We start from the raw sequence: 65,048 nt of genomic DNA on the forward strand, positions 1-65,048 counted from the left end.
CATTTTTATTTCATATATGTCAACTTGAACTATACGAACAAACAGATAATGTAAGATTTTTGTGAAATGCAATTTGAAAATTTAGCAATATATTTAAAAGGTGAGTAAATACAAAAAGTTTAGGGATAGAACCTTTTTATATTCTCAATCAAATCATATCTTGCAAAGGATTGTAAAATTAAATAACACACATGTTGGTCAAATCAAGTCATGGTTCTTTTTTAATTCACTCAACCAACACAATAAATGAAAAAAAACAAATTCTATTTTTCCAAATTAAAAAGAAGAAGAAAGAAAGCATATAAATCCATGGATAAATATAATTGAGATGACAAGTGATGAAGATTGCTTAGGTATCTTACCCAAAACTTTTTTCATATTTTGGCTAATCATCTCTTCTTCTTTCAATCCAAGAGTATAAATGAAATCTTATCTCATTTGGAAATGTGTCCTCTCCTCAATGGGTGATTTGAGAATACTTCCATTTTATTTTTGATATGTTTTGAACCTTTTATATAGAAGAGAGTGAGTGAGAAAACAATAGTTTGATATGAAATGGTGGATATTGTTAATAGAGACAAAGTATTAAATGAATGGATTGGAGAATGAAAAAGGCAATAGCATCTTAAGAAAGTTGAGTAATTAAGTTAGGAGAGGTAAGAAAAAGAAAGAAATTACATAAAATGAAGGAAGCGATTGATAGTTAGGTGAAGGAATTGTACCAAGAGGAGTATGACAGGTAGAGAGTAACAAGGTTGGTTGATAGATAGATAGATGGTTTGAACCTTGGAAACTTGATTGGTTAGAAAGAATTTATTAAATGGGAAGAGAGAAAAAGTATGAAAAAGGAATTTAGGAAGGAAGTAAAAGACGAAAAGAGTCCACGTGTGAAAAGGAGATGGGAATAGCTATAGAAAGGCCCACCGTGACCGTCGGGTTGACCACTCGTGGAATGCCATGCTGACTGTTCCGTACGGACAGGTCCCAAATTTAGAAAAAAGAAAAAATGACGAAAACCATTGTCCCATAGAAGAAATTAATAATAAGAAAAAAAACCAACTAAGTTTGTACACCCCATTTTCTTCCTTACCCAAAAATAACTAAAATCTCTCTCTTTCTCTCTTTCTCTCTACAATAAATAATGGGTTTTAAATTATAAAAAGAATCACAATTTTGAAAAACAGGACAAACAAATTTCCCATTCTCTTCCTTTTTTTCTTTCTTTCTACTTTCTATAAAACCTTTGACTCTCTTATTTCCCGTTTGCCTTCATGGAGTTTTATTTCTTCCATTATTTCACTCAACTTTCTTCCTTCTTTCAAAACACTCCATTTTTCTTCCCTTCTCTTTCCTTTTAAAACAACCCCATTTTGGCTTTTTTCTTCTTCTTTACAGTTATGTTGCAGGACGTCATGAGCTCTGCGTCAGACCAAATGCTTACCATTGTAATCTTTTTTTTTTTTTTTTTTCTTTTTTTCTTTCTCCTTCTGTGTCTGTTTTGCGGTATTATTCGTGAATGTTTGGGTCAACTTCATGTCTACGAGGTTTATGACAAAATTCGTAGCTACCATTTTTGAGGTCTTTGTGGTTGAGAAATGGGTTTGAATTATTTTCTTCCCCTTTTGATTATTGTGGAAACATGTGGCTTATAAATATTGTTGTTACAACATTTCTGGGTTGGATTATTCGTATTCAAAATATCTAAGATAAATGAGAGAGAATCCATGCTTCACAAGCATCTCACATGGATGTGTTGTTGGAGTTGATTTTTAAATTCTATTTGTTTGTACAAACTGGGAAATTCTTACCACTAATCCAACCAAATTCAGTACTCCATTACCTTCTTGCTTTATTTTTCTCTTTTGCATTCCCACATATCACATGAGCATAATTGCACATCTTTTTCAACTTTGCACAATAAACATGCAGCATTAGAGACCATTCCTTCCTTTTTGAAAAAGTTTGGTGCATTACATATTGTTTTACCCAAATCCTATGAAAATTCTGATTGCTTTAGATATTTCTCTTTTATATTGTTGTGCTAAATACCTTATCTTCATCTACTAGTATATATTTTATCCTGTTTCTCATACTGAGTTGCATATTTGAGAAGAGAGACTATATGTGCTTGTTTCTGTGTGTTTATTTATAATTCTCATCTTTTGGTTGTCAATATGAAGAATGCTGATTTTTGTTTGTTTGAAACAAAGGTCCATTTCTGTGCGCCTGTGCCTAAAAGCATATCGGTAGATGTAGATTTCTTCTTGTTGATCTATCAATATTTAGCTTATCTTGTTCTTGCTAAGTCCCTTTTCGTTTTTTTTTTTTTTTTTTTGTTTCTGTATGCATTGGTGTAGAAAAGTTGATGTTGGCTTTTGATATTGTCTTTTCAGGATGAAATCTCTAGTCCGATCAATGCCCAAATATTTGATTTCTGTGACCCCGAGCTGTTCGCGGAGACGCTTCAGAATTCTGAGTTCAATTCTTGCTCAAATTGTTGTTACGACAAGAATTCGCCATATGCTACAAATCTGTCTAATTCCCCAGATCAAACAGATAACAATGGCAATGGCAATGGCAATGGCAATACTGTTGCCGGTGCTGCATCGTTTATACCTACTAACGATGCATCAGCTGCAACTAACATAACGACCAACAGTGCTAGTAACCTGACTGCTATCTTTGATTCCCAAGAAGAACTTGACAACGATATCTCTGCTTCCATAGACTTCTCTCCATCGGCTTCGTTTTCGATCCCTCAATATCTCACTATCCAGTCGGGGCAGTTCGATGTTTCTCAAGTGCAATCTCAAATGCCATTGGTAGATCCCATGATTGAAGGGCTTGTGCAGTGTCCTATGGCTCCAGTTGGAGCTCTCATTGACGAAGATCTACCGTCCATTTACGTCGATGATTGCTTATCTTCCTTGACTTCCTACATGCCACTGAATCCTGCTTCCCCTTCATGCTCGTTTGTCGGAACTACCATGGCAACTTACCTGCCTACCACATCAATGAATCCTGCTACATCGACTGTTGAAAGTTGTGGAATGTTTTCTCTCCTCGGCCCTGACTTGCAAGACCTTGACTATCAAGGAGACAACTGTGGACTCTACAGCCAAGACTGTATGCAGGGGACTTTCAATCCAGCAGATCTTCAGGTACTTAACCAAACTCTATAGACTACAATCCATATTCAACAACTACAAAATAAACAAATCGATATCACAATCACATTCGATTGCCACTCAACATTTTTGTTGTATATAAAAGGTGCTTAACAATGAAAATCTACAACTGGCTGCTGGGGCAATGAACTGCACTTCTTTAGCTTCCGATCTCTCAAGCTTAAAGGACAGTACTTTCAAAGTAGGAAAACTCTCCACGGAAGAGAGAAAGGAGAAGATTCATAGGTACATGAAGAAAAGAAATGAGAGAAACTTCAGCAAGAAAATTAAGGTCCATACTCTTTCTTTCTCTTTTCCCTCTCCCCTCTTTATAACCAAACTCGAAATCTTGCTGATGGGTGGAAGCAAATTGACAGTATGCCTGCCGAAAAACACTAGCAGATAGCCGACCACGGGTTCGAGGACGGTTTGCGAAGAACGACGAATTGGCAGAGAATCACAGGGCTGCTTGTAGCAACCATGAAGGAGAAGAAGAAGAAGAAGTAAAGCTCCTCTTTGAGCCAACTTTTGAAAGCTACTCCAATTGGGAGAACAGAGTTTTTTAAGGAAAAAAAAAAAACTATATGTATATATATATTATGTATATATATATATATCAATGGTTTTTGTTTTGCAGGTAGTTGTGAAGGAAGAAGATAGCATGGTTGACTCCTCAGATATCTTTGCTCATATCAGTGGAGTGAACTCCTTCAAGTGCAACTATCCAATTCAGTCTTGGACTTGAATTTTTTGATGTTGTTTATTAAAAATAAATCACCAAAAAGAAAAAATCAGAAAAAAAGAAAAAAAAAGAAAAGAAAAAAAGAGGAAGAAACTACAATTTTGCAGGACCCAAATACAGATATGAACATAAGAATAAGAATAATAATTTTATGATATATAGTAGAAAGAGATAGTGATGAAGGGTCATAAAAATAGAAATAAGTTTGAGTCAGGCCACCTAGCAATCAAACTTTAGAAGTTTTCAATTTGTAGATATCTCATCAACAAATTCAAAATCCTTAATTTGTACATGTTAGGGGTTTATGCCCTCAAAAGTTGCAATAACTAATGTAATGTTCAAATTTAATTATAAGGTTTGTTACAACAACTCTCTCATCTTCCTTTTATTTCTTTTAAGCTTTTCACTTCCTTTCTGTTTTACTTCATACTTCATCTCCATCCATTGTAGTTAAATTATCAATTTTTAGTTCAAAGATAGTTTGAATTTAGTCTTAATGTCAAAATTGGTTCCATCAAACCCTATATCATACCACAAAACACAATTTATGAAATTCTATCCATTATAAAATTCTAACTTAGGTTAAATTGAGTTTCGCTCAACGAAAATTCACATTATCTTTCATTCTAGAGGGTCTAGAGGGCCGAGGTTCAATTCTCCATCTCTCTAATTGTTGTACTAAAAGAAGTTTGAATGTCATATGCACCTATTTTAACTCAATTCAAATAGTAGGGCAAAAAAAACCTCTAGTTTTTCACATGAGACATTGAATAAAAGTTTTTCATAACAAATTCAAAGAAATTGTTTTGAAAATACCATAAAAAAAAAGTATGTATTATTACTATCTTTATGTTGAAAGTTCAACAATTATTACACCGAATTTAGGGGTGTTCATGGATTGAGTTGAAATACTTTTTAGCCCAACTCAATTGTTTGGGTTGTAAGTTTCTTGAAAAATTGTAAAAAAAATCATAAAGTTTTCCTACTTCATAAATAGCACACATTCTCAAGAATTGTTAACGAGTTTCTTGAGCACACTTTGTCAAGATTGTGATCGAGTTTGAGGTAAGAACATAAAAATTGGTATTTTGTGTCGAGGTTTATGCCACAAAGTTACTTATTTTATTTTAATAAATATATTGCTACTTATTTCATATAACTTGAATAGTATATGACTGACATAGAAGAAGATTACATTCAAGTAATAGCCTAAAAGATCTATATAGCATATACATAAAATTAATGTCTTATTCTAGTAACACTATGAATACGACTCGCTTTGTAATCATTACAAACAATTTTATTCAAATTGTTTACAAAGAGACATGCATGTGGGAGTATCTTTTGCAATGAATTTGTATAAGAATGGACTGTAAGCTATATAATCTCTTTTGTAACACTCGTTTTGACTGAAGAGATTATTAATATTTCAAATGATGACTATATGTAACTCGATCACAATCGAGAGAGAGTTATGAACTCTTACTCATGAGGGACCACCTTTTAATTTGTATGGATGAGAGTGGTTTGTCATTTTGATTCAATATGACTACCGTTTTGGGGAAGAGACAAGGTAGGGAAGTTCGGTATTGAATTTTATGTCCTAAAACTTTTTATTTGTAAATGTTAAAACTATTATATTATTGAATAAAGTTGTTGTTGGAGTATTGTTCAATAAGCTGTTATTGAAAATAAAGAGATTTACTTATAATGAAACTCAAAATCCAATAAACAAGGTTCCTTCACTATAGTATGAGTACTTGAACTTTATGTAGAGACATAAATGTGGATCAAGTTAGAGTATCAGTCTAAATTGTCTATAATATAGCAATAAGGTTGGGTGTCTACACCTTATTCTGGGACACTATGGATGCGACTCACGAGTATTTAGTACAAGTGGAATGATCTTAAGACATTTATGTAGAGACGTGTGAGTGGGAGCATCCTATGCAATGAGATCGTTTAAAATCGAACCATGAAGTAGTTACTTTTACATTGTAACGTCGTTAATTGATTAAAATTGACTATTTCAATTATAGATAACCTAGGTAACTCGACCTAATTCTGAGTTAACTATAAACTTTTGTTGATCACACGGGGTTATCCTTAGATATACATAAGTGGGGGCAACTCTTGATCACACGGGGTTATCCTTAGATATACATAAGTGGATGCAACTCTTGATCACACGGGGTTATCCTTAGATATACATAAGTGGAGGCAACTCATCAGGACTGGCCCAATAGACCTCCAATTCTAGGGATAAGACTAGGTGAGTAGCTGGAGACGGAGGATGCAAAACATAATTCACTTGATCTACCCACTTTAAGGTTAATAGATAGGTTGTTCCCTTAAGTGTTGAATCCAGATCTTGAATAAAGAGGCTCCACCTTCTCATTGTTCTGAAAGAGATTCGATTTATAGGTTGGATCTTAACTAATTGTTCATCAAATGATCAACAAAGGCTTAAGAAGCAGAATGTAATTTTAGAGGTAAAATGGTAAATTGACTTATATGAGATTATGAACAACTTGTGAATGGTTGTCTTACTAATCATGATTATATCAGGTGACCACAAATATATTTATAGTGAGGAGAATCAAGCTACATGTTGTCACTACAAGAATTCAGGACAATCTCGACGTAGACACACATTAGTATATGTAACAAAACAAGTCAGGAAAGGATCTCGAGGTACATGGTGCCGTCGAAAAGGAAGTCGTGAGTAGTACGTTGGTGAGGCACTCTCGACGTGCAAACGAAAACACATCGAGAATGCCTTACTCCCGACGCAGGCAATTTGATGGACACAACACGTCGGTAATAGGGACTTTCAACGTCCCTCTCTGCGTCAGCCAAGAAGGACTTCCAATGTGGCGTTGGGCAAACCTTCTCCAATACATTGGTCATGACGTCGAGAACGTGCCTCATTCTCGACGCGTTCTATGCGTCAGGAGATATGTTTAATATATATATACAATTATTATTTTGTGAGGTACTCTTTTAGATTTCAATTCGATTTAAATTCAATCAAATTCTTAAAGACAACGGACACAAAATTAATAAAAAGTTATTAAAATACCAAATTGTATTTATATTAAAAACTAAATCCAAATATTAAATAATTACAAAACTTTTGAAGAAATTACACAAAAAAGAAATAAAGTACACGATCTCCTAATCTCCACAGACGTCATATTTCCACAAGTTCATAGCTATAATGACATAAAAGTAAATTTAGATATATATCACCGACAACAAATTAAACAACTTAAAAGTTGAAAAATACGTACTGCAAGTGTTCAAGGTCCTCTTTGTGTCCGACTCATTTCCTCGATCATCTTCTTCATTTCTTCCATTTGTCGGGCATGCAACTTTGACGTTATTCATTGTTCTTCAATTACTCGTTGAGCGTTTTCAAGGTGAACTCTTAGTTGTTAACCTCTCTAGAGTGTCTCTCTTGCTCATATGAAGATGAAGAACAACTCTACCAGTCTTTCAGGACTTGGGCTTGGGGTCCTAACCAAGACCCTTTGAGTAGCCCGATCATCTACCCATAACGGTCTCGCATATCTTGTCTCCAAAGAGTGGTTGAGAACCTTCTGCAGTGGTGTAACAACCCAACTCTTTATACTTAATTGAGGTCATTACCATTTAAAATAAATAAAGATTTTTTTATTTAAAATAAAAGAAAATACTAAATTTAAAGAAAAAGTTTCAAATATTCATTTAAAACTTTATAAGAAAGTATATAAAAGAAACATAAACAAATAGAATACTAATTCGGGCCCTCCAAAAATAAATAAAGGTAAAAAAAATAGATATATCTAAAAGTAAACATGATTCTTGAAATAAATTTATTAAAATTTACTATTAAAAACTTAAATGCGGAAGAAAACCTAAATTTTATCTTGTGGCGAACCACGGTCACTTCTTGTTATTCACTAGGTTGCATTTACCCTTACCTTTGCCTGAAAAATTAAATATTTAGAAGAATGAGTATAAATTTATACTCAATAAATGACTCGCTATTAGTCCCACTGTGTGTCGGTTAATTTTTCACTAGAATCCTGTAAGAAAGTATCGCATAACTATTGTGCTCCCGAACGCACACCATCTTGTAAGAAAGTTTGCAAACGAAGATGCTTTAAGAAATAGACCACTTGTGAGTTCTCTATAATAAACTATCATTGTTGCTAAGGATTGTGTTTTGAAGAATGTAATCAGTTATGGTTATGGTTTTTGGTTTGTTTCGAACTATTTGATGTGTTTGGATTTAAATTAAAAATGAGTACTTGTAAAATTTATGAAATCTAACTAATTTAAAAATTATTGTTGTAAAGAAATTACCTATTTTATTGCCGTGACCAAACATTATGAATTTTTGCATAGCAAAAGAAGAAAGCTATCAAAAGGTTAATATCATAATAATAATAGGGATTATAATGGATTAAACAGCATTGTTATAACATACAATTATAGTTGGAAATAATATATTATAACCTTACAAAATGTCATTATATATCAAAGATAACATCTTAGTTTATCTATGTAAATATATTATAGCTTTACTAAAAAAAAAGCTATCAAATGGATTTATAACATCATAATTAAGCTATATATGTATACTCTATTATAGCATCTGTCATAGTTCTACGAAAAGACTATAAAAAGTCCTAGACTTTTAATAACATGGGTGTCAGGGCTTTCGAAAAAGGCTATAAAAGGTATTTTATAGTCTTTTTTGTTAGTTATCGTAACCATTATTTCTTGTAGTATTTAATTAATATTTCATTTAAATCATATTTAATGAATATCTCTCCAATATCTTATAATTTTAAATTAATTTAATTAAATTAAAAAAACTAAAACTATTAATTAATTATTCAATTAATTAATAGCTAAATTAAATATTTTATATTTAACTAAATTAAATTTGAATCATATTCAAATATAAATTTATCTTATAACCAATAGTTTTAATATAAATCCAATTTACATTAAATTAATATTTGAACTCATTTAAATATTTTAGATCTCATAAATTAATTTTGAATCATATCGAAAATTAAATTTATATAATAAAATTTGATTAAAATATAAACTTGATATTATAATGTATCACCATACAATATACTAATTTCGAAAGTAAATTTGAACAATTCAAATTACAACCGATGTAAATAAATCTCATTATCCTTTACAAACTAAGAAGAGAATCTAATTGACCTATAGATTAGAAGCTACAACGATATGAGATTAATTGACTAAATTCATTAACCACATTAGTCAATATTCATTAACTCTGTGTACATTCCACTAAAGACTCACAGTTGAAATCTTCCCATTGTAGAAATATTTTTATGTCCACGAATATAGACCAATAACAGTAAATTAGTCTTTCACGAGTGTTCATAACACCAGTTGGCTGTTTTACCCCTAGGTTACCCCTAGTCCTTAAATACTAGTGCTCATCTAATAAACAACATGATTATGGTTCAACCAATAAACAAAAACCTCTCTCGCGTCATAGAGAGAGTAGGACCAAGTCTTGAAGACAGAATTTAAGGGAATACTCATCTACTTACCCTAAAGTAGGGAATGAGTGAATTTCATCTTGTGTAATTATGTTTCTAGCTTTCTACTTGGTCTTGTCTCCAAAATAATAAGCATATTGAGTCGACAATCTGGCCACTCCCACCCATACAAATCAAAGGACAATTTCTCACAAACAGAAGTTTATAATATACTCAGGATTAAGACTAAGTTACCTAAGTCATCCTAGTGAAATAGAAACCTAACTAGTTGACGGAGTTACATTTAATGGTTACTATTTTGCGATTCGGTCTTATATAAACTCATTGCATAGGATACTCTCACTCGCATGTCATTTACACGAACGTGCTAGATTATTGCGTTTGTATCAAATGTTGAGCCGCATGTATAATGTTACTAGAATAAAGTACTCAACCTTATTCTTATACTATAAACCTTTTAAGTTGATCTCGAACATTGGTCCATGTATGTCTCTACATACTATTCAAGACTCATCAAACAACTTAGGAGATTAGTTTATTGGATTTGGGCTATTAAGGTAAAAACTAATAATATAATCAACAACACTTATTGAAATTATAATAATAACGATCGATATATTATATTTACAATCTATGAGTTTTAGGACATAAATTTCGATTGTTTTTGTCTTTCTCTTCGTCGTGGGTTTCAGTCCTCCTATTTGTCATGGATTTACGTCTTTCTTTTCGTCGGCTTTGTGGTTCAGATCTTCTCCAATTATCTTTCTCTCAACAAAGGTACATGGTGTTGGGTCCATTCATATACCTTAAACTGTAAGGAAGTTATTGCTTTTTTTAATCTTTTGTTTTAATTATTTGGTTTTTATCAGCTTGATTAAGCATGTGAACCTTTGAATGATGGTATTGCATTTATTCTTCTTTTCGAAGTACTGTACTACATTACTGATCTTCTGATACCATAAAAATACATCTCTACGCTTTGATGTTTAGAAAAAAAATAGTTTTTATTTTTGTGGTTATTTTAGGTCTTCCCATGTACTCTACTCAATACTCACAATACAACATTTTTGCATATTGTTATTTTTTTTACATTTTAAGAAGCAATATTCTATTCTCTCTATTTTTTATATTATTAAATTGTTATCTGTTAACAAAAAAAAAAAAAAAGTAGAAACTTTTTCTACTTTTTATATTTTAGGTTCTTTATTTGACTAATTTGGTTGTTAATTTTTTAACACAATGATAAAATAAATTTCAATCTTGGTCTTTCCAATTTTCTATTTGTTTGGTGTTAGGTTAGTAGTTTTTTCTTTTGATTTTTTTGTAATAACTTGCTTGCATTGAAGCGTATAAGAGTTTCTATTTGCTAAAGCATGTTAGATGCTCCTAATAGATTGGTGTTATTATGTTGTTATGTTCTTCATTCTTTTTCTCTAAAGCATTTTAGGCGGTAGAGTTAAATGTTAAATATTGTGTTTGTTTCTTTCAATTCTAAATATTGAGAAAATAATAATTTACTTTAAAATTGATATTACATTTTAGATGTCACAAAATATCGATGAGGTTATTGAAATTGATGGATTAAGAAGTGAGGGACCATGGTCGAACAAGAGTGAAGCTTTATTTTTAGACTTAATGGATGAAAAAGTTACAAAAGACAAGAAGCCAACTAAATGCTAGTACGTGATATGATTACTCTCATGATCAATTGAAAAACAAGTTCAATAAATTAAGATAAATCCACGTAGACTTTAAAAAGATATTGAGTGATATGGCAATAAATGGTTGGGATCCCTTATTAAGCATTATCAATCTTGGAAAGGAAACAATGGAACAAACTTTTTAAGGTATGATACTTGCATTTTTTATTTTTCATTTATAATCACCTACAGGCGAAGAAGATAACTAAAAAGTTTTCATTTTCTATAGGTGAATAAACGAGCTAAAAAGTTTAAGAAAAGTGGTTGCCCACGTTGGGAAAAGCTCGTGAGAATTTTTGGAGATACTACTGCAACAGGTGTAAATTCTTGTTCATCAATGATGCTTATTTTAGATTTTGAAGCAAAAAATGAAAATAACGTTCCAAGCAATACAAACTTCAGTGTTCAAGAAAATGATGAAGAAAAAAGCAAAAAAACGAGTTAGAAGAAAGAAAGACAAGTTTGATAGTTTCTTTTCTATATTCATTGATGTATATGTTGAGAATGCAAAGAGAAAAAAATGACATCCTTGAGAAAAAATCTCTTGGTTGTACATCTAGTCAAGTTGATGAGAGTTAAACGTTAAGCAAAAAAGATGATCTCGATAAAAACTTGATGGAAAATTTCAACATTTTAAATACAATGAAGGATGTTGATGGAGAGGCTTATTCCAAAATACTAAAACTCTTGCACCGAGATCATGCTTGGAGAAAACTATTTTTGTGAATGTTCGATTCAAGGAAGAGAGATTTCATAAATAGTCTCTAGATGTCACTTAGGTATGTTTTAGGATTATGTCATTTACGTTTTAATATTAGGTTAAACATGGATTTTGTGTGTTTAACTTTATAGTTTTATGTTATTTTTTAACATGGCTACGTTTTTTTTTAATTTATTATGAGATCGATTTTTATGTTTTTTGTGTTTGATTTAGGAATATACTAGTGAATTCAAATGGACGATTTGATTCAAGCAAATTATTTTGAGGATTTTGATTCTGATTTTGACGATGATGACAATGTTACATACATCCTTTTTACTTTATTGTACACGAGCTTGCACAAGGTATAACCTTCTAAACAACCATGTAGGACCTCTGCACTAAGAGGACGTGATTATGTGATCGAGTTGTTAAATGAAAACAATAGTAGATATTTTGATTATTTTAAGATGAAAATAGTTACATTCATAAGGTTTTGTGAAGATTTAAAATTCAAGAAAAATCTGCAAGCATCTAGGTATTTCCTCGTTCAAGAAAAATTTGTTATATTCTTATTAATCATAACACATAATGCAAAGCAACCACATAGAAACATAAAGATTTCAACATTCATGACGTGTTATTTCTCTAGCTTTTAACCTTGTTTTGAGGAAGGATTGCAAGCTTGGACTAGAAATTATTAGCCCACCCCAAATGAATACTTTATACCAATGGAGATCGTATCAAATTCAAAATATTATCATTTCTTTCAATTAATGCATTAATGTTTTGAAATATTACCCTCTCTTGCACATAGTTCATACTAATTCATAATATATTTGTGTTTATGATTATCCTTTAGGATTGTATTGGTGCTATTTGATGACACTCACGTTGTTGAAAGTATTCCCCAAAATGAACAAATACTGTTTCATGAAAAAAATTCTAACACAACATGAAATATAATTTATGTTCGTTCATTTGATATATTATTCATGTATGTCATGTTTGGTTGGAAAGGACCGATCAATGATTCTCGCATACTTCTTGAATGTATCACGAATCTCAAAAATAAATTTTCTATGTCTAAGAGAAGTAAATAATTATGTGCTTTTAGAACTTTAAATGAAATGGATGACTTTATAATAATTTTTTATTTGCCTTATTATATACAGATCAATACTATCCTGTCGATTCAGGATATTCAATATGCCATGATTTTTAGCACCCTTTCGTGATCAAAGATATCATTTATGAGATATTAGAGAAAGGAGACATCGCCCTCGAGGTAAAGAAGAAAGTGTTTTAAATATCGACATTCTTCACTGCAAAATGTCATTAAATGTTGTTTTGGTGTGCTGAAGGCTCAATTTCGTATTCTTAAGCAAATGCCTTCATACCCGATCAAGATACAAAAATATATAGCGATAGCATGTTGCACAATTCACAATTATATTAGATTTAATGATCGTAAGATGATGTATTCAATGACTTTAGCAATAAATTAATGAAAGTTGAAGATACACAAAATTTGAGTCGACATCATCTAAGAGAAATGACATGAGTGAGAGATGATATTTGTCGATCAAATTTGGATAACATTTGAAGGATAAATACAATTTTATGTTTATGTTATTTTTATTCGTGTACTAAGACTTTTCTTTATTAAATAAATAAACTTTTGATAGTTTTACTGATTATGAAGAACATATATTTTTGTTTAATGTTTAATTGAATGAGACGTGAATAAATAAAAATGAATAAGAGAAAATAAATTTGGAAGAAAACATTTAACAAACGTATTTTCTGTTTTATTTTTGAAGAAAAAAAATATAAAGAGAAATAGTTTAGATTGAGAAAATATTTATAAAAAAAACACATTTACTGTATAGTCATCATCTTTATTAAAATTTAAATTGAGAAAATATTTTGATATTAATAATTTAAAATTTGAATTAATCCGCCTTAAAATTAATCATAATTTATTCGAATATGGGCCTTAGGAAAGAGATACGAAAACAAACCCTAGATCCCATCTCTATATAAATCACCACAAAACCCTACTTTTCTCTCAGTTTCTCGTTTTAGCCGGCGAAAATGTCGAAGCGAGGTAAGTGAACCCTCATCCCTTTCCTCTTCATCCTTAACTGTTTCATTGTACGTTTGCGTTTTAGGTTTCGATTTTCTATGTTTGACCTCTGGAATCTATACGATCGATTTGTTTTTTGTTGGTGTAGGGCGCGGAGGATCTGCTGGTAACAAGTTCAGGATGTCACTGGGTCTACCGGTGGCAGCGACCGTCAATTGTGCCGACAACACGGGAGCCAAGAACTTGTACATCATCTCAGTTAAGGGTATCAAGGGGCGTCTGAACAGATTGCCATCGGCTTGTGTGGGTGATATGGTGATGGCCACTGTCAAAAAGGGAAAGCCCGATCTCAGGAAGAAGGTCCTTCCTGCTGTCATTGTTAGGCAGCGCAAGCCATGGCGGCGAAAGGATGGGGTTTTTATGTACTTCGAAGGTATCTATATTTTTCTATTGGTAGTTGATAAGCCTCCAAGTTACTTGTTTTCCATAAGAAGCTTTATGATACAGATGTTTGAACTTGATCTGTCTTTTATTTTTTCGCTGAAAGAGAGATGTAATTCATGGTTTTTGTCTCTGAACTATTATTTGACCGGATCTTCTGTGTAGTTGAACTTTATTTTGTTTTTAGGCATTTTGTTATTACTTGTATACCAGACCAAGTTTTGGTATCCTCCTTGTTGCAATGGTTGATACATTTACGAGTCTGGTAAATTGACTTTGTTCATCGTTGCAGATATGTAGAAGATGCTCATTGAAGTTTTGATGATGCTCATTGAAGTTTTGATGATGCTCATTGAAGTTTTGATGATGCTCATTGAAGTTTTGATGATGCTCATTGAAGTTTTGGTGATGCTCATTGAAGTTTTGATGATGCTCATTGAAGCTTTGATGATGCTCATATGTGCTTGATGTGAACAAAACATTGTTTATTTAGTTCTTGTTTCATCCTTTATCTTATTCTGGCGTCTAGTATAAGTCATCTGCGGTTAATAGATCTCTTATCTATGGAAATTTTGTTTTATTTTAGTACAATTTTTTAATTTTGAAGTATATTCTGTTTATAGGCATTTTGTTATTACTGGGTTCCTTGCTGAATTGTAGTTGTTTGCATTTGTTCTAACCTGAGAATTTCATGATTAACATGTATTTTGGAAGCTAGATAGTTGTTGTCACTGTCAGTCGATTTATATTCCATATCTAAATTGGTTCTGTGAGGATTAAATATTAAACAGTTCCAAGATTTGAGTTTCGTAGATGTTCATTCACTGGCCAAATGGCAAACTAGAGTATCTCTTTTTAGACAAATTATGAAGCATTGTTTTTTTTTTGTGAAAAAAATTGTTCACAAAAATGGTGTGGTTTTTTTTTTCTACTTGAATTTTATAGTTGGGAAGGGTCGTTGGTCTGAGTTAACCATAAATGCGTCCCCGGGTACACAATTATAATTGAAGCTTAGTTTTGTCAAGTTAGCAATTGGTTTTCTGTTGAATTGTGATTAAAAGGTGCCTAAGTCTGCCGCTTGGCTCCATCTATATCCCAGACGTAAACTCGGTATCCTCCTTGTTGCAATGGTTGATACATTACATGTCTGGTAAATTGACTTTGTTCATCGTTGCAGACATGCTGCAGATATGTCGAAGATGCTCATTGAAACTTGATGCTCATTGAAACTTTGATGATGCTCATTGAAACTTCGATGATGCTCAACGTGTACAAAACATTGTTTATTTAGAACTAGTTTCATCCTTGATCTTATTCTGCCGTCTAGTATAAGGCCATCTGCAGTTAGTAGATTTCTTCTGTATGGAAATTTTGTTTTATTTTAGTACAATTTTTTAATTTTTGAAGTATATGTTATGTCTCTGCAGATAATGCAGGAGTGATTGTGAACCCTAAAGGTGAAATGAAGGGTAAGATTTGGTCATAGAAAAAATGTGCAAATTCAACTCTTTTGATGTAACCTTTCGAGATTATGAAGTTTGTTTGTTGGTAACATTACAGGTTCCGCAATTACTGGTCCTATTGGGAAGGAGTGTGCAGATTTGTGGCCTAGGATTGCCAGTGCAGCCAATGCTATTGCTTAGTGTTACCCTAGAGTTTAAATCTTCTCCTTTCTGTGGTTACAGCAGCTCTTATCATTTTTGATATCCCGGTGTTATAGTACTAATTTATTACCTCTTTGAGAGATTTGATGCAATACTTTTGAGACTAAGAAGAATTAGATCGAGTTGAAGGAATTATCTCATTATCATACCTCATGGATGTCTTTGATGGTTTATAACTTGCATACATCTCAAATTTTTTGGTCTTCGCATTCGTCTATTTAATTTTAATGTCGGGTCATACTAGTACTGACAATTTCTTTTATTTTTAGTTTAACATTGTCAGGTTGCTTATTGTGCTAGATTGAAGTGGGTTAGATCCAGTTTAAATGTATAGAATGATTCTCGGCTTAGTTCTTCAAACAACGTTATTATTATTTTTATTTTTTGTTGAATTTCTAAAATGATGGCAGACGACCTTGTTGAAAACCTATCTTTTATTTTTTGCTATTATTGATTAGAGATGAGTTAAGTGACATTTTTTAGGAAAAGAAACGACGTATGTGAGTGAGCAGAGCGATGTCCCAATTTTCATCCAAACAAGCTCACTTTTCTTAATGTTTGACAGAAAAAGAAAAGAAAGAAATTTCTTAACTTATAATTTTCAGGTTGTCATCGTAAGAGACATTTCTTTTTTTTTTTCTTTAACAAACAGAAACATATTGATCAAAAGAGACAGGAGCAATAAACCCTCTAAACACCATCTTGGTCAAAATAATAAATACCTCGACTTAAAAGACAAACGCATTACATTAAAACTGCTAGGAACACAACGACGATATAAAACTAAACACAATCTCTCTACAATCACACAACCACAGTAGCTCTTATTTTGATTTTTCTGTCTTCGGTTGTGCAATCTATATCAGTAATTTACAAAAGGCAACATTACATATAAAGTAGTAGTAATTAAATAAGCTGCATCGGAGTTGAGTTGGGAGAGTAATCAATAATATATGTTGTCAATACATCTTGTATTGAGCACTCATATTCATCTTTGCACAATACTCGAACAAACTTCCATCATAACATCTTCTTACGGCCTCTTTCGACAGATACCCGTCCTCGTCCCTAGCCAGCACGTATAATATGAACCATTCCAGTTTCGCCGCTATCCTGCATTCAAGATTTCAACAATATATGAGCATACTTATGAATGGAAAAATATACAAATGTTCATATAACCATAGTACCATCCGTAGGGGTCGAACGCTAGACGGTTGGCTTCAGTCATGTCCCATATCTCGCCAAGCGACAACTTGTCCGGTTGTGTTCTAGCGTACTTGCTGAACATGTTCTCGAAATTCGCCGCTATATACCTGCTCGTTTGTTACATTTTATCCTACACTACTCAACACCATACCAGTACACTTTCAAATGGAAAAGTAAAAAAAGTTGCATACCTTCCTTCAGTGTCATAGGTTCCAGTGTCGCTGCCATGTTTGTCTCTGTGAATATTGTAAATATAGATGGGAAAGAAAGGTGATGGAATCCATCCCTACAAATTTTCATCAAATCGTCAAAGCTCTCTATTTAGTTCCAATAACATATAATTAGTAATTACCGAGATTAGAGCATGAATTATGATTGATTTAATATGGGATTTTGAAGTAACTAATTTTTTAATATGATATGCAAGTAGTTTTAACTATTTGCAAATTCTACATGGACATACTTGTTGAGTGCGATAGCTCATGGCGAAATTTATAATAACGGCCATAACTAGGGACATTATCATGTTGAATCCAATCGCTCTTAGCCCTGAAAGAAAAAACAATGATAGAAACATAATAATATTGTTATTCAATTAAACAAAAAGAAATTTGAAGGTGGAGGTTGGGCCACTGGAGGTTGAACTCATAGAATTAGTTATAAATAAGAAAAAGACAAAAAAAAAAAAAAAAGTTTGCATGCAAGCTTTGTTTAAACTTGACATAGATTTCGAAATTCATATTTTCAACCCAGATTTTTGATTAAATACTATTAAATCAACTACAATAACAAGAAGAAAGAAGAAAATTACCAACATAAGTCTCCCAAGGGTAAACGATACCATTATCATCTTGGTCAAAGAAAGCAACATGCTGTTGAAGCACTGTCATTCCATAGTGTTTATGCCCCACCGTCCCCGTGGGGTGGTTGGAGTCCGCCGCCACCAAAGCCCTCGCCAAATCTAGTATATATATATATATATATATTTAAAAAGAAATTAAAGATGTTTAATTTTAATTAATTTATAGAGTAGAATAAAAAGGGTTGTTGCATGCATGCTCACATGGCTTGGGGAGCGTGGTTTCGAGGTCGTTGCGAACCCTTCGCTCCCGAGTGACGGGCGCGAATCGGGCCTCGGTGGCGGTGGCTTCGTTTTCCATCGTCAAAGACATATATGGGGGCCGGAGATGAGAGTGGAGAGGTAGGCGGTGACGATATGGATTTGGGATTGAGAAAACAACAATGAATTGGTTTTATAAATAAAGAGGGAAATTGAGTAGAGAAAGGGATTGGATTGAGGTGGCTTTGTGGTGAGGCAACATATTATGTTTGGTGCAGCCTCATTTTGACACGTCTCCTCTTTCCTTCGCCGCTCTAACTTCTCTAATCTCTCTCTCTCCCTCTCTCTTTCGATAATATCAACGCTCATTCCTTTTTCTTTTTTCCACTCTTCTTTTTACTCTTTACCTCACTCTTCTTCTTCTTCTTCTTCTATTTTTATTCCAAATTCGATTTTACCTTCCAAATACCACATTATTGTTACTCTTATTATTATTAATCTTACTATTACAACTTAATCATGGTCAATTTTGACCAATCATTTCATCCTCGATTTTCGACTGGTAAAAGTAATTGTAACCAGATAAACGTGATCAAAAGTAATCTAGTTATATCTACAAATCAAGCTCAGTTACAAATGTTTATTATGTTTGATAAAAATGGCTTTAGTGCATCTTTAATTTATATCACTCAAATTTTTAATTTGTCCTACTTAAAATACTTTAACTTGTTATAAAACAAGAACAAAGAGACTAAATAACAACACATGAGAGAATGAAGAAGAGAGGAAGTAAATAATAATTTAACTCAATTATGGTATGTCTTACAAATGCACCACATACAGATTTATAAGACATCTCATTGTATGAGTTACATATAACATATTTTAGGTTATGGATATCTACGTAATTATATTTACAATATAACTAATAAATACTTTTTTTTAAAGAATAATAATATGAAAAACAAAATTAATATTAAAGGGTAAAAATCAAGTGTAAATATATATATATGTATATATTTTTTTACATCTTTGGCAATTCGTTTTGATTGTAAATATATACATATATATATATATATTCTTCCTCATTCTATCCTCCCCTATCTTTCTTCTTCCTCTTCCCTCTTTATTCTCCTTCTTATTCTCGATGTGGGTGGTTGCAAACGAACAATGGTGCACACGACGAAACTCTCCACGTTAGACACATGATGAAGCTTTTGACACTGTTCTTTTATTGATCATTCATTCAGTAGACGACATGAGTTCTATATCAGATGAAGATGGAGAGAGATTAACGTACAAGCTAATGTATATATGTACATTGTGATATACATAATCATTTATTTTACATAAACTATGGTGGTTGTTGACATGAAACACCTATCAAATATACTTAGTAGAATATTGTATACTTTTTTAAATATTTTCAAATAAATAATGAAATATCTTATAAAAAAATCAACATGGAAAATAAAATCTTATTAAATATTATTTTTCTTTCTCCAAATGAAAATGTAAAAAACTTATATTAAATGATTAAATGATTTTCTCGTCAATTGAAATAGAGAAAATATTATATTAAATGTATTTTTTGATCTTATAATGAATGTATATTTCTATCTCAATGGCCAATGGAATTTTGAATTATTTATCTCTCGCTAAAATATTCCATAATTATCTCTAAAATTTTTGGTTGAAAATTTTCAAATTTAAACATATTTTTAACAGGTAATTACAATAACTAACGATTTTAATAATAATAATTAAGCGTATAGCAACATTTAAAAAAATTGCAAATATATCAATAATAAATTTCTATAGTCGATAAACTTTAATGAATTTTATTATATTTATAATTTTTATTAAATGTTGCTATATATATATATACTATTATTTTGAATCTAATTTCTACATTTGCAACTATTTTTTTTTAAATATAAGATAAAAGATATTTTATGTAAAATATTTTAAGATAATTATAACGTATAGAGAGAGTTTAATAGTGATTGAACAATGTTTTTTATTTGCCACGGTGTAATAGTGATAGAAATTTCAAACATTTTTATATTTATAAATTTTCTAAAATGTTGCTACAATTTTTAGAAAAGAAAATATTATGGGCCATGGGTTGGGTATAGGAGGTGGGTCCAAAGTTTTGGGCCTAGGGCTTTTTTCTTTTGTCTTCGGTTTCCGCCCCTATTGACTCCGACAACACCAATCGCTGAAGAACATAACCCAATATACCAAGTTTAAAGCCTAAAACTTCGTCTCAACTTTGTCCATTGATCGATAATTTCCCTTTTCTTACCCCCAATTCATCCAGGGGGTATTTTCAGCGTCCAAGATATGGCCGGTGAGGTAGCGGTGGAGGGTGCTGTGGCGGCGGCGGCGTTGGCGACAGAAGTAGCCGATTCCAATCCCCAGGCCCATAAATTGGAGAGAAAATGGACCTTTTGGTTTGATAATCAGTCCAGGCCGAAGCAAGGTGCTGCTTGGGGCACCTCTCTTCGCAAGGTCTATACCTTCGACACCGTCGAAGAATTTTGGTGGTACGTTCTTCCATCCCCCTTTTCGTTGTTGTTTGAATTGGGAGGTGGGGTTTCTTTTTTTCCCCTTCTGTAGCGCTAATTTATGTTTTGGTAGATTAGGGCATAGCTATTTTGATGCTAATTTACTCCTACTGGATTTTAGCTACCGAGAAAATGGGTTTTTGAGGAGATCTGTTTCATTCATATATCTGTATTCCTTTGAATTTTACGTTATGGGTTCTGTTTTTATTTTTCTTTGAAGTTGAATCATGATTTTGTTTCAGTGATTTATAAAAATCCTAGTAGACCAGATTCTTTGTCTATGATTTGTGATTTCGGGCTTTTGTGCAGTTTGTACGATCAGTTATTCAAGCCAAGCAAGTTACCGGCGAATGCAGATTTTCACCTGTTCAAAACTGGAGTTGAACCGAAATGGGAAGATCCCGAGTGCGCTAATGGAGGAAAATGGACTGTCACCAGCAGTCGAAAGGCTAACCTTGATAATATGTGGCTGGAAACGGTATAGAAACCTTAGATGCTATTTTTCTTTCCATGCTGAAATTTATTGTTTGCCGAATAATCTAATTTGGTCTAAATCTGCATATCCTCGTTATTGGATAGTTGATGGCCTTGATTGGGGAACAATTTGAGGAGTCTGATGAGATCTGTGGCGTAGTTGCCAGTGTGCGCCAGAGGCAGGACAAACTTGCTCTGTGGACCAAGACAGCAACAAACGAGGCTGCTCAGGTTTGCCCTTATTTCTTTTTTGTTCTTTGTGGCGCTTGCACATTTTGTTGATTTTTTTATGTAGTATTGTACATAGTTAGCTTAGCTTGTCATCCACGAGATTATTGCATCTTCTCAGGACATACTTTGTTCATTATCATCTTATCTCTGAGGCTTGGCTTATTTCTTCTTGCCAACTATGGTCCTTTCTGAGATCCTGTGTGGTGTTCATGAATTTCTGAGAGATGCCCTATTCTTTGCTTATGAAAATTAAAGTTTTTGCTGTGAATCTTTTGATGTGTGGTTTACCGATTGTGGTTTACTCCTATTTTTTGCTTTCTTTTGGCCTCATTTTATGCTAATCTCTTTTGGACTGGTTTTCTTTTTTACTCGGAAATTGGCTTCTCTGATAATAAAGTTCTGCTCAATTTTGTACGTTTGTCAAAGGATTACTGTCCTTCATGCATTTTTTCTTGTTTGTTCTTAGCATACATTTATCTATGTCATCAGATGGAAATCCATTGCATGAATAATATGTTGCCTTTATCAATTGCATTTATTAGATGACATTTAGAAACCAAGTTTACCTCAATCAGTAAGACTAAAGGGGAAGAGGTTTTAGGCCTTGTCATGTTCAATTAACCCATGGCATTCCATCTGTTTGTAGTTTTGCTAGTCAAATTGTTTGCAACATTTAGGAAATGTTAATGTGAAGTAAATATGAAAATTATATTTATTTTCTTTTGGTTTTGAAAATTATACTCTAACCATTCCCTTTATATGTGACAAGCTATCTGTAAAAGCCGCCAAACTCTGTTCTATAGACACTCTGTGACTTCTTATTCTGTTACATTTCGATGCAGATGAGCATTGGTAGGAAATGGAAGGAGATTATCGATGTGACCGACAAGATTTCCTTCAGCTTTCATGTAAGCTTTTAGTTTTATGGTAGTCAACAAACTTCTCTTCTGTTCTTCCTATTTCTTCAATTAAATCAGTATTTGTTTTGCTTTGTTACAGGAGGATTTGAGAAGGGAAAAGTCGGCAAAAGCTCGATATAGTGTTTGATCATTTACTGCATCATGTCGAGCTGATAAATTTTGAGGAAGATACTAAACAATATATTTTCGACATACTTGTCATTGTTACATTTCTTTTCTTCTTTGGGTTTGTTTTTTTATTTCAAGACGAATCAATTAAGATCTTCCATGTTTTGAAGAATGCGCAGAATTTTCCTTCAATGTAGTAGCCTTGTCAATTTATTATTTAGATCCGTTCCTATTGAGAAATATACTGATATTATGTATAAGTAATTGTATTGTATGTTTCCATATTGATCTTAAGAGAGCAGCGGTCTTGTGAGATTGCTTGATTATGAATATTGATTACAGAAAAATGATGCATTTTGCTGTGTCTAAAGAAGAGTGTGTTTTAAGAAAATAATATTACAGCTGAAGAGGTGAATGAAATAGAAAGCATGAGACTAAGTAGAAGAAGAGATGAGTCTTGTGATGAAATCTCAGGCAAGGAATCCAAGTCTTTCTCCATTCTTCTTGGCAAGCCTGATTAGCCCTTGTCTTTGCTTTCCATCTGCTCCAATTGATTTGCAAAATTCTGTGATTACCTGAAAAGAACAAAAAAAACACCACCACATTCACACATTTTAGAGTAATTTCAACTGCATTACTTCACTCTCAAGGTTTGATTAAATCAATCAGTTTGCTATGTTATAAGCACCATTTGGGATAAGCACCGAAGTCGTGAAAACATGTAACATGTAACTTGTAAGAAGTTAACGACATAAGAATGGTGTGGTTGTTTGAGGTGAGGGGTGAAGTCGTGAAAATCTGCAACTTGTGAGGAGTTAACGATTTAAAATAATGGTGTGTGGTGTGGTCGTTTGAGGCGAACAGTGAAGTCGTAGGGTGTTAACGACTTAAAAATGAACTTGTGGACTTTTGTAATTGAGTATTCAATGTGTGTGTGAATATTCTCGGGAGTTTTTCTGTTTTTTTTTTTTGGGTGGGGGGGGGGGGGGGGGTTAGCTCAACTTGTTGGGTCAAGGCAAAGATTGAACAAATTATGAACACTTTATATTGTGGTTAATAAAGAAATTGAGAACGAACAAAAGGAGAAAAAGGGTACCTGGGAATGCAAGGCAATTGCTTTGCCTCTAAGCTGATTGAAGCGCTTCTTACCGATGATATTCCGAGTAACCACAACCAATGGCGCAAAAACCCCTTTCCCTTCGTTCACGTTCTTCATCATCGGCCGGGATCTCACCGGCTTTCCCATTCCCACTTGCACCGGCCCCTGCTTGGCGAGGAGGGCTGGGTAGTCCTCTCCAGCGACGGTAGAGCCCCATCCTCCAAAGAAAGAAGAGGAACAGCACAGCCCAGTTGCAGAAATGGAAGTGGCCGCCATTGAAACAGCTTCTTCCAGAGGAGGTACTATTGAATTAAAAACTCCTCCTTGTTGTTCGTGTCCGTTTTTTTATTTAGATACGAAACGTATGTGGGATGTGGGTGAGGGAAATTGGGGATTGAGAGAGGAAATTATGAGCCACAGACTCCAGTTGGTTAGGGTTTTTGGCGTTTAGTTTAGTTTGAAAAGCAGAGATGTGAATTGAAATAATTCATGTGATTGTTGAATTGTATTGAAAAGGGGCCCTCGCCCTCCCCTCTGGTAATCTTATCGCTGTGGCTTTATCTCCGCCACGAGGAAGACGACCCGACCCCCCATTTCTCCATTTTATTATTATTGTAATCACTATTATTTTTAAGGTGTTCATAAATTTGATATGGATCCTTCTATTTGGATACCTAGGCTTCCGAATTGACCAACCTCATTCCTTTCTTTTCAAATTACTTTTATCTCCATACATTAAACTAATTCCACCTTTATCAAACCATAATCATAATTTGTCTAATCGAAATAGAGTTTCATTATTGATTTAGGTCTAAAATCAATTATTAGTTTATAGGTTGATTGAGAAGTGTTGGATTTATTATTAGTGTTGTTGGGTCATTAACGTGGCTTCATTTCTTGTATGTGGAGACCATAAATTGATTAACCTACAAAATATATATAATAAATAAATAAATAAAAAACACCACCTCTCATTTTTTATTCCTCTTCTTGGAGGACTCTTTACTTGTTTCTTCCTCATCCCCATTTAATGTTTTTTTTTTTTTTTAAATAAATATTATTGTTTTTTCATTTAAGCTAATATTCTCTTGTCCTTAGTATTAATACATACTCTCATGTACTTTCGAAAAAAAAATAAGAAAAAAGAAAAATAAATTTATCTAACATGACGCATAATTTAATTGATTATGAGCATATATGTATATTAAAAGGTTGATTCAAATCTATAAGTGCACATACAATAGACATCCAAATATTGTATTCCTTACTAGAAATTGTGATTAAAGAATGGTGAGTTTATAATCTAATTAAGTTACATTAACTAATGATAATAATTTTTTTAAAGAAAATTTATTGATCAGTATAATGGAGACCTCCATCCACGTGAACTGTGAACATTGGAATAAAACAAAATTCGGAGAGATTGTATAAATTCTTACAAAACTTCTCAGGTGGAAGGTAACGTAAAGTAAAGTATGGTGTAAACAGATTTCATTTTTGTTCAATCATAAAAAGGTTAAAAAAAGATGAAAAATCATCGAGCTGTTTAACATTGAACGGATCAACGTGATCAAACTTGTTAGGGTCAACGTTCAGCCACCAAACTCCGTCTTCCCAATGGAAGAATTGGAGAACAATCGATGGAATCATAGACAAACAAGAATCTGAATGCTTCAACAAATTCAAAACCCCTTTCAATGGCGTCATTAGCAACGGATCTCTCCGCCTCCCTTTTCCTCATCCCCATTGGCCTTCGTCGCCTCCTCTGTTCTTCCTCCATCTACCTTAACAACCCATCTCTCTACCGATCAAAAACCTGGTATTTATCAGAACCCAAATGGAAAAATTTCGATTTATATTCCCTCATCCTCCTCCTCCCCATCGCCGCCTTCTCTGAAATTTTCCTTTTTCTCGCCTTTTCCGGAAACCCCACTTACAAATTCGCATTCTCCCAGCAATCACTGGCCATTTTCTTCTTCTGGGCACTCGCCATTCTCATCGTTTTGCGGGAAAATGTCGACCCTCTTCTTGTAAGTGAGAGTTTCATCTTCGTTTTCGCTGGAATCGCTTTTCTTGTTGAGTATTCTGTGATCGGTAAAGGGATTACTGGTCTTGGTGGCGCTTTTTATCACATTTCTGGAGGATTAACCATTCTCTGCGCTTGTTCCTGCTTTTATTTGTCTATGAAACCATCTGCATTTTTCGCTGAATTTCTACTTTCCTCTGGTTTAACGTTTAAGGGTACATGGCTGTTTCAAGTTGGGTTGTCTTTGTATACCAAGGCATTTGCTTTGAAGGGTTGTCGTGCAATGTTGGTCTTGCCTGCTACTGGAGATGGTTTTGTACATTGTGATCTTGAAGAAGATGGTCTACGGGGCATTGCTTTGATGAATCTCATTTTCATTGGCCATGCTTTTCTAGTTTTGATCTTGGGTTTAGGTTTGGTTTGCTTATTGTCAAGCAACAGGAAGTTTAGGTTCGGTGAGGCGAGTGGCCCGTTGTTGGCTGAGCTTGGACCAGGGACTATGCTGATTCGCTCGTCTCCTGAGATTGAAATGGACTGAAGCTGTATGGCTCCTCATTCCTTACTGTATCTTTATACCAAATATGTCACTATAGTGAAGGAAAAAAATGATTTGTTCATTCATATTTTGCTTTTGACGTACAGTAAATAATCATAAGTTTTTCGTTTTTCCCCTTGTTTTATTTTTGTAGCTTTGATCAATAGAGAACTAAAGTAGATTAGTTTACCTAGTAGTTCATTTTGTCCAAGAGCTTCTCTTCTTTTGATCTTTCAGCCTTTGGCCAAATTATATGCTTTCATGTGACAGAAGAAATGGAAAGAAGACACTGTTTATCTCTATCTCTAAAACTTGCAATTCATCTTCATTAGGCACAATAAGCAATATAAATATTGAATTTGGCTGTGTCTTGTGAGTGTGTCTGTATTCAGGATTATGTTTTTGACGGGCAATTTCGTATGAAGAAAGTTTTCATCTGGCTATCAGCGTGTAATGACGGCCTCTGATGTATAGCTGCTGCAATTGTTTGTGCCGTGATACTTTTGTTTCTATGCAAGGCCTCACGAACTCCTGTCAAAGAAAAGAAGCACAAGACCACATACAATACAATGATACAAGTAATTGGGGGAATATGTCTATTGAAGTCCTGCACAAAATACACCCAGAATGTCCTTGCATTCTATTAATAAGGCACGTTGTTGCTTAAGGTACGATGTGAGGAGCATTAGTTGGTAAATTTGATTATTTTTGGCATGTGGATCGAACTTCCATTAGTATCCCCTAATCACTGTGGTTGGGGCTGGTATCTTCTGACACAATGTGTTCTCCTTGGAATTTGTATCGTTCATTGTTTTCTTTTCCTTTTCCATCTATACGTAGACAATTATTTGTATGTTGTGTAGCTAGGAGCGGATAACTGCTGGCCAATATTAGCTTACCTAGTACTAGCAGCTTTATCACAGAATATTCCATCTTAGCTGGAACTTTCCAAAGAAATAGTTTACTAGCTGCACAAGCTGCATATGGTTATGATTTTAGGCATGATGCATACTCTTCGGATAAATGTCACTGACTGCAAAGTAGAGAATAGGAGATATGACCAATTTAGTATGTTGTCCTTTCCTTAGAAGGAAAGTTGACCTAAGCGTATAACATGCTCAAAGTTGGCATCCTCATTTCATCCAAATAGTTTGATTGGAGCAGACACGGCTCTGATTTGTTGCTGCTCTATACTAAAATAATTTTCTCGGAAGACAAAAATATTGACTGTGCTACCCAATGCTTAAATTATAAACATGTTTTGAGTTGTGAATAATATTTCTGGAATTCATTTTCAGAAGTAAAAATCTTGTCCTTCTCAAGAATTGTGTTTGATGAGAAGCTCAGTTGATCAAAATCAGTGTAGCCGATCATGATAACTAAAATAGCGAATATTGTAGTGCTTCATAAGTTCGATGGGACAGTTTCCACTGTGATAGACTCCTACTCCTTTCGAACTCTTTCTTAGTTCTATATTACTTTGATGCATTGATTGTGCTTCATTGCTTGGTGTTCATGTATTCGTTTTATTTTGGTAATAAAATCTGTTCACTGCACACTCTGCTGCCATTCTTTTTTGTGTCAAAGATCAGATGACGAACAATCAACCTAAATTTATCAAGGAAATGCTTGTCTTTTTTATACTCTGTATTTGGGTAGTATTCCTGGATATTGATTTGTGGCCTGATCTTGTATCCTTCAAATTCGCTACAAACTATTTGGACTCACTTTTTATATGTCATATCATATGCTTCCGTTTTATAAAAATAGACACATAACCAATATTTAGTCAGTATGACAAAACTTCAAAATGTTATTTGATTAAAAAATAATGTTTGCATTATCTTGTGGAAACAGCATGCATAAACAGAAGAAAACAACTTACAGTTTCATGAATTAACAAACATTCCAAACAACACCAGCCAGAGATCCTTCTTTTGAAAAACAAAAAATAGAAAATAGAAAACCTTCTACACAAACCAGCTAATCAAGAAATTTGATCAATCAAACCTCGTTTTTTTCTTTCACTCTGTTTCTCTTTGCTACACGAAAGATAAGAGAGATTCTTCAGCATTTATTGTTTTAATGAAGTTGATTGTGTTGTAGCTTCTTTCCTAGACTAATTTATGCAGTTCTGACCAACCAATCTGAGAGGCTTGAATGCACCAGATCATTTTCTTGCATTTGAGTATCAGGTAAGCACAAATTTGATCTTGACTTTAATTGTGGTTGAATTGAACTTGTGTTTGAACTGGAAATTGCTGGAGACTTTGCTTGAGTTGATGTCTTATTCTTGTTTTGCACCTGATGTTTAGTGAATGACCCTGCTTTTGCTTTAGCTGTCCTCCATTGAGTAAGATTTTCTACTGGTTTTAGTACAGAATGAACTTGTTGCCTCCTCTCTACAACACTATTATTTTCCAATGCACATGATCTAAATTCATCCTTGTTCTCATCATGATTTTCATCGATTTCACTATCATCCAAATCACTGTCACCATTTCCAGAATCATCATCTTCTTCATCATCATAACTATCTTCACAATTCTGGTATCTGTGGTTTTGAGGGTATTTTCCTGAATTGGAGGCGGTGAATGCCTTGTTTTGGAGTGGTGTGGAATCAGTTCTAGCTGTTGTTTCTTGGCAATGTTCTTCATTTTTTACCTCTTCATCACTCTCTAGGAAATAGTCATAATCTGGGACAGGTTCATAAGTCTGGACGTTTAGATTAAAGCTGACTTTCTTCCTGATTTTTACCCAAGGCTGCTCCTTAGCTCTATCCCTGAAAAGGAACTCAGATCGACATCAAACTAGTTTGACTTCAACTAGAAAGTTAGTGATTCGAATCTACAAACTTCATTAAATTAAAAAGAAAAGAAACAAAGAGGAAGTTGATAATCACTCATCACCTACCTCGGTTTAGAATTCTGAACCTCAAGTTTCTGGTTCGTATGGCAATTTGTAATTTGAGAGGAATCTAAAGGCTCATAGCTGAGATGTATCTATCAAAGGATTTAGATAAGGAACCATCAATGAAAGAATACAAATGAAGGATGATAGAGTTATAAAGTTGAGGCTATTACTTGGTCGCCAATTACGAGTCCATCGGGCGGTGATCGGCGTTTCTTCCTATGCTTATGAAATCCAAAACAAGCAAGAAAACACCCCATCCAGTACCTATGAAAGCTTGTGGAACGGTGAAGAGACAGGTAGGAAAGAAGAGGAAAGAAAGTGTGAAGTTTTAAAACACATATTTGGCTCCAAAGTAGTTTGAAAAAAGTTAAGAATAACGTTGGTGTAATGAATGCAGTGCCCAACCAAGTGGGTCTCTACTCTCTACACACTTTTTTTTAGAGAGAGAAAAATTCAAAACATTTCTCAACACTTTTTTTTTTTTAAATTCTTCAATATAAGTAAAAGACTTGAATGTCATTTTTGTCTTTTCCATCTCACCTTTTCTTTTCATTTTTCAAGTGTATTTTTTTGTCTTTTTAATCGATAGTTTTGTCCTGCCATGAGAAGAATGCTATAACCCCACACACACACATACACAATAACTTATCTACATAACTATTATTTTGTTTATTTATTTGTTTACTATTATTATTAAGTGATTGAAAACTATAACTAATTAATTTTAAATTTAGTACAAACGCAATCAATCGGTATTATAAAGTACTCAAGCTAATTATATTGGAGTAGTACTAATATTGTTAAGAGTAAGTTAAAGCATATACTTCAATCAAGAAATAAATATGGTTAGTCATGCTCGATTGCACATGATAAGATAAATTCCTTTTGATCTAACAATTAAATTGAACCAATGATATATAATACAATTTTTAAAAAATTAATTTATTGTTAATCTCTTTACACATTTGTCATTTGGGAGTCAACGAATTATTATAATCTTGGATTATTATGGTTGAGTTCTAATATTTTGTGTTAGTTTGAGTTTGTGTATATGGAGAAAATAGTAAATACCGTATCAAACAATAAAATTTTTTTCATGAATGTCAAATAGTAAACATTGAATGTTAATTTAAGATCTCCATGGAGTGGGGACAAAGATGCCACTCCCGCCATCCCATTCCCCATCTCACGACTTTTCCGAGGGATTGGTTTATCGTAGGAAAATATTACCCATTTTTGTTATTTTTGGATAAATAAATATGAAATATAAATTTATGTATATATATTTATTCATACATAGACACACATATATGTTTATACATATATATTTTTCTTTGCAGGTGGTGCCGGGATCGAAGAATGTATTCTCCGCCCCTGGTCTCGAAATCTCAATGGAAAAAAAAAAATCTCCACTCCCTCCCCATTCTCATTTATTAGAAGATTTCCCGACTCGTTCGGGGCAAATCCCCAACCCCACGTGTTAAATGGATCTTTAAATGTTAGATAATAACTACTTAAGCAAAGTGGAGATTTGGAATGTGTAGTTAATTAAGGATTTTTAAATAGTGTTTACTAGAAATCCAAAGGTTTCGTTACCTTTTATCTATCTTATATCTATCTTATGAATAATGTGGAAATTAACAACAAAGACAAATAGAGAATCACTATACCAATATAATAACTCTTTATACAAGGACCAAAATAGTGTATGTATTTGTAAGCAATTTGATAGTAAATAGATAATTTTATTAGCTCAATAGATAAAAAATAGATAGAATAATATTAATTTAAAAAAAGATAAAAATAAATGGTTTCAAATATTCCTTAGCTTTTGAGTTTAGATGTATTTAAAAAGGATTGGGGCATTTGTCAATCAGTTAAAATATATATTTTTTTCATATACATTTTAAGCATTTTTTTAATATTTAAATAAATTGTAGATTTTCTTTTACATAGAGAAATTATTGTAAATGTTGAAAATATTTACTAAGAATTAATTTGTAAATATGAACGATATATATATTTTTTTAAAAAATTTGAGTATAGTTGAAAAACATATATGCGATAAGTTAAGTAATAGAAATAATTATTAATTATGAGAGTATCAATAATTGGTGTCCAATGTAAAGTCCCATTAGATTCCATTCCAACACCATTGGGCTCTCTCGTGCCAATCACGTGACTAACAACACTTTTCATTTCATAACTCCCTCAAGAGAAATCCAGACCGTTCATTCAACTTTCTTGCATCCAACGATCCCATGATGGAACCAATCCTGACCGTTCAAACGGCATACCTTCCACTCTCTGAAACCCTACTCCTTCAGCGAAAAAGCACTCTTTTTTATTACCCTCAGATTCACCAAAGCCTCTCTCTCTCTCTCTCTCTCTCTCTCTCTCTCCCTCTCTCCCCCCTCTTTTCTCTCTCTTTCTTTCTTTGGAGCCCCAGTCGGCTACAAACCCTCTTCCGAAATCCGTAACCCAGAAATCCAAATTTCAATTTTCAGACAGGAACGAAACAAAACCCAGTCGAATCGATTTTCTCCATTGATTTGGGGTTTCTTGAGAATAGAGAAGAGGGAAAAGAAAGGGGCAATGGATTCGGATCAAGGGAAGCTTTTTATTGGTGGGATTTCATGGGAGACTTCTGAGGATAAGCTTAAGGACTACTTTAGCAACTATGGTGAAGTTATGCATACCGTCGTTATGAGGGATAAGATCACTAGCAGACCCAGAGGGTTTGGCTTTGTTGTCTTTTCAGATCCCTCTGTTCTTGATCGAGTTCTTCAGGATAAGCACACTATCGATGGTAAAACGGTGAGTTACGAATCTTGTTTCTCTGTTCTTCTTTTGATATGTGGAGTTTTTCCCTTTCTGTTTTTTTTTATATATATATTTATAATTACCATGTGGGTTTTCTTTTATTTGACGTTTTTTTTTTTTTTTTTATCATGATGACTCTAGTTGGTGGATATGGATACAACTCATTTCAGTTGTTGTGGGGGGGTTTGATTCCACAATGGCACTAAATAGTTTTCTTTTGGGTGCCAAATGTTTGGTGCTTATTGGTTTTTTAGGGTGGCTTGTATTGATGCGTGTTTAACTTTCGATTCATGTGTTTTCTTTTCTTTGCTTGTTGTTTTTGTTGATTTATCTGTTGGTTTGGTGCATATTTTCTCATGAGGCGAGACATTGACAAAAGGGTCGGTTGTATTATGTAATTTCATTTCAATATGGTTTATGATTTCACTATGACCTACTAGACCCAATCATATTTCGTATTTTGTGTCTTTTCTCTTGGTAGCCAATTGTAGAGTATAGACTTGGAATATTAGAAGTGTGTGGCTATGAATCTGTTGGTTTCAACCGTTAAGTATGTCTCAAATTTTCTTTGCTTAATGTTATTTGTTCTTTTGCAGATGAAAATTTACTAGATCAATAGTATTCACACTGTTTCTGAAACTGTTTTCTTCTTCTGTTATTTAACTTCCGAAAATGCCTCACTTTATATATTCATATATTTTAAATTACTTTTTAGGATATGTAATTTATACTCTTTTATAGGTTGAGGCCAAGAGGGCCTTATCACGGGAGGAACAGCAGACCCCTGCCAGAGCAAGCAATTCCAATGGTAGAAACTCTGGCGGCAGTGGTGGTGGAAACATGAGAACCAAAAAAATTTTTGTTGGGGGATTGCCTCCTACATTGACTGAAGAAGGATTTAAAGAGTACTTTGAGGCTTATGGCCATGTAACTGATGTAGTAGTCATGTATGATCAAAATACTAGGCGTCCACGAGGATTTGGTTTTATATCTTTTGATACTGAAGAGGCTGTTGACAGAGTTTTGCACAAGACGTTTCACGATTTGAATGGTAAACAAGTAGAAGTTAAGCGTGCCCTTCCCAAGGATGCCAATCCAGGTGCAGGTGGCCGTACAATGAGTGGGGGTGCTGGTAGTGGTGGTTATCAGGGTTATGGGTCATCTGGTGGTGTCAATTCAAATTCTTATGATAATCGTATGGATTCCAATAGGTACATGCAATCACAGGGCTCTAGTGGAGGTTTCCCACCATATGGTTCCTCTGGATACAATAATCCTGCATATGGGTATGGTTCATCGAATAATGGTATGGGATATGGTGGTTATGGAAATTACAGTGGTTCAAATACTGGGTTTGGTGCCCCTACAGCAGTAGCCTATGGTAACCCAAATGTTGCCAATGCTGGTTATGGGAGCGGTCCTCAAGGTGGACCTAGAAATTCATGGTCAGGTCAAGCTCCCTCCGGGTATGGAGCCATGGGTTATGGGAATGCAGCTCCTTGGGGTGGTGCTCCTGGTGGAAATGCTGGGGCTGGCAGTGGAGGACCTGGATCTGCACCCACAGGTCATTCTCCTGGTGGAGCCGCTGCTGGGTATGGCAATCAGGGTTATGGATATGGTGGGTTTGGTAATCAAGGTTATGGTTATGGTGGAGGTGATGGCTCATACGGTAGTCAATCTGGTTATGGTACAACTGGAGGACGATCTGGTAGTGCATCAAATAGCAATGTTGGAGGTGGTCCAAGTGGGGGAGAATTACAGGGGAACAATGCTTACATGGGTAATGGCTATGGGGATGCTAATGGAAACACTGGTTATGGAAATGCTGCATGGAGATCTGATGGAGGACAAGTAGGTTATACAGGTGGTTATGCTGGTGGACAAGCTCGACAAGCTCAACAACAGTAATTTGATGATAAAAAAGTGAACTGGATTTCGCCATGTTCTGTGTCTCCCTGTTTGTTTTATGAGAATTGAGATCGATGTTTTCCAGTTGCTTATTAAAAAAAGTTTTCTTGTTGCTGACTGAAGCAGTGGCCCAATTTGGAACACAATGAGCCTGGTGGGGTTGCTTGAATCCAAGTAGCTTGCAGTATTTAATTTTTCTAGTCTAAAATAAGTAGCTGTTTTAGAAGTTTACTTGATGCTTCAGTTATTTAGTATTTTGTTGCCGAACGTAGTTATAATTTGATCTCTTTATGAATGTCTATTTAGCTGTCTGGAATCAATTTTTATCTTTTCACATTGTTTGAGTTGTAACGATTTGTAGTCCTTTTAATTATCAGTGGTTTTATACCTACTACTTTTATTCAGATATTTTTATTTTTCCTCTTGTTCTCTAGTTCATCAGGCATAGATGGTATGAAGAATTAAGTGATAGATGTTTCATTCTTTATCTTACATTTCAAATAGGAATACAAAAGGTTTAGTGTAGAGAGAGTTGTAGTGATAGATGATAGTGTTGGAGCCCTCGCTATTGGGTCGATCACTTCGTATGGTTAGACCTAATCGTAGTCGTAGTTGGCTCTTTAACAATGGCATAATCATTTTCCCCCTTCTATTTGCCCTTGTGTTACAGGAGGGATGCCCGGAGTTGTAAAAGTGGAGTCAAGAGAGTCCACTCATGGCTGAACACAGGCTTCGTAATGAAAGACCGTGTTGGGGATGTGTGTGTTCAGCATTTATGGAACTCGAGGACCTTTAATCGGTTGAAAAATGGATTTACCCCCGGAACTGAATATGTTCTCCTGCAAGGCCTTGCCAGCACTATCAAGTATTTCAAGTCTCTGGCATTGCAAGTCATGAGTTTATAGTAAATCTTCTCAAGGTAGTGGAATCCATACCTTCAAGATTTGGTTATGTAGGATACTTGGTATTGATTATGAGTAGGTATTGATTTGAGGTTCTTTGTTGAAACAGATTCCAATTAAGTTTTAGAGTGAATAAAGTAAAACTTCATAGCCATTTCTCCTGTCATTTAGCTAATAGTTGTCTTTGTAGCTTAGCCTAAATAGAATACTTGTGCGTTTACCTTTAACTATTGGTAAAGTAGCAATTGGCTCAATTTATTCCTTTGCTATTTTGCTTCAAGGTTGAAGTTTCGTCGTAAAGAACTTGATTTTAGAACAGGTGAAAAATTACGATCCTTTTGCTGCCCCTTTGGAGATTTTTAACAGATTTTCGATGCAGTCGGGGCTGATAATGAATCATGTCTTTTTATTCTAGATGCTGTTTCTTTATATGTGCTTATCTTGTTAGAAGAAAAGTGAAAGGATATTTTGAACTTGTAACTTTTTCTTTGGAATTTTGATAAGACTAGTCTCAGTGAGTTTATGTTTTTGATTGTTTCATTGCTTGAATTGTCTTTTATATAGGGAATCATTTATTTTTCTTTGGAGAATTTGGTTTGGCTTCAAAACAGGAATTTAGAGTAGGGTTCATTATTACCTATTTTAAGCAGATTGCAAATAAATATCACTGCTCTTTGTGCGAGTAGACATTAATACCTTGTGGTTTTAAAACATCAAATTAACACAAAAATGTTGTATGTAACTTTTGACCTCAAGGTTAATCAAGTTTTGTGTTAGTTGAGTTATTATGAGAAAAATGATAGCATTGCTAATGTTCTCATGTCAATCTCAAAATATAATCTTATGTGAAGAAAATTCTTATTTGTATTGGTAATATGTTCCATGAAATTTATCACATATATCAAGCTCATCAATTCATTCGATTATGTATTATATAAATTTCAAATCAGATCTTGTTTGTTCAACCATTGTGAATGCGTCAGATTGGGTCAATGAAGAAGTTTCTCTTTAATCTTATCTGCAAAGCAATCTATTGTCTTAAAAAATATCAAAGAAAAGGGATCACACTGAGTTCAGTATTTTCTTTAGAAATGGGATCAAAAGTTAGAACGAATTCTTGAATTTGATCATTGATGTGCATGTCTACTAAAGTAAGCTTTTTTGAAGCTGGATTATTTTACAAATACAATTGAAAGAAGAGAGAAAGGTCAATAGACTTATGTCTAAAAAGATGAAGAAAGAACAACGATACCATTCATCGACCAAATGGAAAAAAAAAAATGTCAGATGTACTTTTTAACTTTCAAGAATGATCAAATCAACTTAATAAGCTGAAGGTATTCCTTGGTATGGGTTGGTGAATGCTGCTACGTTACCAGGTCTTGAATATACAATCTGTCATAAAATTCAACTATGATTTTATGCTCAATGACAATTATGTATGAATATAGTCATAGCACTTAACAGTTAGTTTTATGGATTCAATTGAGTGCACCCAATCTAACTATTCTCATTATTAATAGATATTTGAGCTTTTCTTTAACTTAGATATCATAATTTGATGCACATACCTGGTAATTGCCGAGGGTGTGAGATTTAAAACCAGCAGCACAGTAATCAAAATAATATTCCCAAGTCCGTATGAAACTTTCATCAAAACCAAGTTGAAGAATTTTGCTGAATAGAAAAATTATTGGTTACTTTGAGATTGAACTTCGATTTGAAGAACAATTGATAGTAATGAATCCCCTAAATAAAACATTAATATTACCTCTTGTTCTCTAAGAAGTTCTTTCTCCAACACCTCAAAGTTTGATGGTAATGAATCCCAATGTTTTCCAAATGTTCGACACTGCAGTAGAAATGTTCATTTATGTCAAGGACAGAAATCAGTATGAATTTTCGAACAACTTATAAAAGCTTCATTTACCAAAGTCTTGATGCATTAGCCATGGCTGTCGTTAATCTACTCAAGCAAGGTAGGCATCCTCCTGGAAATATATACTCTTTAATGAAGTCTGAACTTAGTCGGTATTCGTTGTATCGTTCATCGGGTATCGATATGAACTAATAAAGAATCAAAATTAGTAAAAGCACCCAAGACATTTTGGCATTTTATTTTGTCATAAATAGAGTTGGTAGAACAATCAAGGCTTCCAACCTGCAGAACAAAAAGTCCATTTTCTGCTAATACTGATTCACATGAACCAAAAAAGTCTTCCATGAATTCATGACCTACAGCTTCTATCATCTCACTGAAATACAAAAGGAGAATCTTAATTATCATATCATTAATTCATACATATAACAAATGAATTCTCTTTCATATTATCAAACTCACCATGAGATAATCCTGTCATATTTTTCAGTACTAGGCAATTTTCGATAGTCACAAAGAAGAAACCTAATGCGATCCTATAAGCAAAGTAAATATTAGATATAAGTAACAAACCGCACCACATATGACATTTCCACTAATAATGATTGAGAAGAATAATAACTCAATAAAGTTTCACCTGAAGGTTGGCATCTTTAACTCTCTTCTCTGCATATTTTAGTTGTTCCTCTGATAACGTAATACCAGTATAATGACATCCGGTTTTCTTGACAATTTCGATAGCTAAGCTACCCCAACCACACCCAATTTCCAATACGTGATGGTTTTTATTGATCCTTGCCTAATAATGAAGGTATAAACAGAACTGAATGGCTAATGAGAGTGAAAAGAAATTTCTAAACTGCAGTTCTTGTAGGTAAGAGAATCACCTTTTCTATGAGAAGAGAGATTTTTCTCATCTGCGCAACCTTCAAATCTTCATTCTCTCCCTATTAACAAGAACGTGGCAAAGAGTAAAACTAAATGTACATGCTACTAAACAATGCACTATCAAAAAGTGGAGAGAAACGGTTTCATAACCAAACCTTAAAGATGGCACATGAGTATGTCATCGTATCATCCAAGAAAAGAGAAAAAAGTTCATTACTCTGTAAAGAACACAAAACAGCCCGATGTCTTTCAGTCAATAACATAAAAATGATGCAAACCAACAAGGAAATTGGAGTTCTTTTTTCTGTATGCTAATAATATCAAATGAAGGATCAAGAACTTCATCTACAGATGAATGGATCTCTTATCTAGCTTTCTTTAAAAGGAAGAAAAAATAAAAGTGGCAATAGGCGCCATAAAAAACTATTGAATACCAGATCATAATGACGAGAGATGTTCCTACGAGCTTGAGTAAGAGTGTTTTGCCTTGAAGCATGCTGAAAAAAATACTTTGCAGATGCAATACAAGCAGTAAATAGTGGGGGTGTCCACCATCCCCTGAAAAATGTAAGTGAAAGTTTAGTTTTTAAAAAATGAAAGAGAATGATAAGCATATCTCCCCCATTATTTATACCGCTTCTTCTTCTGTTTTGCAATGGAAGAATTTGTATCTCTGCTAGCAATAATAATCTGCAAAAGAAATTAGAATGACAAAGTCTTGGCAAATGAGGATAAAATTTTTGAGTTGAAATATAAAAAAGAAAATGCTTACCAAGAAAAAATTTAGAAGACCTTCATCTTTATCAACAAAAGAAAAGTCTCCATTAATATATGCATCTGCAAGGCCTAAGTCAGCTCGAGTCATAATCTGCCAAAATGAATTCATAAGAATTTGGAACATAAGAAGTATAAGCTCCAATCAATCATCTGTTTGATAAACTTTTAAATATATATAAATTGTGACCTTAAACCCTAAACCTTACATGAACAGGATATGATCTATTGGTTGTACGACTGTTTTTGAGTTCTAAAAAATATATGTTAAGCAGACACTATAATTACAAACCTTCCAATAAAATTGAGGGCTGTGAACTTTGACAACAACCTTTGGAAGACATTTTTTATCTGTTCCCTCAAAGGTAAATATTGTGCCCCCTTCTTCAATTAAACTGTGTTAATACAATTGAAAGGAAAAAAAAAGTATATCAGTACTCTCTCGTAAAAGGTTGAGTCACTTGGGGTGTAGAATTATAGTGCAAACTTTATTATGAAGTTCTAAACACATGCAATGCATATTCAATATTTCCCTTTTAATCCTACCGTTAAAATCAAATTTAAGACGTAGTATAGGATTCAATACTCATAAAACATATCAATTGATCTTACTTGAAATGAAATAATTACTACATGAAATTTATGATTAGAGTAGCATATAAGCTTACGTTAACGATCCAGAAGTTATATATTGCCCAAGAAATCTAGTGACAAATAGGCGTGCCCCCGTATCTACTAGCGAAGGTGCCATATGTTTCGGGTTGCTTAAAAGTGTGAGACTATTTCCCAACAGATTTTGTGCTGCCACTATACCTGCCTGCAAATGTTTAGACGTAGTTTATAAATTCATTGAATTATTCAAATTTGAAAAGGCACATGGAGAGCCTTAGAAGATTATAGTGTAAACTAATAGTCATTACCTTTAACCCATCCTCGTGAAAACCATAACCTAAAGAGAAGTAGCATTATTAGCTTAACATTTGAAACTCAGGGACATTCATTTATAATCCTGATAAATCCTTATCATTTATATTCATATTCTCTTCAGAATATCAAAACACTATATTTGATTCAGATTTACTATTTATCCCCTAACATGCACATAAAAAAAAAGTTAAAACTAAATGTACTTTGCGTTTCAAATAATCTACCTGATATATGTTATAACATTTTATGTTTCTAATAATCTAATAATCTACATTGATATATGTTATAGCACATAAAAAAATGAGGGAATATGTGCCCAAATATATTCGTGGGAAAAAGGTGGCATTGAGATAAATTAAGTTGTGAGAGACTAATTAGTCAAAGCAATATGTAGATTTTAGAAGATTAAAACAGAGAATTCATGATAGAAAGAACATATGAATGGATGTTGGAATGAGAGTGTATGAACTATGAAGAGAGATTAGTTAGAGAGAAGCTTGAGCAAAAAATATAACAATAAAGATATCTTTTCTTTTAAATGAAAAGAAGTCTCTTCATTAAAATAATGAAATGAGACTAATGCAATAGAGAAATACAATGAATAAAAGGAACCTAAGGATCAGGAGGTGCACTCGGGAATCTCAATTGTAAAGAAAAATCGATCAGGAAAAAATGTGCCTGTAGATTGAAATGAGGTAAACAGATGATGGGTGAATCCAAACATGTTAGTATGTGAAGATATGTAAAGACTAAAGAGAAACTAGTAAGAGTATGTCTTTGTAAGCAAATTTTACTCTTTTATAAGAAATCAATGTTAACCTGACATGACTAGATTCTGTTACAGTACATTCTTTATTTATGTATTAAATAAATAAGCTTTCTAAACATAGAATGCGGTAACCTTACCTTGATATGCCCCACAGAACCAAATTCTTCTGTTTCCTTGAATACTATGAAACTCATTTGAAGCTTTTGATGCAGCAACAGATGGGATTGGATGACCAGTCGACCACTTGAGCAAGATATTCTTTGGCTCTTTATCTGGATTAAGAGTCACAAGAAAAGGAGGACCCGTTTCACCAAGATTCTGCAATTTCACAATTAAAAGGACATATCAAAGCCACATAACATCAAATAAGAAATTCATTTCCATGAATAACTGCAAGTTTGCTTCATCTAAGTACTTTCCATTTACAATTTTCTCACCTTTTTCCTTGTCAGCTAGAAATATTCGGTTCCCAAAAGAGTTAAAGTTCAAAGCAAACAATAGAATTGAATGTTTATAGTAATTTCTTGGAGCATTTGTTTGAGGGAACACTTTCAGAAGTTAAAATAATCAATAATGAATCCAGTTCTCCCCTGGATAAGAATTGGTAATTCTGTAAAGCATTTACTTTGGTGAGCTCATAGTTTGTTGCATTCTTTAACAGACCCAAGATTTTTTCAATTTTATGGCTTTGTTTACTCCAAGGTTCTTTGGTTTTCATGGTGTTAATGATTGATAAAATATCAGAGTGGAAGTATGAAACTAACCTGAAGTACATTGAGCCAATATGTCAAACATACTTTCTTATCTGTATTTCCAAGAAAGTTCCATGCGCTCCATGCAGCTGGGTTTTGGGGCATTAAATTTTTGTCACGATGGAGAAAAATATCACTGCCAATACAGAGAAAAATGGTGGTGCATTTTGATGCAACTATTTCAGGCATCTTTATATCAATTTTAGCAGTTCGTAATCTTAAAATAAAAACCATTACTCTATCACCTACAACAGTTTGGAACAAAATTTGCTCATTATAGCCTCTACAAAGATTCATTTTAAGAATTAAGCTAAAAATAAAATGGAGATGAAATAATAATGTACCTATAAGCATATTGGAAAGCACCAAGTACTCTGAGTTCATCTGATGTTGCTTCATTTCCTAATATTCTTAAAGTATCAGGGGCATGAGTTGCGATTATACATGCATCAAACATTTCCTGTAAATCATCTCCATAGCTTACTTTACATCCTGATCATAAATATTAATATAAAATATCAACAACCTATGTTATAATATTGATTACAAAATACATTGTCAATTATTGGATAAATGAAGAACCAAATAAAACATCTTTCAGCTAGTTAATTATTCACCTTTATCCATTGTTGATATAGAGTTAACTTCAGAAGAAGTTCTTATCTGACAACCGTGACTCTCGAGTACTTCTTGGACCTAAATTTTCAAATATCCGATTGTCAAGGAAAATATTCAATTGGTTGCTCAAGTAGTTGAATGCAAAGAAATTTCAATTCTTCCACATTTATTGGTATAAAGATTAGATCACCTTCTTCACATAAGAATGAGAGCGCCCTTTGACAGTTAGCCATTGTGGACGACCAAACAACTGTAGGGATCAATAATCCAATTGAAGGAAGAAAGATTAGTGGTAACCAGTTACAAATCCCCATTATATTAAAATATTATGATGAATAAAGACCAACCTGAAGTAGATGATGGTTTCGACAAAATGAAAGGACTGAGAAAGCAGAAAAGCTAAGAACTCCTTCTGAAGGACATGACCAAATTGAACCACACATGGGAATCTAGCAAGAAATATGGGAAAAAATCAACATTCAATCCATGAAATTGACACAAAAGAAACTCAAGAATTCTATAGCAATTGGCTCACAAGATAACCGTTTTGAAACAATTCTGAGTATCCCATTGACTTGATAAACTGTCCCAACGTCTCATTTCGATCAATATCTGAATTATTCTCTAAAACTTCAAGATAACTGTACAGATAACAACCAATATTAGCTATCATCAATTTTGAAAGGCTTTTATTTCCAAATCACATGAAAGTAATAGTGAAAGAACGTACTTGGTAACATCATCCTTAAATTTGACTATTTCCCGAATCATTTGCCAAAAGTATGGATTGAGAAGGTTCTTCTTTTGTGAAAACAAACTTGAAAGACCATTTCGACTGCCCCATTCACAGCCTCGTCCTCTGTCTAAGCTAACTGAGAAAGACATATCTGATATTTCCATTTCAACTCCCAAGTTCTCAAAAAACTCCATCATGTTTGGATACGTTACCTATTCAAATCCAAAGGAATAAGAATCCATGGACTACAATCATTCACTAAGAACTATATGAAATGATTGCATATTAAAACAACATGCTGAAGTACAAATCAAAGGAAGAGAGATTCAATATTTCTTTCAGATTCGAACTAGTCAAATGCAAGGTTGGAGTATTTGAACCTTGCAATAAGTGCTTTTAAAACAATTTTATTAATGGATTAGATTGACATCTACAAAAAGTTAGTTATTAAACGTCTCTCTTTAGGACAAGAATTAAATTTCTATCCCAAGAAAACAAGACAACTGTATTGTATCCTACTTTCTGTTGAGATGGTGAGAATTTTGCATTGAAAAGACCAAGATGACTTCAAACTCTTTACAAGATATACGGACTACTCCTCCCATTGTCAATTGGTTTTGCAATGAAACTCCATACTATCAAATATTTTCCAAGTGTATGAGACAAGGTGAATTCGTTTAAGTGGTTCCTTTTTCCATTTCAAGAATGAGTAAGCTCTATTAAATACTTTGGAAAGAATAAATTTATACATATATATCAAAATTATTTATGAATTAAGTCATGTTAGGACAGTCTTAACCAATTCCTTACAATGCTCTCCTTTTCTACCTGCTCAATATTGATGATTTGTATTCATCTTAAGAAACAACTCTAACGTCCCAAGCCCAGGATTCAGACCAACACGAGTCCTTTAAGGATGCTTTGTCCTCACTCACATGCATCTTAGGAATATTTCCAGGAGGTCACCCAACATATAATTGCTCCAGCTTGATTTTGGAGTTCCTATGATCAAGCCATCGAAAAGGAAGGTGTACCTTGTTGGCTTTCAATTCTTTTAAGTCTTTTTTAACATTACCTTCCTGTCCTCAGGATCCCTCTCATTCAGATGTGATACCGGTTCATTCATGTCTCCCTCCTAATATCGGGCATTACATGCCCACCAACTTCCGTTTGGTTCGTCCTCGAACCATAAGCAGAGGTCCCGCTTTGATACCATTTATAACGCCCCAGGCCCAGGATTCAAATTAGAGATTCGAATTCCAAATCTTGGTCTAAATCCTGGGCCTGGGTCGTTACAGAAAGTCCTAGTCTAACTTTTGGGCTTGGGGCGTTATAGATGGTATTAGAGCAGAACCTCTCCCAGTAAGATGTGGTTTGAGGACGAACTAAGCGAAAACTGGTGGACATGTAAGCCCGAGATCAGGAGGGAGACATCCATCCAATCTCTCTTCTAATTTATTTTTTTCCCTCTTGAAACTAGACATAGTATTAAGGTTTAAATGCTAATTTCCTTTTGTAATTTGATTCAAGTTCATTTTATTCTTGTTATTTTATTTTTTTTTTAATTTTAGGTGTATATATTTTGAATTTTGGTAGATGTATTTTCAAATATTTCTAATGATCTTTGTACTTCCAACTTTTGTTAATTTTAGTTCCTAACATATGATTAAAAATGAAAATAAAGAGAACAATCACCTTTTAGAAGTACATGGACTAAAATTGACATCTTCAAAACATAGAAGGCCAAAGTGAACCAAGTTAAAAATACAAGAATCAAATACATTTTGAAACTACATAACCAAAAGTTGAGATAAATACATTATTTATACCTAATTTCAATATTGACGCTCAACGCGAGCGTCGTTAATTGTTTCAGTCTTATCCGTTTCATAGGCCAATGGATTGGTTTGGTTCTCGGTTTTTTTTATATATATATTTTCTTCCAAATTCTTTTTCTAACTTACTACTTCGTTTTGAATTGGTCTTTTTTTTGTTAACTTTAAATTAAAATTTGGTCTATTTCTTTCTTTTAAAAAAATTTGACATTTTAATTTTTTTTACACTTTTCTAAATAAAAAAACATGCATGCTACATAATAATTATTCTTTTTTTCTAAACAACAAATAAACAAACACGATATAATTATATAAAAAAAAGTACCTAATGAAGAATGTATTTTTAGGGGTACAGACATACCATTTGGTTTTGTTTAGTTTCATTAGTTACTCCATCAAAAATCTCATTCGAACAAATACTATTTGGTTTTCTCCAAATATATATATAAAAGTCCATTTTTAGAAGAAAAAAAACTAGAAATTCTTAAAGAAAAAACAGTTACATTAGTATTAAAGAATTTTATTTATTTATAACAAATTTATAATTTAAAATTGTTATAACATAGGCCACGTCTCATCTATCGAAGATTCCGTTCTATGTGTTATATTTTGCACTTCTATAACCTATCTAGTGACCAAAATTCTTACATTTTTTAAAAATTAAAGTATATATTTTTAAAAAATATATTTAGTTAAAAAAAACCATGAATGAACCAAAATAATATATATTAAAAATATAGAAATAATAAAAGAAAATTTTGGTTTTAATTTACAAAAATAGAATAGTTGAATGTGCAGTTAATGACAATAATTTGGAAGGGTGTCCCACTAGTCGCTAGCCCTCAAAAATCCCAATTATTTGGCCTCACATTTTAAGTTATTTATTGTCTTCGTTTATTTAAATGAAATAAAATATATGTACTAAAAGAGGTAAAAGTTAAGTTCAGTGGGGTACCAATCTCCCACAGATATTTAATAAAGAACATTAAACAAAAAGAGCCACATAAAAATCATATAATAAAACTGTGTTTTTTTTAAAAATTTTTTTTGACAATTATGCCTATTATTATTATTATTATTATTATTATTATTATTATTATTATTATTATCATCTCAATTTGCATAAGTAATTTATGCCAACTATCCCTTTAAATCATTTGATAATTAAATAATTTTAATTAGTACAATTGTCGGACGATGAATATGCTAATCAATTGTGGTTGAACTAAATTTTCTTTTTCATGGAATAATTCTTATTTTCTGGAATAGTGTTTCTACTTTTTTTCAATATTGAAATGATACCAAAAACTTTAGAATTTTCATCATTGTTCTTTTGAAATATTTCAACATACAAAAATGCTTTTAAAACAGTTCTTTTAGTAAAATAAACAAATACTAGAGATTATGTTAAAAGTACCAGTTAAATTAGTTCATATGCTAAAAAGAAAATAATAAAGACGGTGATTATTATAAAATAGTTTGATAATTATTTGATTTTTTTTATTATTAAACTAACATATTTTTTCTTCATTTCCTACCATAGTTATCTTATCATTTTTTAGGAGGGTTGAATATTAAATCAAAGTAAAGAAAATAAAAACACAATTTGCAAAAATTAAGTTTTTAGTTTTCTTTTTAAAAGTAGTAAAAAGTACATAAGTAAGCAGTAAGTTTAAAAATTAAAGAGGCGTTTGTAGTTAATTTCCAAAAATTAAAAACCAAAAAGATTAGTAAATGGACCTTAACTATTTCACAACTTAAATTTAAAGATAGTGGTTGAATCTTGATATTACATTCATTTTCTTAAGTCACATGTTTTTTCTATTTATATTCTATTGTGCAGACACTAAAAAGTTCTAACTAAAAGCACACAAACCAACTAAATCCTAATCTTATCTCTCCATCTTTAATATTAATTTAATGGTTAATTTTTTTTGTTTTTTTGTTTTATATAAATAAGAACATAAAATTACCTAAAATTTAATTAGAAACAATTTAAGTTTTGTAATAATTTAGTTTGTAAACTAAATAAAATTATAAAAAACTAAAACTTCACCTAATCCACATGGTCAACTAAAATCTAATGATGCTCTTAACTAAATTATCCACTAAATTTCAAGAGCAAAGCGTTAAAAGTATTAAATTTTGAAATAAGTCTTTCTAAAAAAGATTGGAGCATTCAACCTCTCAGCATAATTTAGAAAACTTTCAAAATTTATTTTAAACCTACATATCTTTAATCTAATTAAATCAAACTAGAGTCTGAGTGATTATCAACCAAAAGTGGTTTTTAATTTAATTTTTTTAAAAAGTTATAAAATGTAGTTGTAGTTATATCTTTAAATTTACAATTTAAAACATTGAACTTTAAGATTAATATAAATATTAAAATCAGAGCAAATTAGAACTTCAAACTTATGTCTAATATTAACACTTTGTATAAGTTTAGTTAGGCAATTTTTACGATTAAAAATTTGATTATGTAATTACAATGAAAAGGGTCGCATTTGCTTCTTAATTTAAAATGTTAACATTGTAAACATTATATATATAATATAATTTTTTAATTTAAAAAAGGTGTAAAATTATAGTGAGGCAGTGGAAAGTGTATGGTCATCCATACAATCGCAATCCGCTGAGATTCCATAATTAGAGAGAGAGAGAGATGAGGGAGAGAATCATACTGTATTGAAGACCATAAACCCAAGGTCCAAATCAACGCCATCGAAGTGCACCGTTTTGGAATGGCCGCCAACGTAATCTTCCTTCTCGAACAGTACAACCTCCACTCCGGCTTCCGCCAAAACAAACGCCGAAACCAACCCGCTAATTCCGCCTCCCACCACCGCAACCTTCATCTGCATTTCATATCCATATTTCAGACCTCCAAAAAAAGAAAAACAGAGAATCATCACATTTCACATTCACATTCTAATTTGTGCTTACCAGAGATATATTTCAATTTCCGACTGTGAAGAAGAGTTGAAGAATCGCCGGAGCTACGGAACGGAACTAGTTTTCGAAAGAAGGCGATACTCTCTCTCTCTCTCAATCTCTCTCTGTCTCACCTCAGTCTTCACAAATCACAAAAACAAAAAAGTATGGGATAAAAGGCCCACGGGGAAGGTGAACATAGCTTTCTAAATTACCATTATAACCCCTTCTTAAATTTAATTTAGACTCTAACACAAATTTAATTTTATATCTAACGCATTTCATTTTCTTGTATGGTAAAAATATTGATATCCAAAATTATGTTCAAATTGAGTGAAGTTTTTGCTTTCCCAACCTTCAATCTTTTATTTTCTTAATTGTTGTACTTTAAAAATAACATAATATTTAATATACTATCTCTCCTAGATACTTAACATCATACCATTAAATTTACATCATGTCAATATTTTTATTTATATTATTTTCACATTTTATAAGTTCGAGAGGATGAAATACCAAATATTTCAAACCTACTTAGGCAACTTGATCAAGATATTTTGTTGCTTTCTTAAACATTTTTGTTTTGGTGCTATATAATATATATATATATATTATTAGAATAAGAAAATATATATATATATATATATATGTTAAAATAATTGAACATATATTGTATTTGAATGTGTAGTTGTGTGGACAGTTTCTATGTTCACGTGTCTTTGTTGCATCCTTTTATAATTTTCTTATTTCTTTACTGTGGAGATCACGTTTGGCCATACATTCATGAAGGAACATCAAATAAACTAATCAAAATATTAACAGATTTTTGTTTTTGAAAATTGTGCTTATATTCCACATCCATCTAATTTTTTCTTTTATCTATATTCTATCAACTTAAAACTTTTTAAAAAATATTTTTAGAAAGAAATTTTTGTTTTTTTAAATTTAACTAAAAATTTAAATTATTATATTTAAAGAACATGCAAGTGAAGGTACGGCCTTGACACAATTAAATAGTTACCAAATTAAGATTTTGGTGTTTTTAGTTTGAGAAAGTGTACAATTAAATTTAAAAACATCACAAAGGTTATTAATTATTGACAAATATTTATCATTATTATTATTGAGTTTGGTTATTCTTTGATAAAAGTGTAGAAATTTTGTTAAAATGTAAACCTCAAGCCTCTTGATTGTGTTACTTGGAATTATATTCAATTTAAGAAGAAAGTATGGAAAGTTTGAGAGAATTAAGATAATAAAGTTGGGATTGATATCGTTGTAATTATTAATAATTCAAAATTAATTATTTAATTAAAATTTTTTAACTTTGATGTTGGCACTTGAAAAGATCTTGATTTTTTCAAAATTTCTTTTAGAAAAACACTAATTTGAAATTGTATTCTAGAGAAGTCCTCACTGGTTAACTAAAGCCCAAATGGAAAGAAGAAGTTAAAACAATTTTGGGTATGTTTTCAAGGGTATTTTATGGAATAATATGAGTTAGAAAAATAAGAATAATTGGATTGGTTTTATGAGTATTTAACTAAGTGTGTATTTAACCAAGTGTTTATATGTGAAAAAAATGTTTACAAGTTTTTAAAATAAAATGGAGAAATCTCATAAGATATTAGAAATTTTAAAACTTAAAAATGACTATTTGTTTGGTAGGCATCCTTTTATCAGGATTCTCGTAAAGTAGTTATTTAGATTATCGTATTTTTTTTTGTGCTATTATTACATGATATGCATTGACATCGAAACATTCTTGAACATGTTATATGATAATTTTATAAAAGGCATCTCGAGATTTTTGGATGTCCTCGTAAAACATGAGTTTTTCATATTCCTAAATGAAGAACCCTATTTTACCTTTTCTTTTTTCCATTGTTTTTTTTTTTCTTATAATATATATTTAACTCTTCATAGCAGTAAATATCAATTTGAACTCTAAACTTTGGAAGTTGTATCAATTTATACCATCAACTTTAATTTGGGGTTGTCATAATTTAAACCTCAAACTAATAAGCTATATCAAATTAGACCTTTAACTTTTATAAACGTATCAACTTAAACCTTAAACTTTTGTAAATATATCAATTTATACCCTCAACTTTTATAAGTGTATTCAAACAAAACACAAATTGGGGATTTTTTTTTCCTGTGCTTCTTCTATGGGTTTTCTTGTTCTTTTTCTGCTCTATTATAATTGGAGGGCTTAAATGGATACAATTATGAAATTTAAAGGCTAAGATTAATACACTTATGAAAGTACAAGGACTAATTTGATATAACTATTAGTTTTGAGTTTAAATTTATACAACCGTAATGTTCAGAGTTTAAATTGATATTTTTTCTTAAAATAAGTATCATTGTTAGGGTGGTATTCCGAAATCGGGTTAAAAGAGTCAAAGAAGAGTATGTAGAAGAAGATTGAAGGAATGAGTCTAGAAAGAAACAAAGTGGGCTTGGTCGATCTTTACCTAAAGAAGATCTGCACACAATTTGTCCAATATAAGATAAAAGGAAGAGAAATAGTTAATGAATGAAAAGAGGCTTATGGAAAAAAAGGTAATGGAACTTTGAGCCAAAATAGCCGGATTTGTTGGCTGTTAGATCAACCTTCTCTATTCAATGGTTTCGGGCCATGGGAAGATGATAATATGAGTTAAAAGCCTAAACCAATATCCCATGACCTTCTCTATTTGGCACATCCCGACCCATTTAACTTGAGAGATAACCTATCTTATCTAAGATTAGGAAACTCATACCCTAATCCTAGTTAGACAAAGATAAACCACATATATATCAAATTCTCTATAAAATACACTATTATTGTTTCATATGAGGTAACTAAGACTTCTTCTCTATTATATAATTCTCTTACGAGATTGTGTCATTTTTCTTTATTTTGTAGATTATCTCTTCTCCAAATTACAAATTCAACTATTGGTGTCACCTAAGTCATGTATGCTTTTACTTTGACCAAAATTTGCATCAACACACCACATATATATGAAATTTCTTTTTGTTATATAGTAATTCTCATTATTTTTTAGCATGATATTCAAAGTTAAATTTAATTTAATATTTACTTTATAAAAAATCTTAAATCATAATAATATTGTTTTACTGAGGAAAATAGCATATAAAAATATAAATTGTATTAATTTTTTTAAAAAAATCAGTTTAATTAGTTATATGAAATTATTTATCATAAAAATATTGTGAAATATCTCCAAAAAATATATTTACAAAATAATTATAATAATCTAAAAATATTGATCTACATTCTCAAAAAGTCTGAAATGCAATTTTAGATTGTTGACTTAAATTTATAAAAGCTTGGAAGAAAAGAGTTTCCCATTGGGTATGTTGAGAAACTTGGAAGAAAAATCAAACAGTTAATTAGTGAGGGAATTGAATAGAAAAATGAAAGTGTGGAGGAATATTCGTGGTTATGAAAAATACCCTCATGGACATGGAAGTTAACAGAAGAGGAGGAAGGGCAAGAGAGATGGTGAAAAAAATTCAATTAATATCTAGAACAAACTTTTTGTCATGCAACATCCCACACAACGTAGTGAGGCTCCATGACGATGTTAAGGCAACGGCTAATTAGCCACGTCTTCGGCATTTCGCTCGGGTTGATGCCATTTTTCCCTGATCTCGCTCGTTTAAGCTCTATTTTGACATTATCTCTCGAATCTACCCTTATTATGTTTAAAGTCTACAAAGTAGCCAAATAAAGATATAAATCCATGGCCGAATTAAGCATGATTAGATAACACCTTTTTTTTTAGCTATCATTAAGTAGTTGACATTGTACTACTTTTATGCAGTACTCGAATACTGCAGTGACTCACTTAGAGCTCAACTCACCGATCACCTAAACTCTTCCTAAATGTGGGACTCTCTCTCTCAAATGTACTTAGACTCTCCTTAAGTGTGAGATTCCATCACCTTTCATGTGTTTAAGCTTTCCCTAAAGAGTGATAATATTGGTGGTGTACACTTCGGCTTCCAACAATTAGAGATGTTCATGGGGTGGGAATGGGGACGGAGACGCAGATGCCACTCCCCGTCCCCTCTCCCACCCCCATTCCCCATCCCCACAGGGAATGAGGTGGGGATTCCCTGTAGGGTTTTTGCGGGGGTCGGGTTTTCCGCGAAAAAATATTCACCCATTTTTCTTTTACTTTTTTGTTTTTAAATAATAAGTATATATATATATATATATATATATATACATTTATTTATTTATGTATGTGTATATCTAAAACATATGTATTTATATATGTGTTCAATGTTTAGATATATACAAACATGATGTAACACACATATATAAACAATTAGGTAAACATATATATATATATATGTGTGTATATACATAAATTTTTTACTCTTGGGGTGGGGCCGAGGTCGGGGAATGCATTTCTCATCCCTAGCCCCAAAATGTCAACGGAAAAAAATTAATTCCCACTCCCTCCCCATTCTCCGTGTGTTCGAAGATTCCCCACCTTGTTCGGAGTGGGTCCCCGCAGGGTCCCGATCTCGCGGGTTAAATGGACATCTCTACTGACAATATGTGTGAGACTCCTCTCAACATTGTTGTCTTTCCTTTATGTCAACGAACTCCCTTCACTAATGAATCTTAGGATCTCTTAAGATAGAGAACTCCTTCCCAATAGGTGAGTCTTAGGCTTCCCTAAGAATGAGAATCCCTTTTTAGGTGCATAATGGCTTACGCTCCCCCTACGAGGATAATATTCAACATGTTGCACCCAATGGATGAAAAATTTGCACAACAAATATAGTGGACAAAGATCAGGAACACAATGGAAGAGTTCAGTCGTAGTACAAAAAACTGTTGGGACAAAACCTCCAAATTCTTCAGTAGAAATAAGTAGAAAAATAACAAAAAAATTAGAGAAATCAATAAAAGCTAAAAACACAAAAATTCAAGTGGAAAACTCCCAGCTTTGAGAAAAACCATGGACATATAAAAAATTGCTACAATCACAAAAAAAAAAAAAAGAAAATTCTCTCTCTTGATCCCAATTACAAGAACACTCTCTCAAAGCTTCCGGCCACTCTCACATTTTCTCCCACTCTCTAACTAGAGAATACAAAATAAATTTAATTAGAGTCAACACCATAAATGAAAGTGCTTCTCACTAATACAATTCAAAACTAAAAGCATAGGCTCCTTTTGTAGCCTATGACTTTCATAAACCTTTTTGGTGTAGGAAAAGACTCGTGACTTTTCTAAACCTTTTGAATGTTGGACAACTACACTTTTAATATTTTGTTAAAAAATCCAACAACGTGTTGCATGATAAACAAATGTGACAACCCTAAATGATAATCATAAATACTCCTTAAATAACGAAGGCAAAGAAAAGAACAAAATTTCCATTTCGAATAGAATGACTGCACTTCAAGAGAGGAAAGTATTAAACAAAACATTAGAACCGAATATTTCGAGAAAATGAAAATATTCTACAGGAAAATACTCTCTTATGACTAAAACATATGTCAAGACTTCAATTGTGAGAACTGCATAAATATATCAATAGCTTAGAGAAAAATACAAAGCCAACTAATCAAATCTCCAACAAAATTTATCATCAATGTTGATGAAAGGTGAGTTGCCCAATTTCAACATTGAAACCTATTACATTGGTTCTTCATATGGAAAAATGACCTTATCTTCTCATGTAGTAAATTGTTGAGATTGACATAAGTGTTTATGAATTGCAGGTTCGACTCAATTTGTTTAGATGTTATCAACCAGGCATGGAACCCTAGATTTAGTAGTCTTTTTTATTAAATTGTGTCATGTACATACAACTTTATTCACAAAATGGAAAGTAGTAAACCAAAGAAGAAAATATACAGTAGTGAACCAATTAACAAAAGATGTCTTAGAGATGAATTATTTGACAGTACCAAACACAAGAGCGACAATACGTGGAGTGAAAGATATATCGAATCTCTCACGTCGAGGTTGATAGTACATACTTGTTGAAGTACAATAAATATAATTCCTTAATAGTGAAGAAGATGACACCTGAATCCTTGGCAAATTTAATAAGCTGAGGGAAATCCTTGGTATGGATTGTTGAATACTGCTACATTACCAGGTCTTGAATACACAATCTGCCATCATATTCAATTATGACCACTTTTTGCTTAATGCAAATCATGTATGGAATCTTTATGGATTTCAATAATTTCATGAGTTTAGCCAATCAAACCTAGAGTAAAAATATGAATATTTTGGACATATATAATCAACATGCATGATTTGATCATTGATATACATACCTGATAATTGTTAAGGGTGCGAGATTTAAAACCAGCAGCACAGTAATCAAAATAATATTCCCAAGTCCGTATGAAACTTTCATCGAAACCAAGTTGAAGAATTTTGCTGAAATAAAAAATTTGATTACTTCCTTTGAACATGAACTTCCATTTTAACAACATTACCAGATCCCCTAAAGAAAACATCAATTTTACCTCTTATTCTCTAAGAAATCCTTTCTCCAATACCTCAAAGTTTGATGGTAATGAATCCCAATGTTTTCCAAATGTTCGATACTGAAGTAGAAGTAATGTTCTTTATGCCAAGGAAAAAAATCACCATGAATCTTCTAATAACTTATAAAAGCTTTACTTACCAAAACCTTGATGCCTTAGTCATGGCTGTTGTTACTCTACTTAAGCATGGTAAGCATCCTCCTGGAAATATATATTCTTTTATGAATTCTGAACTTAGTCGGTATGCATCGTAGCGGGCATCGGGCATTGCAGTGAACTATTAAAGAATCAAATTTAGTGTAAGGACCAAAGACATCAATGTTAGAGTTAGTAGCACAATCAAAAGCTTCCTTCCAACCTGTTGAACAAAAATTCCATTTTCTGCTAATACTGATTCACATGTACCAAAAAAGTCTTCCATGAATTCATGGCCTACAGCTTCTATCATCTCACTGAAATACAAAAAGAGAATCTGAATGATCATATCATTGATTCATTCATATGACAGATTATTTCTCTTTCATATGATCAAACTCACCATGATATAATCCTGTCGTATTTTTTTGTACTAGGCACGTTTCGATAGTCGCAAAGAAGAAGATTAATGCGATCCTAGATACAAAGTAAAAAAGTAGATATAAGCAATACTTCCATTAGTAGGAAGAGAAAAAATTCAATGAGGTTAATTTGTACCTGAAGGTTGGCATCTTTAACTTTTTTCTCAGCATATTTTAGTTGTTGCTCAGATAATGTAATACCGGTATAACGACATCCTGTTTGCTTGACGATTTCGATAGCTAAGCTACCCCAACCACATCCAATTTCCAATACATGGTGGCTTTTGTTGATTCTTGCCTATGAATTAAGATATAAACAAAAATGAATGGTTAATGAGAGAATGAAGAACAGTTCAATTTCTTATCCGCCGTTCGAATGGTAGTCGAAAGAACCACCTTTTTAATGAGCAGTGACATTTTTCTCATTTGTGCAACCTTCAAATCTTCATTCTCACTCTGTACATTAACAAGAAGATAATAACAAAATTAAGTCAAACTAATTGTATATACAACTAACAATGAATCATATGAAAAAGTGGAGAGAAGATGGTTTTATAAACAAACCTTAAATATGGCACATGAATATTGCATTGTATCATCCATAAAAAGAGAAAAAAGTTCATTGCTCTGTAAGGAACACAAAGGAGAGCCATATTTCTTTCAGTCAGAGAAAAAGGATTCATAATAACAAGCAAATTTTAACTTCTTTTTGTATGTTAATAAATTTAAAATGACTAGCAAAAAAAAAAAAAACTTGATTGTTTGAAGCACCATATAACATATTCAAGTAATTCCATAAATGAATTTTCTTAACTAGCTTTCTTGAAAGGAAAAAAAAAAAAAGATGCAAAATGACGAATCAGAAACTATAGTATACCAGGTCGTAATGACGAGAGATGTTTCTACGAGCTTGGGTAAGAGTGTTTCTCCTTGAAGTATGGTGAAAAAAGTACTTTGCAGATGCAATACAAGAGGTCAATAATGGAGGTGTCCACCATCCCCTGAAAAATGTAAGTGAAAGCTTAGTTTAAAAAAAAAAAAAAATGATAAGCATATCTCCCCCATTATATATACCCTTTCTTCTTTAGTTTTGCAATGGAAAAATTTGTTTCTCTGCAAGCAACAATAATCTGCAAAAAAAATCAGAATAACAAAGTCTAGGCAAATTACTGTGATGATAAAATATTTTAAGTTGAAATATAGATAAGCTTACCATGAAAAAATTTAGAAGACCTTCATCTTTATCAACAAAAGAAAAGTCTCCATTGATATATGCATCAGCAAGCCCTATATCAGCTCTTGTTGTAATCTGCCCAAATGAATTCGTAGGACTTTGACACTAAAGACGAGTACTTCATGGAGAATAGACTCCAATATGTCAAAGAAATCATCGTTTGATGACTACTCAAAACTACACTTTCAAAGTTTAATTCTTCTTTGAAAGAAACTTTTTTCTCTAATCAATTAAAATAGGACCTTCAAAGTACAATTTAAATATATGTCAAGCAGATGTTAGAGTTCTAACATACCTTCCAATAAAATTGGGGGTTGTGAACTTTTAAAGCAACCTTTAAAAGACACTTTTTATCTGTTCCCTCAAAGGTAAATATTGTGCCCCCTTCTTCCATTAAACTGTGTTAATACAATTGGAAAAGGAAAAAGAACATGTCAGTTCGGTCTTTTGTCAAAGATACAATAATGTCATTCTATATTAACATGTAAAGAGAAAGTTTGAGTCACTTGGATTTAATATTCACAAAACATATCGATTGAGATTACTAGAAACAAAAAGAATCAATATAAGAAATGTATAACTGTAGTAGTATACAAGCTTACGTTAACGATCCTGAAGTTATAAATTGCCTGAGAAATCTAGTGACGAATAGGCGTGCCCCCGTATCTGCTAATGAAGGTACCATGTGTTTTGGGTTGCTTAAAAGAGTGAATCTATTTCCCAACATATTTTGTGCTGCTATAATACCACCCTGCAAATACTTAGAATTACTTGGTAAATCCATTGAATTACTCAAATTTGAAAAGGCATGTGAAGATCTTTAGAAAATAACAATGTAATATTGATAGTCATCACCTTTAACCCATCCTCATGGAAGCCATAACCTAAAGACATTAAAACATGTCATATTTTACGATTAAGGATGAATGTTGTGACATTTGAAGCTTTAGAGCATTTATTAACATTCCTGCTAAATCCTTTTCCTTCAGAATATCAAAACACCGTATATTTGATTTAGATGTATTCTCTAAAAGATGTTAGATTTACCATTTTATATGATAAATCAGTGTCAACATGACAAGATTTTTTTGACATTCTTTAATGAAATATTAAATAAATAACCTTTCTAAGCATAGAATGCAGTAACCTTAAATACCTTGATATGCTCCACAAAACCAAATTCTTCTTTTTCCTTGAATACTATGAAGCTCATTTGAAGCTTTTGATGCAGCAACAGATGGGATTGGATGACCAGTTGACCACTTCAGCAATATATTCGTTGGCTCTTTATCTGGATTAAGAGTCACAAGAAAAGGAGGACCAGTTTCACCAAGATTCTGCATTTTCACAATTAAAAGAACATATCGATCAAAGCCACATATATAACTTCAAATAGGAAACTGGTTATTTCCATGATTGACAGCAAGTTTGCTTTATCTACGTACTTTCCATCTGCAATGTTTTCACCATTTTCCTTGTCAGCTAGAAATTTTCGGTTCCAAAAAGAGTTGAAGTTAGAGGGTGTTGGAATGCTCTGAAACCTAAATTGTATTCGTACTCATGTTATTTACGTTATTTATCGATTTCGGTCCAAAGATTTAAAGACATGTGCTATATAAACTCTCTAACTCTATTAACAATTCTGAATTTTTAATTTGATATTCTCTCTAATAATAAACTACTCTCCCTATCTTCTCGTAGACGTAAATAACACACCATTAGTAAATCACGTAAATTTATGTGTCGATTCTCTTTCATTTACGTTTTTCTGTTTTTCTCGACGAGGACTCACAGCTGTAGTTTTAGGGAATTGTAGTCAAACAGATCCTCCTTTTCTTGTTAATACATTTTGAGAGAGGACACACATCTCATCTATAAGAAACGCAGTATTGGGCAATTATGCACCCAATCATTCTAGCATGCCTTCAATCATTCTAGCATGCCTTCAATCATTCTAGCATGGCCTTCAATCATTCTAGCATGGCCTTCAATCATTCTAGCATGGCCTTCAATCATTCTAGCATGGCCTTCAACTAGGCTGCTTGAAGTTGAACAAGTATTACAACCACGTCCAAAGTTACTTTGCTTCAACGAGTTTTTCGTGGTTCGAGCACTTGTTCAACTTCAACGTTGCACCTGATTTCCCTTACTAAAGACTATGACGCTTTATTATGCCTACCCTACTCAACAAATAAGTTGTTGGAAGTACATATTCTGTTGCATCCTTCAAATAGCTCCAAGGTTTCTTTGATTTTATAGCTCTGTTTTCTCCGAAGCTCTGTGGTTGCTAAAGATTGATAAAGTATCAAAGTAGAAGTATGAAACTAACCTGAAGTACATTGAGCCAATATGTCAAACATACTTTCTTATCTGTATTTCCAAGAAAGTTCCAAGCACTCCATGCTGCTGGGTTTTGGGGCATTAAACTTTTGTCACGATGTAGAAAAATATCACTGTCAATACAAAGCAAAATAGTATTTTGAGTAGTTGTTAAACACTCCAATATTTTTCAAAATGACTTTTTGAACTAAATACTTGAAAATGTATTCTAAACACACAGTAATTTTAGGCTAGCAGTTAAAAATCTTTAAATAAAAGTCTTTGGATGGAGATGAAATAATAATGTACCTATAAGCATATTGGAAAGCACCAAGTACTCTGAGTTCATCTGATGTTGCTTCATTTCCTAATATTCTCAAAGTATCAGGGGCATGAGTTGCGATTATACATGCATCAAACATTTCTTGTAAACCATCTCCATAGCTTACTTTACATCCTGATCATAAATATTGATGTTAAAATACATTGTCAATAATTCGATAAATGAAGAACTAAATAAAACATCTTATATAGCTATTTAATTATTCACCTTTAACCAATGTTGATATAGAATTAACTTCACATGAAGTTCTTATCTGACACCCTTGACTCTCTAATACTTCTTGGACCTGATTTAGGGAAAGTATTGAACTGGTTCCTCAAATGCAAAAAGATTTCAGTTCTTTCAAATATGTGCGTTTGGATTGACTTTCTAAGTATTTATAAATACTAGACACTTTTTTTTTTTGAAATTCAATCCAAACATTGACGCATAGTATAAAGGATTGGATCACCTTCTTCACATAAGAGTGAGAACGTCCTTTGACAGTAAGCCATTGTGGACGACCAACCAACTGTAGAGAACAACAATCCAAATGAAGAAAGAAAGATAAATGGTAAGAAGAAATAATGAAGAAAAGACGGAACCTGAAGTAGATGATGATTTCGACAGAACGAAAGGACTGAGAAAGCTGAAAAGCTGAGAACTTTCTCTGAAGAACAAGACCAAATTGAACCACACATTGGAACCTTGTAAGAAAAAAAGATCAGAATTCAATCTATGAAATTGACACAAAAGAAACTCGAGAATTGTATAGCAATTGGCTCACAAGATAAGCGTTTTGAAACAATTCGGAGTATCCATTTGAGTTGATAAACTGTCCTAACGTCTCATTTCGATCAACATCTGAATTATTCTCTAAAACTTCAAGATAACTGTACAGATAACAACCAATGTTAGGTACCATCAATTTAAAAGGCTTTTATTTCCAAATCATGCATGAAAGTAATAGTGTGATAGAACGTACTTGATAACATCATCCTTGAATTTGACTATTTCTCGAATCATTTGCCAAAAGTATGGATTAAGAAGGTTCTTCTTTTGTGCAAATAAACTTGAAAGACCATTTCGACTGCCCCATTCACAACCTCGTCCATTGTCTAAGCTAACTGAGAAAGACATATCTGATGTTTCCATTTCAACTCCCAAGTTCTCAAAAAACTCCATCATGTTTGGATATGTTACCTGTTCAAATCCAAAGGAATATTCATAATCATTCACAAAACATTATATGAAATGAATGAATATTAAAATCAACATGCCAAGATAGGAAGCGATATTCAATATTCAAAGATCATTCAAGTAAAACTTGTTAAATGCAAGGTTGAGGCATTTGACTACATTATAAGAAGATTGATAATTGCATTAGGTAACACTTAATGTATGACAACAAATTTAAATACTTACCAATATAGCAAAGTTTATGTCTCACACGCTCTATTATTGATATACTTCTACTAGTGATCAACTAAATTGGTGAGGTTTATCACTGATAGACTATAAAATTTAATATAAATTTGTTATATCTATGAATATTTTGGATTTGATTGCTATCTTTGCAACTCTACCTCAATAATAAAGTTATTTAGCCCAAAACCGTTTTGAGTTTTGAGGGTACATAATTCACTTTTAAAAGCATAGAAGTTGACACTAAAATGACTATATTGTATGAAAATCGGAACAAATCACTTGTTAATTAAATCGATTTTGGTAAAATCACCATTTCTAAAAAATACACTCTCAAAGATGTGAAAATCATTTTTAATCCAAGAGATTTCATATAAGTAATGAAGTCTTATAGAATTAAGTGTGAAAACAATAAATCTAAAATCATGTTTGTTAAAATCACTTAGCATTTGAATTATAGTTTAAATAGAGCAACCACACTAATCAATATTATAAATATTGTAGCACAATGCAAAATATTTTGTAAATATAGAAATTTTTAGCAACGGTTGTTGGTAGATTTCTAAACAAGATAAAGTTTAGGGTTTTCTAAAAAATATAAAAAGCTGATAAAATATTTATATTATATTGAACCGTTTCAAAAATGGAAAAAGCCTACAGACCCACAATGAAAAATACAAAAAATGCTCAAGTTAACACGCAATTAATTGACAATTCACACATAGTATATTGTGTACCAATGACCACTCGCGTGCGTAACATATTTGTATATTTGGTACATGAATTTGTACCAAGATTCATTTAGATTTGATACACGATCGTGTAGCCAAATCTAAACAATAGTGTACCAATATCTGAACGATAAAAAAAATCGTGTACCAAACAAATATTTTATAGTTGAAAATCTAAATGATTGGGTACATTTATCCCAACATTCAAGATCGTGTAGTAAGATATTTTATATTTGGTACACGATCTTGAACAAAATAAATAATACAAGATTTATGATTTATTGGAAACAAAACAAAACTAATGATATAAAAAAAATACAAAAGAAAAAACACAAAAAAGACAAGAAAGGAAATGAAAAGGAAAAGAAAAATTGTAGAAGAAAAAAGATGAAAAAGAAACACAAACCTGAAATATTTTAAAAAAATAGTCGACTTTATGAACTTTTTGATTTTGTTATCAAATGATAAATATTTTGATGTTTTATTATATTTATGAATACTAACCTAAAGTTTATCCCTAATAATTTATCACTGATTAGAGATTGAGATAGTGAAGTTTTGGCTATATATCTTTTCTTTAAAATTGTTGGTGTACTATTAATTATTATTAGTAAAAGTAGTATTACTACAAATGTTACTCAAAGCAATTTACCTAATTACTTTTGTAAAAGTGTAATAAATTATGTTAATATTCTTTAAAAACCCCTTAAGTTTAATGGAAACTATTTTATTATGTTCAATTGTAGTTTTAGAACCATCAATTTACAAAAACAAAAAAAGTATACATACATGCATATACATATTGACATATACATACATGCATATACATACATATATATATATATATATATATATATTTATTCCATTTGAGAATGAAAAAGAAATAGATATGGAGAAATATAGAGAGAAATAAAGTTTGAGAGAGAAAATAGGGAGGTAGACAAAATTGTCTAACAGACGAAAGGTACGACCATGCCAACAATAAAGTTAAATAGAGATGATATGATCGAATTTGAAAATTTTCTATATTAATTTTAATTCATTTGACCATCTTCAACAATGAAACTAACCTCTCAAAAGATTACCACAGAAAAAAATGAAAAAAGTTATAGAAAATAACTTTAAAAGAGAGAAGAAAATTATCTAAATGAAAAACTATTGAAAATATTTTTAAAAATATAACAAAATTTTAAATTCTATAAATGATAAAATTTTATAGACACTAAAATATTTCTACACCATATTTTGTAAAAGTAAGTAGGAGTTTTATTTATTTATTGAAAAGTCATCCATCATATTTGATGATATAAAGTTGTGTTTCACAATCAATTAAAAAAAAAGTAGTATCTTTTCTTTAACATTTTTATAAAATTTTCAACGGAGCCAATTAGTCAAATTGTTAGGTAAAACCAGCCGATTGAAAAATATTATAAATGACAAAACTTTTAAAAATATTAACAAAATTTTATAATAAAATATTAATTAATATCTATGTCTATTACGTGTAGATGGGGATTATATTTTGCTTTTCTTAAATAAATTATGGTTGATTTTTTTATTAAAAAGAAAACCCATACAATAATTGATTTTATTTTCTATTTTTTAAAACAAAATGTTTTTTTGGTGAATTAGTTACCAACCTAATGTGTTTTACAAAAATTAGTTACTCGGAAAGGCAATTAATTATTAAAAATATGCACATAACACAGATATATATTTTTGGTATGAATTTCATATAAAATCTTATAACCCTAATCAAGAAATAAATAAATAGAGTTATGAGAAAATTTGAGATTTTTTAAAAAAAGTATTTTGTTTGTTCGGTTTTGATAATTAGGCATAAAAAAGATAAATAAATATCAAAATTAAATTTCTTTAAAACACAAGAGAGAAAGAGAGAGAAAGAGAGAGATGGAAATGAAGGGGTAGTACGTGATTGAAGACCATAAATCCAAGGTCCAAATCAAAGCCATGGAAGTGAACCGTTTTTGAATGGCCCCCAACGTAATCTTCTTTCTCCAACAACACAACTTCCACTCCGGCTTTCGCAAGAACATACGCCGAAACCAACCCGCTAATTCCCCCTCCCACCACCGCAACCTTCATCTTCTTTGATTATGATGAGAGCCTTTAATTGCTCTCGAAGGTAATCGGAGTCCGCAATCAAACTAGGGTAAGGGAAGGTAGAAGCAAAACTTATTATTCCATATCTCCAATGGCTACTATTGGGGTGGTCACATGATTAGATTGAGTATATTTATATAATACTATTTTTATAAGGTTTGTGCCTCCCAAATCCCAAATGATTGAGCTGTTCAAATGAACTCCTAAGTTCCTAACCCACATGGTAAGTACATGGTTCAGTTAGTTCTACTTTGGGTTAAATTTTTTAATGTTTTTTTTTTTTTTTTTTGGTGTGGATCTCAAGTTGCCATTTTAAAATTGCAATATATATATTTTTAGTGATATAAACTATGATTCAATAATTTTGTGAAACCATACAAGTATATAAGCTCATATAGGGTGTAATTGGTACAAAGAGAACAAAATTTGTGAGAAAACTCAATAGAATAATTCTAACATTTTTTAATTGATTTTTTTTTTTTAAAAAAATACTTGTTAATTTCATATAAAGAAACTCCATGTTGTAAGAGCTTACAAAATAGTTGAATATAAAACTGCCTGACAAGAGTGAAAAGGCATATAGAAAGAGATATTTCAACTTCCCTCTAATTATTTTTTAGTTTCATATACAAATTATTGTTTTGTTGTTTGTGAAGTCTAGGAAAGAAAAAACATTTGCAAAACAATATTATTCTTTTGCATTTTAAGAAGAGATGAAAATGATCCCATAATCAAAGGCTTTGTTTCGTTTTCTTTTTATTTTCTTTATTGATCAATTCTGTCTTTTTCAAATAAAGATGGAATTCAAGTTTCTCTTCTATTTGTTTTTTTTCTTTTTTTTTTTTAAAAAAATACCATTTTAGAGATTTTCTTTTTTAATCCTTTTAATCTTGTATACGTTTTTCTTTTAACTTACTTTTAAAATACCAAAATAATAGTTAAAACCACATATTACAATATACCAATGTTACACTTGGTCTTCTGTCGGGATCCAAATGACCAAATCCAACTAAAGAAGGTATATCTAGAAGTGTTTGCTTATAAAACTTATAGAGCTTCACATTTAAGAACAACAACCTCTCGACGCCTATTGTCCACACTTATTCACTTTTCAGTATACAAATGATGGAAGTCATCCTGTAGAGAAGAAAACTATTCCTTGTGTGTTAACCATATCTTTACTACTTGCCTTCTTAAGTAGTTGGCGATATACACTAGCCAAGTGATGAAAATAGCTCAACTAACGCAATAAGAATTATAAGTAAAAAAGCTTCTTCTCAAGAATGAATCATAAACCTACACTGCAAACAACACAAGGACATATGGGTAGTAAAGAGATGGATAGATTGAGTAAGGTGTAAACATACATTGTATTAAAGAATGAAGGTCTTCGGCAACTATACAATATGAACAAATTCAATGTAAAGAAATACAAAAATGGGAAGAAATAAAAGTGACATTACAAGTTAGAGGGGAAATGGGAATGAACTATTCTTCACTTAGCTCTCAAGCTTTCACTCTACAACTAATCGAAGAAGAGGAAGAAACACTTTATAGACGATGAAAAAACTAATTCTTCCCACCAACTCTCTAGGGTTCCACCCACCTCGTTAGGTGAGTGGTTGGCCCAATTAGACCTCTAACGGTTGGTCAATACAGACGTCTAGCCTCCTCATGGTAAGAATGAAGTTCCTTTTTATAGACAGGTTTAGGCAGAAAATCTAGTCTTCTAATCATGTCAATGTTGAAAGTTGTGCATCTTGTCAAGTCATGTCAACTCAATCTACTTCTTTTGCCTTTTAGCGAACATTTTCTCTTGGTTTGATGTGGTCTTATCGCCTTGTTTTTGCGCGAGTTCCTCTACGATTTGTCAGCTTCTTCTTTTGTTGATAATCCTGCATTTAGACACTAAAAATGGGTAAGGTAGACATATCGTTTATGTAAAGTTTATTTCTAAATATTTATACAAGTTATCAAGTATCTTTAAGACATTTGAAATAAGAGTTGGATGAAAGGATGAGTGACACATGACTATATTGGACACTAAACATAATGGATAATGAGAATCCTATTTTACTAATATTTAAAAAAGTGTAATTTTAACTAAATTAAAGTATGTAGGGATTAATACAAGTTAATAATAGAAATGAGAATTGAAGTCCTTGGAATGTAAATAGCTTAAATACTAATAACGAAGTGTTTTGAAAATTGTTGGTCTTGCTATGTGAAGATAACTGAGAGGTCTTAATCTTTGTATCACGCCAAATTGAAGTGGAAAAAGCGTATAATCCTAGGAGATCGAGTTTTTGACAGCGAGTGGTTTATTTTCAAGTATTTTGTTATAAATCTATATATGTTATTATAGTATGTCATGATTGTGAAAACTTCAAACATGTATGGTTACTTATGAACTATGCATTAGAAATGCTTTCGATATGAATTTTAGTTTACATAAACTCTTATATTCTAAAAATGTGGTTGAATCCAAACTTATTAGTAATGATTTGGATGACAATTGGTCTTTAAAATACTAATTGATTATTTATTATACTAAATGGGGTTTGAAAAGTAAGTAATAGCCGAGGATTGGAAATGGTTTGAAAATGTGTTTTTAACTATGTTTGGTTTTAAATTTTAAACGTGTGATGATTATGAAATAATGATTGGTGATTTCTCTAAGGCCTACGTGAATGTGTTTCCGTAGCACCACCTATGGTTATTACAAAATTTTGGGGCTGCAAGAGGTCGTGACGAGAGATCTGTAAACATGATCCTAGGTGAAAACATGGATGGATGATTGTGATATTGCTTCAAGCCTAACTTAACCCATGGTGAGTGGCTCTATGTTCACATATGAGCGAAG

At 32.3% G+C, this 65,048-nt stretch overlaps 10 protein-coding genes across 20 annotated transcripts; 5 read left to right on the forward strand and 5 right to left on the reverse strand.

Annotated features, from left to right (window-relative positions):
- Positions 1-1,223: 1,223 nt before the first annotated feature.
- LOC101214336 (zinc finger-like protein) lies at positions 1,224-4,278 on the forward strand. Of its 5 annotated transcripts, none has more exons than XM_004147138.3 (5): positions 1,224-1,445; positions 2,394-3,161; positions 3,274-3,459; positions 3,545-3,670; positions 3,805-4,278. In XM_004147138.3, exons 1-5 carry the CDS (start codon positions 1,398-1,400, stop codon positions 3,910-3,912), a joined length of 1,236 nt encoding a protein of 411 aa, XP_004147186.1. In that variant the 5' UTR covers positions 1,224-1,397; the 3' UTR covers positions 3,913-4,278. The 5 variants fall into 5 exon arrangements, with proteins under 5 accessions (XP_004147186.1, XP_011649132.1, XP_031736479.1 ...); XM_011650830.2 differs by lacking the exon at positions 1,224-1,445 and adding an exon at positions 1,519-2,246; XM_031880619.1 differs by lacking the exon at positions 1,224-1,445 and adding an exon at positions 1,519-2,210.
- Positions 4,279-13,810: 9,532 nt separating this feature from the next.
- Positions 13,811-16,243, forward strand: LOC101208982 (60S ribosomal protein L23). The gene is made up of 4 exons (XM_004147118.3): positions 13,811-13,956; positions 14,084-14,368; positions 15,804-15,845; positions 15,937-16,243. The coding sequence occupies exons 1-4, from the start codon at positions 13,944-13,946 to the stop codon at positions 16,017-16,019; spliced, it is 423 nt and encodes a 140-aa protein (XP_004147166.1). The 5' UTR covers positions 13,811-13,943; the 3' UTR covers positions 16,020-16,243.
- Positions 16,244-16,742: 499 nt separating this feature from the next.
- On the reverse strand, positions 16,743-18,508 carry LOC101214092 (peroxygenase). Its single transcript, XM_004147137.3, has 6 exons — positions 18,313-18,508; positions 18,061-18,210; positions 17,713-17,798; positions 17,441-17,535; positions 17,231-17,356; positions 16,743-17,153 (listed from the first exon to the last, which is right to left on the reverse strand). Exons 1-6 carry the CDS (start codon positions 18,419-18,421, stop codon positions 17,000-17,002), a joined length of 720 nt encoding a protein of 239 aa, XP_004147185.1. The 5' UTR covers positions 18,422-18,508; the 3' UTR covers positions 16,743-16,999.
- Positions 18,509-20,520: 2,012 nt separating this feature from the next.
- Positions 20,521-22,906, forward strand: LOC101208495 (eukaryotic translation initiation factor). The gene is made up of 5 exons (XM_004147116.3): positions 20,521-20,858; positions 21,189-21,357; positions 21,459-21,584; positions 22,427-22,492; positions 22,584-22,906. Exons 1-5 carry the CDS (start codon positions 20,656-20,658, stop codon positions 22,629-22,631), a joined length of 612 nt encoding a protein of 203 aa, XP_004147164.1. The 5' UTR covers positions 20,521-20,655; the 3' UTR covers positions 22,632-22,906.
- A 9-nt stretch (positions 22,907-22,915) lies between these two features.
- On the reverse strand, positions 22,916-24,314 carry PGR5 (protein PROTON GRADIENT REGULATION 5, chloroplastic). The gene is made up of 2 exons (XM_004147117.3): positions 23,709-24,314; positions 22,916-23,187 (listed from the first exon to the last, which is right to left on the reverse strand). Exons 1-2 carry the CDS (start codon positions 23,985-23,987, stop codon positions 23,083-23,085), a joined length of 384 nt encoding a protein of 127 aa, XP_004147165.1. The 5' UTR covers positions 23,988-24,314; the 3' UTR covers positions 22,916-23,082.
- Positions 24,315-24,909: 595 nt separating this feature from the next.
- On the forward strand, positions 24,910-27,265 carry LOC101208255. Of its 3 annotated transcripts, none has more exons than XM_031880743.1 (2): positions 24,910-26,279; positions 26,791-27,265. In XM_031880743.1, exon 1 carries the CDS (start codon positions 25,409-25,411, stop codon positions 26,273-26,275), a length of 867 nt encoding a protein of 288 aa, XP_031736603.1. In that variant the 5' UTR covers positions 24,910-25,408; the 3' UTR covers positions 26,276-26,279; positions 26,791-27,265. The 3 variants fall into 3 exon arrangements, with proteins under 3 accessions (XP_031736603.1, XP_031736602.1, XP_004147163.1); XM_031880742.1 differs by having other exon boundaries at positions 24,911-26,279; positions 26,665-27,265; XM_004147115.3 differs by lacking the exon at positions 26,791-27,265 and having other exon boundaries at positions 24,921-25,741; positions 25,952-26,574.
- Positions 27,266-28,067: 802 nt separating this feature from the next.
- LOC101208012 (MATH and LRR domain-containing protein PFE0570w) lies at positions 28,068-29,615 on the reverse strand. The gene is made up of 3 exons (XM_004147114.3): positions 29,356-29,615; positions 29,186-29,274; positions 28,068-29,054 (listed from the first exon to the last, which is right to left on the reverse strand). The coding sequence occupies exons 1-3, from the start codon at positions 29,440-29,442 to the stop codon at positions 28,397-28,399; spliced, it is 834 nt and encodes a 277-aa protein (XP_004147162.1). The 5' UTR covers positions 29,443-29,615; the 3' UTR covers positions 28,068-28,396.
- Positions 29,616-31,531: 1,916 nt separating this feature from the next.
- LOC101207768 (heterogeneous nuclear ribonucleoprotein 1) lies at positions 31,532-35,087 on the forward strand. Of its 2 annotated transcripts, XR_968680.2 has the most exons (3): positions 31,532-32,002; positions 32,750-34,070; positions 34,587-35,087. XR_968680.2 is itself a non-coding variant. In XM_004147113.3 (2 exons), the coding sequence occupies exons 1-2, from the start codon at positions 31,781-31,783 to the stop codon at positions 33,914-33,916; spliced, it is 1,389 nt and encodes a 462-aa protein (XP_004147161.1). In that variant the 5' UTR covers positions 31,532-31,780; the 3' UTR covers positions 33,917-34,324. The 2 variants fall into 2 exon arrangements, 1 of the variants encoding a protein (XP_004147161.1); XM_004147113.3 differs by lacking the exon at positions 34,587-35,087 and having other exon boundaries at positions 32,750-34,324.
- An 810-nt stretch (positions 35,088-35,897) lies between these two features.
- On the reverse strand, positions 35,898-47,103 carry LOC101213850 (cyclopropane-fatty-acyl-phospholipid synthase). 2 transcript variants are annotated; one of them, XM_031881389.1, is made up of 25 exons: positions 46,943-47,103; positions 46,681-46,854; positions 42,156-42,373; positions 41,961-42,066; positions 41,773-41,874; positions 41,616-41,675; positions 41,425-41,503; positions 41,152-41,299; positions 40,820-40,943; positions 40,193-40,373; positions 39,280-39,308; positions 39,028-39,176; positions 38,652-38,754; positions 38,358-38,453; positions 38,220-38,275; positions 38,020-38,143; positions 37,741-37,803; positions 37,585-37,644; positions 37,335-37,496; positions 37,160-37,233; positions 36,980-37,073; positions 36,749-36,885; positions 36,590-36,670; positions 36,390-36,495; positions 35,898-36,213 (listed from the first exon to the last, which is right to left on the reverse strand). In XM_031881389.1, exons 2-25 carry the CDS (start codon positions 46,852-46,854, stop codon positions 36,142-36,144), a joined length of 2,598 nt encoding a protein of 865 aa, XP_031737249.1. In that variant the 5' UTR covers positions 46,943-47,103; the 3' UTR covers positions 35,898-36,141. The 2 variants fall into 2 exon arrangements, with proteins under 2 accessions (XP_031737249.1, XP_011649138.2); XM_011650836.2 differs by lacking the exons at positions 42,156-42,373; positions 46,681-46,854; positions 46,943-47,103 and having other exon boundaries at positions 40,820-40,896; positions 41,961-42,006.
- Positions 47,104-52,705: 5,602 nt separating this feature from the next.
- On the reverse strand, positions 52,706-62,274 carry LOC105434590 (tuberculostearic acid methyltransferase UfaA1). Of its 3 annotated transcripts, XM_011650833.2 has the most exons (24): positions 61,994-62,274; positions 58,891-59,108; positions 58,693-58,798; positions 58,511-58,612; positions 58,378-58,437; positions 58,134-58,212; positions 57,893-58,040; positions 57,594-57,717; positions 56,421-56,601; positions 56,120-56,148; positions 55,867-56,015; positions 55,560-55,662; positions 55,244-55,339; positions 55,105-55,160; positions 54,908-55,031; positions 54,595-54,657; positions 54,427-54,486; positions 54,167-54,328; positions 54,012-54,085; positions 53,832-53,925; positions 53,614-53,750; positions 53,453-53,533; positions 53,258-53,363; positions 52,706-53,089 (listed from the first exon to the last, which is right to left on the reverse strand). In XM_011650833.2, the coding sequence occupies exons 1-24, from the start codon at positions 62,165-62,167 to the stop codon at positions 53,018-53,020; spliced, it is 2,598 nt and encodes an 865-aa protein (XP_011649135.2). In that variant the 5' UTR covers positions 62,168-62,274; the 3' UTR covers positions 52,706-53,017. The 3 variants fall into 3 exon arrangements, with proteins under 3 accessions (XP_011649135.2, XP_031737250.1, XP_031737251.1); XM_031881390.1 differs by lacking the exons at positions 58,134-58,212; positions 58,891-59,108; positions 61,994-62,274 and having other exon boundaries at positions 58,693-58,718; XM_031881391.1 differs by lacking the exons at positions 56,120-56,148; positions 57,594-57,717; positions 57,893-58,040; ... (4 more) ...; positions 58,891-59,108; positions 61,994-62,274.
- Positions 62,275-65,048: the final 2,774 nt, after the last annotated feature.

This window comes from Cucumis sativus, chromosome 2 (assembly GCF_000004075.3).
Source record: "Cucumis sativus cultivar 9930 chromosome 2, Cucumber_9930_V3, whole genome shotgun sequence".
Lineage (NCBI taxonomy): Eukaryota > Viridiplantae > Streptophyta > Magnoliopsida > Cucurbitales > Cucurbitaceae > Cucumis > Cucumis sativus.

Bases quoted from the DNA above. Each gene is read 5' to 3' on its own strand.
- LOC101213850 (XM_031881389.1), bottom strand. From the start codon at position 46,854: ATGAAGGTTGCGGTGGTGGGAGGCGGAATTAGCGGGTTGGTTTCGGCG. The intron at 39,177-39,279 runs GTAATGACTATT...AAACATTTGCAG, and splicing joins TTCACGAGGATGGGTTAAAG to GCAGGTATAGTGGCAGCACA. The intron at 38,276-38,357 runs GTAAGCATTTTC...TTTCTTTTGCAG, and splicing joins GTCTTCTAAATTTTTTCTTG to ATTATTATTGCTAGCAGAGA.
- PGR5 (XM_004147117.3), bottom strand. From the start codon at position 23,987: ATGGCGGCCACTTCCATTTCTGCAACTGGGCTGTGCTGTTCCTCTTCT. The intron at 23,188-23,708 runs GTACCCTTTTTC...TGTTCTTTTCAG, and splicing joins CAATTGCCTTGCATTCCCAG to GTAATCACAGAATTTTGCAA.
- LOC105434590 (XM_011650833.2), bottom strand. From the start codon at position 62,167: ATGAAGGTTGCGGTGGTGGGAGGGGGAATTAGCGGGTTGGTTTCGGCG. The intron at 58,613-58,692 runs GTGAGCCAATTG...TTTTCTTACAAG, and splicing joins TGTTTCAAAACGCTTATCTT to GTTCCAATGTGTGGTTCAAT. The intron at 53,926-54,011 runs GTGAGTTTGATC...TTTGTATTTCAG, and splicing joins TACGACAGGATTATATCATG to TGAGATGATAGAAGCTGTAG.
- LOC101208255 (XM_031880743.1), top strand. From the start codon at position 25,409: ATGGCGTCATTAGCAACGGATCTCTCCGCCTCCCTTTTCCTCATCCCC.
- LOC101208495 (XM_004147116.3), top strand. From the start codon at position 20,656: ATGGCCGGTGAGGTAGCGGTGGAGGGTGCTGTGGCGGCGGCGGCGTTG. The intron at 20,859-21,188 runs GTACGTTCTTCC...GCTTTTGTGCAG, and splicing joins ACCGTCGAAGAATTTTGGTG to TTTGTACGATCAGTTATTCA. The intron at 22,493-22,583 runs GTAAGCTTTTAG...GCTTTGTTACAG, and splicing joins AGATTTCCTTCAGCTTTCAT to GAGGATTTGAGAAGGGAAAA.
- LOC101208012 (XM_004147114.3), bottom strand. From the start codon at position 29,442: ATGGGGTGTTTTCTTGCTTGTTTTGGATTTCATAAGCATAGGAAGAAA. The intron at 29,275-29,355 runs GTAATAGCCTCA...ATCCTTTGATAG, and splicing joins GACTCGTAATTGGCGACCAA to ATACATCTCAGCTATGAGCC. The intron at 29,055-29,185 runs GTAGGTGATGAG...GTTCCTTTTCAG, and splicing joins GTTCAGAATTCTAAACCGAG to GGATAGAGCTAAGGAGCAGC.
- LOC101207768 (XM_004147113.3), top strand. From the start codon at position 31,781: ATGGATTCGGATCAAGGGAAGCTTTTTATTGGTGGGATTTCATGGGAG. The intron at 32,003-32,749 runs GTGAGTTACGAA...ACTCTTTTATAG, and splicing joins ACACTATCGATGGTAAAACG to GTTGAGGCCAAGAGGGCCTT.
- LOC101214092 (XM_004147137.3), bottom strand. From the start codon at position 18,421: ATGTCTTTGACGATGGAAAACGAAGCCACCGCCACCGAGGCCCGATTC. The intron at 17,799-18,060 runs GTAATTTTCTTC...TTTTTCTTTCAG, and splicing joins CCCTTGGGAGACTTATGTTG to GGCTAAGAGCGATTGGATTC. The intron at 17,154-17,230 runs GTACTATGGTTA...TCTTGAATGCAG, and splicing joins GCGTTCGACCCCTACGGATG to GATAGCGGCGAAACTGGAAT.
- LOC101214336 (XM_011650829.2), top strand. From the start codon at position 2,175: ATGAAGAATGCTGATTTTTGTTTGTTTGAAACAAAGGTCCATTTCTGT. The intron at 3,460-3,544 runs GTCCATACTCTT...GCAAATTGACAG, and splicing joins ACTTCAGCAAGAAAATTAAG to TATGCCTGCCGAAAAACACT. The intron at 3,671-3,804 runs GTAAAGCTCCTC...TTTGTTTTGCAG, and splicing joins AAGGAGAAGAAGAAGAAGAA to GTAGTTGTGAAGGAAGAAGA.
- LOC101208982 (XM_004147118.3), top strand. The intron at 14,369-15,803 runs GTATCTATATTT...ATGTCTCTGCAG, and splicing joins GGTTTTTATGTACTTCGAAG to ATAATGCAGGAGTGATTGTG. The intron at 15,846-15,936 runs GTAAGATTTGGT...GTAACATTACAG, and splicing joins CCCTAAAGGTGAAATGAAGG to GTTCCGCAATTACTGGTCCT.